This window comes from Manis javanica, chromosome Y, assembly GCF_040802235.1.
Source record: "Manis javanica isolate MJ-LG chromosome Y, MJ_LKY, whole genome shotgun sequence".
In the NCBI taxonomy this organism is placed as follows: Eukaryota; Metazoa; Chordata; class Mammalia; order Pholidota; family Manidae; genus Manis; species Manis javanica.
Window position 1 is genome coordinate 1,289,354 of NC_133175.1, and position 72,089 is coordinate 1,361,442.

General features: G+C 36.6%; 1 protein-coding gene and 2 long non-coding RNA genes across 3 annotated transcripts in view; 2 read left to right on the forward strand and 1 right to left on the reverse strand.

Moving 5' to 3' along the window:
- Window positions 1-4,120: 4,120 nt before the first annotated feature.
- LOC140847570 (uncharacterized) lies at window positions 4,121-32,502 on the reverse strand. Its single transcript, XR_012127627.1, has 3 exons — window positions 32,427-32,502; window positions 4,560-4,642; window positions 4,121-4,198 (listed from the first exon to the last, which is right to left on the reverse strand). It is a non-coding gene; the product is annotated as an uncharacterized lncRNA (long non-coding RNA).
- Window positions 32,503-35,738: 3,236 nt separating this feature from the next.
- Window positions 35,739-40,219, forward strand: LOC140847571 (histone-lysine N-methyltransferase PRDM9-like). Its single transcript, XM_073228275.1, is given in 6 exon segments — window positions 35,739-35,847; window positions 37,320-37,421; window positions 37,633-37,886; window positions 38,751-38,818; window positions 39,969-39,977; window positions 39,979-40,219. Coding segments are annotated over 6 exon segments (783 nt in total).
- A 6,285-nt stretch (window positions 40,220-46,504) lies between these two features.
- LOC140847569 (uncharacterized) overlaps window positions 46,505-72,089 on the forward strand; it is a 32,309-nt gene continuing 6,724 nt past the window's right edge. The window contains exons 1-3 of the long non-coding RNA XR_012127626.1: window positions 46,505-46,597; window positions 49,249-49,301; window positions 49,932-50,047. This is a non-coding gene — a long non-coding RNA (uncharacterized lncRNA). The remainder of the gene's footprint in view (window positions 46,598-49,248; window positions 49,302-49,931; window positions 50,048-72,089) is intronic.

Below are 72,089 nucleotides of genomic sequence, written 5' to 3' on the forward strand. Positions count from 1 at the left end.
TTAATAACAGGAGCCCTTTCTAGTTCTGTCCACATTCTTCCTTGGCTGATACTTGCAGAAGCCCACAACACAACGGATCTTCATATGGCTTCTTAGATTTTTTCCCCGCAGTTCTCACACAAAAGAATAACTGTGCCTCGAGGCTAAAGGAACAACGACAGTTCTGTCTTACTGTTCTTTAAGAAGTGCACTCTTGTTTCTGCTGCGTACATTCACTGCCTTCCTGGTTCCCTCCCAGTTTCCTACTGGGTAAAGTGTTTGCTGCACTTTGTATGTATTGAAGTCGCAGACTGCAAATACCTTTGGCATTCTGTTTATCTTGTCAGAACAGGGGGGAAACACACAGTCTTTCGACAACTTTCTGATGAAACACATTAAGTCTGCGCTGCTTTTCAAATTAAAGCCTGCGGAGGTGAAAGGCCTGTGGCAAGTGACTTTGCTGAGGGTCTCCAAGACTGCCTCACAGTGAGAGGGTCACCAGAAGGAGTCCTGGGACTCAGCGTATAGCTGTTCACGGGGCGAAGATTCTTCATGGTGGCAGAGTTGGGACATACGGGGGAAGAATACCGAGGGAGAATCTGGGCAGGCTTTCCCTTCTCTCTCTTCCTCCTGAGGGGTCACTGCGAGCATGCTCGTCAACCAGCAGCAAAAATGGGCAACGTGTGTGCGATGTTTCTGCCCAAGGAAGCCCATTAGAGACAGCACCTGGGGTTCCTTCTGGGGGCTAGCCACGTAGGTGCCCTCTTCCAATCCTACACCAAAATCCCAGACTCAAGAAGGAAAGCAGGAGTTAAAGGCAAATCACACAATTTGCACAAACAGTTTAGACACACTGAGCCACCCGTATCAGTTATGGGAATGGTGTGCACCCTCCTGAAAACCAAGGTCCCAGATGCCAGCCACGGTCCAATCTTACAAGCAGACCATTTTTCAGAGAGCAGTATCTGGCATGCTCTTTTATGTCTTTTCTGCCCAGGGGCCAACCAAACTAGCCTTGTTAAATAGGAAGTTCTTGAAAATAGCAAGGTCCTAAAAGTAAACACTCCTCATACTGCAGGTTGCTAACATCAGCAAAGTTTTTCTGACAACAATTTATTTTCTGGCTACAAATATAGATATTTTGATATGATTCTTTCAATATGATTTCCTTTATGAAGGGAATATTAACTGAAAAGCCACGATTCAATTGATCCTACATTCATTCCTCTGTCGATGCACTCATTAACCAGCTGGTCAAGGTATTCAATTCACAGGATGTTAGAATTAATCTGAGTAAAAATACATTTCCTCTTTGAACTTACTGAGAACTAAAAGCCTAATAGGGCATTTGGCTACGGAAACTCTGGGCATGCTCAGAGGTTCGTTGAATAGCTGAGCTGAGGCTATTGCACTCTCTTTGGGGCCCTTCTCTGCATTTAATAAGGAGGACTTGGGCATACCTGGTAGTTTAACTCAATTCTTTTGTATACTCACTTTTCCTTGAACATTAAGAACTCCACTACTTATCTGTAAGTACAGCTATCTTTTTTCATTCTTTTACCTATAAAGGCCTGCTCATCACTACGTACATACTTCATATGTAGATACCATTTTTGTGGACTCATTCTGCTATAGGGTAGAAGACAAATGACCCTTTGGGGCACAACTATACCTAGACTTATCTCACTAGGATGTACTTTGTCTGCCCCTATGTAACACTTCTTGATTTATTCAGGTATATTCTGTATGGCCAAGTAAGGCCAGTTGGATAATCAAAACTGTCCCATTGCTCTTTGTGGGGCTGGCGCAGAGACTTTGCGTAGGGAGATATTTAGAGGCACGGATTCTGATGCCAGGGAGAATGGCATTTGAGTGCTTTCTTTGCCACTTACCATGACCTTGCGCAAGTCCCTCATCCTCTCCTCAAACCCCAAATGTGTAAAACGGGGGAATCAGTGCTCCTCCTTCTGAGCATTGAAAGGATTACCTGAGTACGTATAACTTAATAAACGAAGATATTTTAATGAGGAGGAAGAGGAGACCATGACGATGGATAAATCAGAGTTGACTTTAAATGCAAACAATGAATTGTACAGCTGGTATTAAACACAAACTTAAAAAGAATATAGTCCACACCTTCAGCCAGGTAAACTTGATTGTCTCTCTACAAAATGTGCTTCTTAGTCATAGTGAAGTTTTCTTGGTATCATTACTCTACAATTACATGAGGAACATTATGTTTACTAGGCTCCCCCCATCACGAATTTCCCCCCACACTCCCACTGCAGTCATTGTCCATCAGTGCAGCAAGATGTTGTAGAATCACTAATTGTCATCTCTGTGTTGTACAGCCTGCCCTGTGCCCCCTCCCACATTATACATGCTAATCGTAATGCCCCCTTTCTTTTTATCTCCCTAATCCCACCGTTCCCACTCATCCTCCCCAGTCTCTTTCCCTTTGGTAACTGTTAGTCCATTCTTGGGTTCTGTGATTCTGCTGCTGTTTTGTTCTTTAAGTTTTTCTTTGTTCTTATACTCTAGAGATGAGTGAAATCTTTTGATATTTGTCTTTCTCCACCTGGCTTATTCCACTGAGTATAATACTCTCTAGTTCCATCCATGTTGTTGCAAATGGTAGGATTTGTTTTCTTCTTATGGCTGAATAATATTCCATGAGGTATATGTACCACATTTTCTTTATCCATTCATCTACTGATGGGCACTTAGGTTGCTTCCATTTCTTGGGTATTGTAAATAGTGCTGTGATAAACATAGGGGTGCATATGTCTTTTTCAAACTGGGCTGCTGCATTGTTATGGTAAATTCCTAGGAGTGGAATTCCTGGGTCAAGTGGTATTTCTATTCTGAGCTTTTTGAGGAACCTCCATACTGCTTTCCACAATGGTTGAACTAGTTTACATTCCCACTAGCAGTATAGGAGGGTTCCCCTTTCTATGCTAATCCCTACATAAAAATAATGTCTTCCATAATACAGAGGTCAGATATATGAGTAAGACTTTCTGTGTCACTTGAGATTAAGTTGGTATCAGTTAAAATTGAGTATTATGACTCTGAGATATTTCCTTTAATTGTAATGGTAAACACAGGGAAATATATAAAGTATATAGTAAAAAATGAGAAGGGAATCAATATTGGCCAATAGAAAAAGTATCAGTGAAACACAAGAGAATGGCAAAAGGAAGAGAAAGACTAAGAAAGCTCCAAGACAGAAATGAAGAAAAAAACAACACAAATTATTATATATCTGTTAATTAAATATGTATCTGGAGTACATGACCTAATTGAAAGACTCACTAAGATGTTTAAATATTCCAACTATCTGCTCTCTAAAAGAAAATTTCTTTAACCTAAAGAAAAACCTAGGCTAAACTTAAAAGAAGAAGAGATCCCATGCAAATAGGAACCCATGAGAGTAGTGCTAGCCATATCTATATCAGACAAAATAGATTGTACACCAAAACCCATAATAAGGAATGAATGGTTAAAATAATACATTACAAATTTATCATTAACATGTGTATAATGAATATAGTACATAGTAAAAATAAATTGATTGCATACATAAAAATTGTATTCAAAAAGTCTGAATATTTTTCTATTGCAGCTTTTTTATGACTGGTGCCTTACTGTAATAGTAAATGTTTTCTATTATTACTTGATAAATTTCAAAGAGAAATGCCAATATAAAGACAAACATATATCTTAATTCTTAAATGTTAATAAGGCTTAAATATTACAGGTACATAAATCATTTTGCCATTTTCCTTTAAATGTTTAGATATATTTTTTATGTTTCTGAAAGTAAATTGTTGTACACATAGACAACATTACACCTATCGTAAGAGAGGATAGATAGCAAAGAGTATGAAATAACCTAGTGACTTTTAGATGATTAAGTACATTGTAGATAGTAGCATTTAAAGAAATATACACTCATAGAGTTCTATGTTTGAAGTGATAACATTAATGGAAATTTTAATTTTGCATTTATGTTTTTAATATATTGCTTTTACTAGGACACCAGTATTTATTCAATGGACAGGACCATGAGGTACTCACTGAAAGTGCAAAGAGTATCAAATGTTCAGGTCAAGGCCAGAGTTTTATTCAATCTACTTCAACTGGTTTGGGTTTTCCTTGTATCTTTCAATGCAGCTCCTGTCAATTAAGGAATCTTTTGTTTCTTCAGGTCTGTAGGCTATAAAATAAAGTAGTAGCAGTAGTAAAAATGAAATCATGCTATTTATTTACAAACCTCCCCTCAAACACAGCAAACAGCTTAACAGTTTTCTTAGAATTTTACAGGAAACAATAAATTTCTAAAATCTGATTACTATCAATAAAATTTAGAAATAAAGAAGAAAATTGCTAGAGTAAAACCTTAAAACATAATGATCAGAGTACAAATGCATTTTTTCTGTATTTTAGGAAATATTAATACTTCAAAATTCATTTAAATTACAGAGAAAAATCAATTTAGTTATTAACCACTCAACTGTTAAAGCACAGGGAACTAATACTTAGGCATTAGGAACTTGAGATAGAAACCAGAGACTAACCTTATTTGGAAGGAATATTGAGGAAATTAATCCATAATTCACAAAAATAAAATGAGACTTCTAGTCAATCTATGGGAAAGGAACTGGATGGGGGCAAAGAATAAATCTGTTAACTTTAAGAATAAAGCAAACAGCTTTTAAAGTTACAAAAAATAAAAGAGATAATAACATTCACAAGATTAATACAGCACTTCAGCACTTGAGCAATCATTTACCATGGTTACATTAGGGCAATTCACGATGTAATTGGCGCAATAGTTTTCCATGAGGAAACTGACATTTAAAAGAAAGGAAACCCTGCCAAGTGTAATTCATTATGTAATTGCCATTATACTTTTCCATGAGGAAACTGAGACTTGAAAAGTAAAGAAACCCTGCCCAGTGTAACAAAAAGACATGAGATTAATGGGATTGGAATCACAGTTGAATCCCTACAGTTGAATGAGCCAGAAACTTTACTCTAGAAATCCGTGTGTTCTTTAACAATTATATTTTACTTATTTAGAATATACAAAAGCATAAATTACTTTTCAGTTTATTAAAGACAAAGACAAACCAGATGGAAATTCTAATTACAACAGGAAAAAAAAAACATCAAGAACCTAAACTACAGTAATCAAACAAAATAACACTCTTTATTTTTAAAGAGTTTGTACTGTTGTAAGTGAAATTAAGAAAGAACATGCAAGAGAATAGTTACATTATCTGGCAGACACTACATGTAATGACTAAATACATTAGACTGAAAAGGGGATGTGAAAATGAGACCAAAGCAAAGTGACAGGTAATTGTGTATTATTAAATTACAAGCTTTACACATAAAGGCAACTAACTATATCCACTAGATAAGTAAAAAATAAAAGTACAACAAATTATGAAGGCACACACTAATATTTAAAATTGCATACAAAAATTTGTTTTCTTTCCTTTTTAGTTTCAAAGTTAGGATATTCATTGCCTTCATTTATAAAACTGACAAACTAGCAATGTAATTATAGTAAAGACTAAGATGAAGAGATACTGATGCTGAAAATTGGAAGGACACAGTGGCTAGGAATCCAATGTGATAACCTCTCCAGATACACACAGAAGAGCTAAAATGTTTTGAATACAGAATCACCAAGACCCAGTTGAAGAAGAGAATATGACACTGAGAAGGAAGAAGGGGTAGAGCTGTGACAGATCAGATTCCAAGCCTTTCCCCGACCACAAAAGGGATGAAAAAGAATGGAGTGAGGAGCTGATAAGAGCTCAAGATACAGCAAAGTAGGCTCTGCTGATCTGTTCTGAGAAGACCAGACCCCACCACACTGAGCTTTGAAAATTAACAGGGCTGGAACCAGAGTTGAGGCACCCATGGATGCTAAGACTCCTGTCTCCTGTCACCGATGAGGCCTGCTGCAGCGGTATAACCGAGACACAACACAGAGGCAGCAGTTTGAAAAATCTACTGCTGGTGAAAAGTGTTCTGGAGGCACAGGAGCACTGATGGCATAAACGCAGGCTTTTCCAGCCCTCCTGCAGCCCAAGTAGGCCAATGCCTGCAGCAGCCAGTTCAGAAATGCTCCCTGCTGGCTCAGCCCATGCATTCCATGGAAAACATGTTCACCCAACATCCTCAGTCCAGTAGTAGTTATATTTTGCAGGAATCCAAGTAAAGGGCAGCCCCACACATAGTGGACTGCAAAAAAAATGCCAGCTATCTCACAGCGGAGGAGCAGTGGAGAATCACCACTGCTGGAATGCAGAGAAAAGGTGGGTCCTGCCCACAGCCCACCAACAGCAATTGTGGTGCAGCTACAACTAGGAAAGTGGCTCTTGTGTGCAGGGAATTTTGCACTTCTGGTTGCTGCATGACACACATGACATAAAGCCTCTACTGGGAAGGCATGGCTGCATAGTAGATCTATCTAATATAAGGGAGGAAACACAGAGAGCCAAGTAAAATGAAAAGAGTGAGGGATATGTTCCCAACAGAAGAACAAGACCAACAAGTGAAAAATGAAACAGAAATAAGGAATCCTCATGATAAAGGACCCAGAGCAATAATCAAAAAATGTGTTCACTGACTTGAAAGCAAGAACTCAGTATCTCAGCAATAACTTCAACGAGAGAGAAAACATAAAAAGGAGACATAGCATAGCAGAATACAATAACCACACAAAAATACAATATAGGGAATTAACAGAAGGCTAGAGGAGACAGGGGAACATAACAGTCAGCTAGAAGAGAGGGTACCGGGAAGCAACCAAGTTGAGGCACAGAGAGAATAAATAATTCAAAAAGTGTGATCATAGTATGAGAACAGTGCAACATCTCCAAATGAAATGATATTCACATAATAGGGATTCCAGAAGAAGACAGAGGCAAAGGGATAGAAGGTTTATTTGCAGAAAAAACTGGCAAATGATTTCCTATTTCCCAACCTGGAGAAGGAAACAGACATTCAGGTCCTGGAAGCCCAGAGAGCCCCTAACAAGAAGGACACAAGGAGATCCACACCAAGACACAAAGTAATTAAAATGGCAAAGATCAAAGACAGAATCTTCAAACCAGCAAGAGAGGGGCAGACAGTTACCTGCAAGGCAAACAGTCACCAAAGGCCATCAGTTTTTCCAGAGAAACATTACAGAGAACAAAGGAGTGACATGAAATATCCACAGTTCTGAAAGGGAAAGATTCTACCACCAAGAACTCTCTACCCAGCAAGGTTTTCATTCAGCATCGGAGGAGACACTGAAAGCTTTCCTGATGAACAGAGGTTACAGGAATTCACCACCACCAAACCAGCCTCACAATATGTTTCAGGACTTGTTCAGATGGAAATGCTTTTAGGTTTAAATGGTTTTCATTCGTGAAAGCAAACATACAGGAAAGGTAGGGCAGCAATCACTTGTAAAGCGATTATGGTGTTCAGAAGGGAATAGTAGTAAAATCGCCCATACACAAAATCAGCCAGGGATACACAAAAGATGTAGATTATGACATCATACATACAGTGTGGAGGAGAATGGAGAGAAAGTGTCTACATGTAGACACATGCAGAATAAGGAGAAATGAATCAAAGCATAACACTAAAGCCAATCACCAAATCACAAGAAAGGAACTACAAGAACCATGAGAAAACTAACAAAATGGCAAGAACGATATAGTTATTAGTAATTACTTTAAATGTAAATGGAATAAATGCACCAAAAAAAAAGATACAGGGTGGTAGAATGGATAAGAAAGCAAGATCTATTTGTTTCATAGAAAAGACTCACTTCAATCCAAGACATACACAGACTAAAGGTGAATGGATAGAAAAATATATCTCACTCAAATGGAAGAGACAAGAAGGCAGGAGTAGCAGTACTTACATCAGGCAAAACAGACTTTGCCACAAAACAGTCACCAAAGTAGGTTATTACATAATGGAGGAAGAGATCAGTGCAGAAAGAGCATATAACAATTATAAATATCTCAACATAGGAGGATCTAAGTATATAAAGCATATACTTAACGGGACTACAGGGAGAACCTGACAGCAACACAATGAAGTAGGGAACTTTTAACACTTCATAACACCACTGCATAGAACATCCAGACATAAAATCAGTAAGGGAAGAGTGGCACTGAACAACACATCAGACCTGTAGGACTTGACAGTTATATACATATCATTCCACCAAAAGTACCAGAATGCACATTCTTCTCAAGGGAACACAGAATCATTTCCAGCATAGATCACATGTAGGGATGAAAAACAAGTCTTAACAAATATATGATTAACATTCTATCGAGCATCATTTCAGACCACAATGCTATGAAACAAATAGTCCATTACATGAAAAACAAATGGTGAATAAAACTCAAACAAATGGAGGATAAATAACATGCATCTGAACATTCAGTGGATCAGTGGGGAGATCAAAGAGGAAAACACAGTATACAAGGGAACCAATTAAAACAGAAACACAACAATTCAAAATACTCAGATGCCAGAAAAAGTTGTGAGAGAAAATACAGGGCTGCCTCAAGAAATGAGAAAAATCTCAAGCATGCAATCTCGCAGAAGAATAAACAAAGACCAAAGCTGGTATAAAGAGGGACATAATAACTATCAGAGGAGAAATAGAAAATATACAGAAGGAAGCAATAGAAAAATAATCAAAGAGCTGGTTGTCTGAGAAAATAAGAGACTGAGCCTTAGCCAGATTTCTCCAGGAAAAAAAAGAGAGTACATAAATAAACAAAAACAAAAAAAAAGAAATAGTCACAATGGACACTGCAGAAACACAAAGATTAGAGAATTCTATTAAAAATACATGCCAAGAAGTTGGAGAATCTATAAGAAATGGGCAAATTCCCAGAATAACACTCCCATCCCATGTGGACCCATCAGGAAACAAAATCTCAATGGACTATTTAGCAGTAATAAAACTAAACGATAATCAAAAAATGCCCAAGAAACAAAGGGACAGGACAAGACAGCTTCACAGCTGAAAGTTACCAAACATTTAAAAGAGAGCTAAGACCATCCCTAAAGAATTCAAAAATGAATAAGAGGAGGGAACACTTCCAAATTCATTCTATGGAAACAGCATCACTCTTTAACACCAAAACCAGAGAAATACACTACAAGAAAGAAACGTGTAGACCAATATCGCTAATGAATGTAGATGCATGGTCCTCAACAAAACATTGGTGAAACAGGTTAAAAAATACAGCAAAAAGATCATCCATTCAACCAAATGGGTTTACTTCAGAACTACAAGGATGGTACAATATCTGTAAATCAACATCACCGAACACATTAACAAAAAATATAAAAACCACACAATTGTCTAAACAGATGCTAAAAAGCATTTGACAAAGTGCAGCATTGACAAAAATTCTCAACAAAACGGGTACAGAGGGTACACACCTCACCGTTATGAAGGCCATATAGGACACACCTTTAGTTACTATCATACTCAATGGAAAAAGTTGGAAGCTTTCCAAGATATGGAAAAAGACAATGATGTCCACTCTCACATCTTTCTCACTATTCTACATAATACTGGAAGTTCCAGTCATGGCACAGACATAACTAAGGATAAAAGCATCCAAGTTGGTGAGGAGGAAATTAAACTGTCAGAAAGTCAGTTGGTGCAGCCAGTGTGAAAAGCAGTATGGGGGTTACTCAAAAAAATCTAACAAGAATTCCATATGGCCCATTAAATCCACTCCTAGGAATTTATCCAAACAAAATAATATTCCTGATTCAAAAAGACATGTGCACTCCTTTATTTATCACTGCATTACTTAAAATAGCCATTTATGGAAGGAACCATAGATGAATAGATGAGCAAGATGTGGTACATATATGTGATGGAATATTATTAAGCAGTAGAGAGAGAGAGAGAGAGAGAGAGAGAGAGAGAGAGAGAGAGAGAGAGAGAGAGAGAGAGAGAGAAATATTGCCTTTTGCAACAAAAGGGCATTATGAGAAGTGAAATAAGCCAGGTTGAGAAAGACAAATACGATATGACTTCACTTATTTTGGAATATAAAAATAAACTAAAATAAAATGAAAGGGTTGTGCAGGTGTTTAAGGTGGAGGGTGAGCAGGATAAAAGGGCTGAAAAATCCCAATTGTAATTTAAATTGGTCACAGGGAATTTAAATAATTCAACAATCACAGTCACTGACTTTAATACCCTATGGACCTGTGTATATATAAATATATAAGTATGTGTGTGTGCATATATATGACATATGATATATAGAACACATGGAATACACATATGTATGATACATAGGAGGACATATGAAAGCAGGGGGAATATAGTCAGTGATTCTGTAACATCTTCCTATGTTGAGAAACCATAACTGCACCTTAGGTGGTGAGGTCTTAATAACATGAGGATCTACTGACCCACTCACTGTGTTGCATATTTGAAAAAAATATGAGACTGTATGTCAACAATTGTTCAATAACAATACACTCTGTGGACTAACACAGGAACAGACCAAAGGCCAATGAACAGACTAGAGAGCCCAGATACAAATACAAACGCATGCATATGTGGTCAATTAATATATGATAAAGTAGCCATGGTTATACAATGGGGAAATCATGGCCTCTTCACCAACTCGTGTTGACAAAACTGGACAGCTACATGGAAGAGAATGAAACTGGATTATTATCCAAGGCCATATGAAAAGGGAAACTCAAAATGGATTAAAGACCTGAAACCATAAAAAGCTTAGAAGATAGGCAAAAGTCTCTTGAATATAAACATGAGCAACATTTTCCTGAATGCATCTCTTCAGACAAGGAAACAAAATAAAAAATGAAGAAATGGGACTACATCATGCTTAAAAGCTTCTGTAGAACAAAAGACACCATCAGAAGAACAAAAATGCATCTTACAGTATCTTACAAACGAGAGAAACATATTTTTGTAAATGACATATCTTACTAGGGGTTAACATACAAAATATATAGGAACTCACTAGCCTCAACATCTAAAAAGAAAATAACGTGATTAAAACATGGGCAGATAACATGAAGAGACACTTCTCCAAAGAAGAAACTCAGATGGCCAACAGGCACATGGAAAGATGCTCCACATCACTAATTCTCATGAAACGCAAATTAAAACCACAATGAGATATCACCTCAAACCAGTTAGGTTGGCCAGAATTGAAAAGACTAGGAACAACTGGTAGTGAGATGCAGAGAAAGGGGGAGCCTCCTACACTGCTGTTCGTGACATGAACTAGTTCAACCATTGTGGAGAGTAGTATGGAGGTTCCTCAAAAAACTTAAAATAGGAATACCATTTGACCCATAAATTCCATTTTTGGGAATTTACCCTCATAAAGCAGGATACCAGTTTCAGAAAGGCATGTTCACCCCTACATTTATCACAGCACTATATACAATAACCAAGAAATGGAAGCAACCTAAGTGCCCATCAGCAGTTGAATGGATAAAGAAGATGATTATATATATATATATATATATTATACACACACACACACACACACACACACACACACACACACACACACACACACACACACACACACAAACACACCACAGTGGAGTATTATTCAGACATAAGAAGAAAACAGATCCTACCATTTGCAATAACATGCATAGAACTAGAGGTATTAGGCTCAGTGAAAAAATCCAGGTGGAGAAAGAAAAGTACCAGTAATTTCACTCATCTGTGGAGCATAAGAACAAACCAAAGCCTGCAGGAACAAAACAGCAGCATGCTCACAGAACCTCAGAATGCTCTATCAGTTACCAAAGAGAATGGGACTGGAGGGGTGCTTGGGAAGGGAGGGAGTACAGGAACAAGGGGCATTACAATTGGCACACATAACACAAGGGGGGCACAGAGAAGACAAGTGGAGATTCTATTAGCATCTTATTATAATGATGGACATTGGCTGTAATGGGGTATGTGGTGGGGACTTGACAACAGGGTGATCTAGTAACCAAACTCTTGCTCATGTGTTTGTGTATTAATCATATCAAAATAAACATATTAATATACAAAGTAAATTAAATCTGTAGTTGACTTTTTAATAAAACTACCATAAAACTGTAAAATAACTGATATTAGTTCTGAAATCAGTTCAGAAATTGGTAATTCAACAGTCACAGCCACTGACTTTAATACCGCATGGACCTGTGTATATACAAATATATGTTTGTGTGTGTGCATATATATGACATATGATATAAAGAACACATGGAACACACATATGTATGATACATAGGAGGACATATGAAGGATATAAAAGAAATAGAACACCCCGACAAAAAAATAAGTAAATAAATAAAACACTTGAGCAACTCTAATTAACAAGATCATAAAGAACATTCCACCACCAACAGTAAAATACACATACTTGTCAAGCACACAAGGAACATTTCACAGGATAGACTGTTTCAGACTTGTTAGTCAGCAAGTACTAAAGTATTGAAATCATACAAAGTGTATGATTTTTCTGATTAATTTTCTCTGATTTCAATGGTGTTAAAATGGAATAAGGGAAATTCACAAATGTATGGAAATGAAACAAAACAATTCGAAGTAACTGTGTTAAAGAAAAAGTCACAAGGGAAACTCAAAATACTTGAATGTGAAAGAAAATGAAGATACATCATAGCAAAATTTAAGGAATGCAGCTAACATGCTATTTACAGGAAAGTTGATACTTGTGAATATAGTTTAAAAAAGGTCTAAAAACAGAAACCCAACCCTGCTTCTGAAGACACAGTGAAAAGATCAACATGAACCTAAACCATGTGGTGAATGTAACATTTAGCATGGAATTCAAGGCAAAGACAAACGAGAGAAACAAATTCGAAAACATCAACTGGCCAAAATTTGTTTCTTGGAAAGGATTAAGAAAATCAACAAACCTTCAGCAAAAGTGACCAAGAATATAAGTGAAGCTTTCTCAGTGTCATCCCGAAAAGCATGTATACACATACATAAAATGCAAACAAGTACAGCTTATTACACATAAACACATCAGGCCACAACTATCAGACCTTAATATCAGGCAATGTCTACCCAGGGTATTGAATAATAGGCTCTATGAATCACAGAGTTACTAATCGTTATCTACATTCCAAATACATCCTGTTTTGTGTGAAGTTCCTTTCCTCTATTGCATAGATAGATCTTCCTTTTTTCTTTGGGTAATTTATTCTCAAAAGATTCTATGTAAATCTAAAATGCACAGAAACTCAGTTAAAATGTAGCTTTAGATTATTAGATTGACAATTCACTTTGATTTAGTAAAAGTTAAGAAATTACTCACTTCCAAATCAGAAAGCATATTTAAAAGTCTTTGAATCAAACATCGATCAACCACCTTGCCATTTCTTTCTTTCTCAATCAAAAGAAGAGTCTCATACATAGTCTTGATCTGAATGTTCTGATCACAAAGTATGTGTGATTCAAATAATTCAAGCCCCATGTCCCGATAACAAAAGAAACTGTCTATATCAGACGTAATTTATAACTGTAAATTATAGATTGTGTTTAGGTATTGGTTGTGCTTTTAAGTAAATGCATAATCCACACTCAAAACAACATATAATTTCATATAAACTGAACTCATCTGTCCACAATTGGCTAAAGTTTTCTTGGTTTCTGGGTTGTCTAAAATAAATCTAAATAATATCTCAGAGTTAAGTAAAGTTCACTGAATGCATATACAGTTCCAAAAAATAAAGCAGTATTTAGAATAGCTTTAAGGCTTTTAAACCTGCCTTATTTTAGGTTCCAAAGATTTTTTCAATTTAGCATAAAATATATGAAATGTAATTTTCTTAAAATGCTCCTAGAAGTAGTATGCTTCATCAAAAATATAGTTTATTAATATTAGGTGAGGGGATACCATGTGGTAAAATATAATTTTAAATATTTAAAAATTTTATGATATGAAGTACAGATCTTGTTTATCTTCTTTTAGTTATGACAGATAAAACAGGTGATCATAAGTTGATTGTAACAATTCTTTTAAAGAAATCACTGTCATCCTTACCAAACAGAAAGTAAGTCTGGGTTCTGAAAAACGTTAAGTTCTATCTAGGAACAGAAAAATGTTTCTAATCGTGATCTGTCAAAAATAAAACAAAGATAAAGCATTTACAAACAAAATATTTTTTGATTAAAATACTGACCACCTTATGAAACCTTATTCTTAAGAAAAGCACATTACTTTTGCAGTTTTTATATATTCTTATCAGTTGCCAAATCAAACATGGGCAATAATACATTTCTTTGTCTTGGAAAGATAACTTCACACTTTTCATTCAATTTCAACACTCTTTGTTCTAAATTCCTCCTTAAATCATAAATATTATCACAGATTTATGAAGAAAGTGCATTGACGTAAAGATTGTTTTACATATAAACTACTGATGTTCAACAGTGCTAATATAGTTTGCCTAACAAATAAATCTTGGAAAAACTGAGTACAAGATTAGAAGACCGAAAAATGTAAAGAGAAATCTGCAATCTAGAATTGTAGATAGTAAAAACAAGAAGAAATATAAATTCACTACTAATGCAACGACTGTACAAACATAAGCTCCTATAGCTTGTATTTGAAGACAAAACATTTAAAAGGACAATATTATTAAGACTTATGATGAATCCTTTTAATGAATATATTGGTTATATATAAGTTAATTGTAACTTGAACATACACTAGAATGATAGTCCTCAAATGTTTCTAGCTCAAGCCCCCTTGTACCTTTAAAAATCACTGGGGAAACCCAAGAACTTGTGCTAACTGGGTTATCTCTATGGGTATGTACTCTACTAGAAAATTTAACTGAGAATGCTGTAAATACTACATTCAAGTTACATTATTTAATAAAATATAATTTAATTAAAAATTGTGTAATATATTAAATATGAGTAAGAAACTATAAACATTTTTCAGTTAAAATCAAGTTCCAGAGATCCAATATAAAGAATGGTCATTACAGTTGATACTACTACATTAAATACCTGAAAGTTACTGAGAGGAGATCCTTAAGGTTTTTGCCATAAAACAAAAATGGAAATTATAGGAGGTGTTGAAGGTGTTAGCTTGCTAATGCCAATTTCGTAATCTTTCAGCGTACATAAGTATTTTCCAATCATCAAATCCTTCATGTGAGACAATGTTGTATCTCAAAAGGTATTTAAAGAATTCATTGTGTAAGAAAGGAAATAGAGTAATTATAATTTAAACACACCTATTAAGTGCTAGAATATGTCTAAACATCCGAGGAAAACCAAAAGAGAAACAAGAGGAAACCAGAAGTGAAAGGGGAGCTTGTAAGATGCTATAAAGCAACAGAGAATTGACAGCTCTTCAACTGTGTCTTATAGAATGAATTAAGAATTTTCCAGGCTGGCAGGTTAAATACTGCATGGAGAAACAATTATATGTGATATAGTTATTTTCCCCTGACACAGCATCTTTAAACTGTACAAAAATATCCAAAAGGGCAAACTGTGTTTTCAGAGACTTAATTTTATGACAAGTTCACATTAGCTGTAAATGTTGTAAATAAATTTAGAAGATTTTAAAATGTGTTTGTGCAATCAACATTTGGTAATCATTGTATTCATTAATATTATATTCAGAAGATGTATATATTTATTTTTTTGCTTGTAACTTAAAACACTTATGGCACCTGGGATCATTCCCTTGAGGAACTTTGCCCAGTGCATTTGGAAGTTTTAGGGAAAGTGTAGGTATTGCCATCCAGGGAATCTTGGCAGGGTGCAGAGTTGTGGGAGCTGAAAGATGTCATGCTGACAGGGTTCACGGTCCCTATGCTGAACTAAGACAATCACATTTTTACATGAGTTTGAAAACCAGAAAGCTGTGATATTGTAGCCACTGATTACCAGGAAGGACACACCTAACTGGAAATAAGTGAGCACTGGGCTTAACCATTCCAAAAACAAACACCTAAAGCAACCAAATATGAAAGGCAACTCATTAAAATAAAATAATAGTAAGATAAGTACTTTCACATTTTAATTGATTTGGTGCTCCCCTTTCTGTATTTTAAAATTATAGGCTCCCAATAACTATATCAAAGAATAAATAAATTCTAATCAAACTTCAGTGTTTATGTAGGAAACAGAATAGGAATGTTTTCAATTAATGGCAAAACTCTGAATTCACATCATTTTGTTTTTATACTTTTTAAATAAATAAAAATAGGTAAAATGCATTACAATTTTTTAGAAGCATTTTGTTTTAGTCCAATTTATTCTAAACATGTATTACAACAAAACTGAGAAGCAGACATATTTTACATCATATTATCGGTATTACAGAAACAGAAATGCCTCATAAGGAATATCTAAAACATTTCCCTAACTCACCATTGCCTTTGATGTGGTTACAACTTCTTTTCTGCACACTCCCTGGCACATTAAAACCTGATCATAAATGACTAATTTCAGAAAATAATGAGACTCAGTTTTGTAATTTGAAAGTGACATGGTTATAAATAATCTTACATTTTATTCCTCCTTGTTTGGCTCTAATAATGTTAAACTCAACTATTCCTAAAGTTATGTTTTAAAAAAACCATCCATTAACCAAATTGCAGGTGCAAAAATTAAGTACAATTTCAGTTTTAAATAATTTAGAACACATTTCTATCATAAATCACTCCCAACTATGTTTTTAAATAAAGCATGAGTTAACTGCAATTTGGATTTTTCTTAGCTGGAAAAATTTAACAAATTCGACAACATACTTGCAACTAAAAACATAATTATTATACTCTACCATTTGCCCGCAATGATTTTGCCAGCATTGATCAATATTCTTTACAAAAGAGTCACTATCAAAATAACTCATGAGGTAATGTTAAGAAAAAGTTTACACTAAAAGAAAATGTTTGGTACAATAGGTTAATGCCTTCCATCAGTTCAAACATCTCTAAGCCTTAGCATGTGAAAGTATTAAAAAAAATAAAATTCATTCCATATGTCTAATTACTCTACTCAATAGAAGCTGAGGTTGAAATTTTTTTTTGAGAGGGCATCTCTCATATTTATTGATCAAATGATTGTTAACAACAATAAAATTCTGTATAGGGGAGTCAATGCTCAATGCACAATCAATAATCCATCTCAAGCCGAATTCTTATCAGTCCCCAATCTTCTGAAGCATAACGAACAAGTTCTTACATTGTGAAAAAATTCTAACATAGTGAATAAGTTCTTACATGGTGAACAGTACAAGGGCAGTCATCACAGAAACTTTCGGTTTAGATCATGCATTATGAACTATAAACAATCAGGTGAAATATGAATATTCGTCTGATTTTTATACTTGATTTATATGTGGATCCCACGTTTCCCTATAATATTATTATTATTTTTATTTTTAATAAAATGCTGAAGTGGTAGGTAGATTCAAGATAAAGGTAGAAAACATAGTTTAGTGTTGTAAGAGAGCAATTGTAGATGATCAGGTGTGTGCCTGTAGCCTATGTGTTAATTCAAGCTAGACAAGGGCATTAAATGATCCACGGATGCAGAAGATTTCTCTCAAAACAGGGGGGCGGTGAGGTTTTAAGCCTCACCACTGTTGCTCCCCAATTTCACACCTGATGGCCCCCCTGTGACTGTGCCTGTCTTAGGTTGTTCCTCCCTTGAGGAATCTTACCCATCTCTGGCTAATCAGTCATCCTCCTGGGCCATACAGGGAGATATAAAATTCGTAAGTGAGAGAGAAGCCATATTGGTTGAAAAGGTTAGCTTTTTACTTCTTTGCATATTTGTGCCCTGTGGCTTCTATACCCAGCATTTGTCTTGAGGTATCTTTACCACTTGGAGGAATTATGATACTCGGTAAATTCGATATGAGGCACGAATTCTATTTAAGGGTTGTAATTAGGAAGGAAGAAGAAAATCTGTAGAAGTAGCAGACGGAAGAATACATGGGAGGATTAATTATTTCTTTGTCATATCTTCTTGTAGAGTAACTTAAGCATGTATAGGTTTTAACTACTAATTAAATTGCCAACACATATTAACATAATAGGAATACAGTTACATAACCAAAGCAGATCTATAATTACCAGCCATCTCCAGTGAAGCCAAGAAAACCAGTTAGGCACCCTAGGAATTTGTGAAAATTTGTCTGTGATATGATGGATATTGTCCAAGTGTACTTGAGCAGCCTGAGAGAAATCAGACAAATTAAAACAACCCATTCCTGGGAACTGTTCACATCCCATATGTTCTTTTAACAGTAGATAGTCTGTAGTCATAAGATTTTGGAGCGCTACAACTTGCACTTCTCCTAATTCTTGGGTGAGTTCCAACAGTATTGATCCAGTCAAATTTTTTGCTTTAATGAAAGCACAGGCCAGCTTAGATATCCCATCCTCCATTCCAATGGAAAGTCCAGGAACCAGTGGGATGGATGCAGCTATAACTTCAACATCACCTGGATCTTTGTTGAGGTTTTTTGATGATTATCTTCTGGTATGACTCTTCCAGAGAGTGCTGATGTTGAAAGTTCTTCTTCATATCATATCGTAGTTCATTTTCTGGGTAGCCACATTAGGCTTTGATCCTCTGTATGAACACAAACAGACCCTTTGCCCTCACTTTGATATGCCCTTTATCCCATTGTGTAGAACTCATTGGAGATCACCACACAGGAACTGCTTTTTTTGTTGTTGTTGTTATCATTCATCTACACTTACATGATGAATATTATATTTACTAGACTCTCCCCTATACCAGGTCCCCTGCTATAAACCCCTTTACGGTCACTGTCAATCAACATAGCAAAATGCTGTAGAATAACTACTTGTCTCCTCTGTGTTGTACAGCCCTCCACTTTCTCCCACCCCCCATGCATGCTAATCTTAATACCCCCCTTCTTCTTCCCTCCCCTTATCCCACCCTACCCACCATCCACCCCAGTCCCTTTCCCTTTGGTACCTGATAGTCCATTGTTGAGTTCTGTGATTCTGCTACTGTTTTGTTCCTTCAGATTTTCCTTTGTTCTTATACTCCACAGATGAATGAAATCATTTGGTATTTCTCTTTCTCCACATGGCTTATTTTGCTAAGCATAATACCCTCCAGGTCCATCCATGTTGCTTCAAATGGTAGGATTTCCCCTTTTCTTATGCCTGAGCAGTGTTCCGTTGTGTATATGTACCACATCTTCTTTATCCATTCATCTATCGATGGACATTTAGGTTGCTTCCAATTCTTGACTATTGTAAATAGTGCTGTGATAAACATAGGGGTGTATCTGTCTTTCTCAAACTTGATTGCTGTGTTCTTAGGGTAAATTCCTAGGAGTGGAATTCCTGGGTCAAATGGTAAGTCTGTTTTGAACATTTTGATGTACCTCCATACTGCTTTCCACAATGGTTGAACTAATTTACATTCCCACCAGCAGTGTAGAAGGGTTCCCCTTTCTCCACAGCCATGCCAACACTTGTTTTTGTTTGTCTTTTGGATGGCAGCCATCCTTACTGGTGTGAGGTGATACCTCATTGTAGTTTTAATTTGCATTTGTCTGATAATTAGCGATGTAGAGAATCTTTTCATGTGTCTGTTGGCCATCTGTATTTATTTTTTAGAGAACTGTCTGTTCAGTTCCTCTCCCATTTTTAATTGGGTTATTTGTTTTTTTTTGTTGAGGTGTGTGAGCTCTTTATAGATTTTGGACGTCAAGCCTTTATTGGATCTGTCATTTTCAAATATGTTCTCCCATACTAAAGGGTTCCTTTTTGTTCCATTGATGGTGTCTATTGCTGTACAGAAGCTTTTCAGCTTAATATAGTCCCAGTTGTTCAATTTTGCTGTTGTTTTCCTTGCCCGAGGAGATATGTTCAAGAAGAGGTCACTCATGTTTATGTCTAAAAGGTTTTTGGCTATGTTTTTTCTTAGAGTTTTATGGTTTCATGACTTACATTCAGTTCTTTGATCCAATTTGCATTTACTTTTGTGTATGGAGTTAGACAGTGGTCCAGTTTCATTCTCCTACATGTAGCTGTCCAGTTTTGCCAGCACCATCTGTTGAAGAGACTGTCATTTTGCCATTGTATTTCCATGGCTCCTTTAGCAAATATTAATTAACCATATATGTTTGGATTCATGTCTGGAGTCTCTAATCTGTCCACTGCTCCGTGGTTCTGTTCTTCTGCCAGTACCAAATTGTCTTGATTACTATGGCTTTGTAGTAGAGCTTGAAGTTGGGGAGTGAGATCCCCCCCTACTTTCTTCTTTTTCAGGATTGCTTTGGCTATTCTGGGTCTTTGGTGTTTTCATATGAATTTTTGAATAATTTGTTCCAGTTCATTGAAGAATATTGCTGGTAATTTGATAGGGATTGCATCAAATCTGTATATTGCTTTGGGCAGGATGGCCATTTTGATGATATTAATTCCTCCTAGCCATGAGCATGGGATGAGTTTCCATTTGTTAGTGTCCCCTTTAATTTCTCTTAAGAGTTACTTGTAGTTTTCAGGGTATAGGTCTTTCACTTCTTTGGTTAGGTTTATTTCTAGGTATTTTATTCTTTTTTATGCAATTGTGAATGGAATTGTTTTCCTGATTTCTCTTTCTATTGGTTCATTGTTAGTGTATAGGAAAGCTACAGATTTCTGTGTGTTAATCTTGTATCCTGCAACTTTGCTGTATTCCGGTGTCAGTTCTAGTAGTTTTGATGTGGAGTCTTTAGGGTTTTTTATGTACAATATCATATTATCTGCAAATAGTGACGGTTTAACTTCTTTACCGATCTGGAATCCTTGTATTTCTTTGTTTTGTCTGATTGCCATGGCTAGGACCTCTAGTACTACGGTAAATAACAGTGGGGAGAGTGGGCATCCCTGTCTGGTTCCCGATCTCAGAGGAAATGCTTTCAGCTTCTTGCTGTTCTGTATAATGTGGGCTGTGGTTTTATCATATATGGCCTTTATTATGTTGAGGTACTTGCCCTCTATTCGCATTTTGCTGAGAGTTTTTATCATGAATGGATGTTGAATTTTGTCAAATGCTTTTTCAGAATATATGGAGATGATCATGTGGTCTTTGTCTTTCTTTTTGTTGATGTGGTGGATGATGTTGATGGATTTTCGAATGTTGTACCATCCTTGCATCTTGGGATGAATCCCACTTGGTCATGGTGTATGATCCTTTTGATATGCTGTTGAATTCTGTTTGCTAATATTTTATTGAGTATTTTTGCATCTACGTTTATCAGGGATATTAGTTTGTAATTTTCTTTTTTGGTGGGGTCTTTGACTGGTTTTGGTATTAGAGTGATGTTGGCTTCATAGAATGAGTATGGGAGTATTCCCTCCTCTTCTATTTTTTGGAAAACTTTAAGGAGAATGGGCATTATGTCTTCTCTGTGTGTCTGATAAAATTCCAAGGTAAATCCGTGTGGCCCCGGAGTTTTGTTCTTGGGTAGTTTTTTGATTACCATTTCAATTTTTTGCTCGTAATTGGTTTGTTTAACTTTTGTGTTTCTTCCTTGGTCACCCTTGGGAGGTTGTATTTTTCTAGGAAGTTGTCCATTTCTTCTAGGTTTTCCAGCTTGTTGGCATGTAGGTTTTCATAGTAGTCGTTAATAATTCTTTGTAGTTCTGTGGAGTGTGTCATGATTTTTTCTGTACACATTTCTGATTCTCTTGATTTGTGTTGATTCTCTTTTTCGCTTAATAACTGGCTAGAGGCTTATCTATTTCGCTTACTTTCTCAAAGAACTAGCTCTTGGTTTCATTGATTTTTGCTATTGTTTTATTTTTCTCAATTTTGTTTATTTCTTCTCTGATCTTTATTATGTCCCTCCTTCTGCTGACTTTAGGCCTCATTTGTTCTTCTTTTTCTAGTTTCGATAATTGTGATGTTAGACTATTCATTTGGGATTATTCTTCCTTCTTCAAGTGTGCATGGATCGCTATATACTTTCCTCTTAGGACTGCTTTCTCTGCGTCCCACAGAATTTGGGGCTTTGTGTTGTTGTTGTCATTTATTTTCATATATTCCCTGATCTCTATTTTGATTTGTTCATTGATCCATTGATTATTTAGTAGCATGTTGTTAAGCCTCCATGTGTTTGTGAGCCTTTTTGTTTTCTTCATAGAATTCATTTTTACTTTTATACCTTTGTGGTCTGAAAAGTTGGTTGGTATAATTTCAATATTTTGGAATTTACTGAGGCTCTTTTTGTGAGCTAGTATGTGGTCTATTCTGGAGAATGTTCCATGTGCACTTGAGAAGAATGTATATCCTGTTGCTTTTGGGTGTAGAGTTCTATAGATGTCTATTAGGTCCGTCTGTTCTAGTGGTTGTTCAGTGCCTGTGTGTCCTTACTTATTTTCTGCCCAGTGGATCTATCCTTTTGGGTGAGTGGTTTGTTGATGTCTCCTAAAATGAATGCATTGCAGTCTATTTCCCTCTTTAGTTCTGTTAGTATTTGTTTCACATATGCTGGTGCTCCTGTGTTGGATGCATATATATTTAGAATGGTTATATCCTTTTTTTGGACTGAGCCCTTTATCATTATGTAGTGTCCTTCTTTATCTCTTGTTACTTTCTTTGTTTTGAAGTCTATTTTGTCTGATATTAGTACTGCAACCCCTGCTTTCTTCTCACTGTTGTTTGCCTGAAATATGTTTTTCCATCCCTTGTCTTTTAGTATGTGCATGTCCTTGGGTTTGAGGTGAGTTTCTTGTAAGCAGCATGTAGATGGGTGTTGCTTTTTTATCCATTCCATTACTCTGTATTTTTGATTGGTGCATTCATTCAATTTACATTTAGGGTGACTATTGAAAGATATGCTCTTATTGCCATTGCAGGCTTTAAATTCGTGGTTACCAAAGGTTCAGGCTTAGCCTCTTTAGTATCTTACTGCCTACATTATCTCACTTATTGAGCTGGTATATACACTGTGTGGAGATTCTTTTCTTCTCTCCCTTCTTATTCCTCCTCCTCCATTCTTCATATGTTGTGTGTTTTGTTCTGAGATCCTTTTAGGAGTCCTCCCATCTACAGCAGTCCCTGTACAGTGCCCTGTACAGGTGGTTTGTGGTTATCAAATTCCCTCAGTTTTTGCTTGTCTGGGAATTGTTTAATCCCGCCATCATATTTAAATGATAGTTGTGCTGGATACAGAATCCTTGGTTCAAGGCCCTTCTGTTTCATTGCATTATATATATATCATGCCATTCTCTTCTGGCCTGTAGGGTTTCTGTTGAGAATTCTGATGTTAGCCTGATGGGTTTTCCTTTATAGGTGACCTTTTTCTCTCAAGATGCCTTTAAAACTCTTTCCTTATCCTTGATCCTTGCCATTTTCATTATTATGTGTCTTGGCATTGCCCTCCTTGGATCCTTTCTGTTGGGGGTTCTGTGTATTTCTATGGTCTATTAGATTATTTCTTCCCCCAGTTTGGAGAAGTTTTCTGCAATTATTTCTTCAAAGACACTTTCTATCCCTTTTCCTCTTTCTTCTTCTTCTGGTACCCCTATAATACGGATATTGTTCCTTTGGATTGGTCACATAGTTCTCTTAGTATTGTTTCGTTCCTGGAGTTCCTTTTAACTGCCTCTATGTCAGCTTCTATATGTTCCTGTTCTCTGGTTTCTATTCCTTCAATGGCCTCTTGCATCTTATCCATTCTGCTCATAAATCCTTCCAGCGTTTGTTTCTCTTCTGTAATCTCCTTCCTGGCATCTGTGATCTCCCTTTGGACTTCATCCCTTAGCTGTTGCATATTTCTCTGCATCTCTGTCAGCATGTTTATGATTTTTATTTTGAATTCTTTTTCAGGAAGACTGGTTAGATCTGTCTCCTTCGGTGTTGACTCTGTGATCTTTGTCTACCTGTTGTTTTGCCTTTTCATGGTGATAGAGATAGTTTGCAGATCTGATATGAGTGAAGAAGAAAGAGCTTTTCTTCTTGTTGGTTTGTGGCCTTCCTCTCCTGGGATAATAGCGATGTCTAGTGGCTTGTGCTGGGCAGCTATGCGCAGACAGGGCTTCTGCATCCTGCCCAGGTGCTATGGAGTTTATCTCCACTGTTGCTGTGTGCATGGCCTGGCTCGGGCTGCTGCTCCAAAATGGTGGAGCTCTATTGGAGGGGGAGGGGCTGGGAGGCTATTTATCTCCAAAGGGTGCCTCTGTGCTCCCTGCTGCCAAGGGGGTCAGAGTGCCCAGAGAACCCGAGATTCTCTGGCTCTCGACTAAGTGTCCTGCCCTGCCCCTTTAAGACTTCCAAAACAACAAAAGCAACCAAAGAAAATTGAATAATTTTAAAAAAGAGAAAAAACACAATTTCTTTGCCCTCAGGTGCTGTTCTCAGGCACCTGCTCACCGATCTTTCTTCCCTGCTTCACTAGTATTGGGGTCCCTGTCCCTTTAAGACTTCCAAAAACCACTTGCCAAAAAAAAAAAAAAAAAACAATGGCTGCTCCCGTTTCTTTGTTCTTTGGTGATGGCCTTAGCCACCCGCTCAGCAGTCCTGCCGCCCTGTTTCCCTAGAATCCAGGACCCCACGCATGCACTGTGTCTGCGCTCTGGTCTGGAATCCTGGGGCTGGGTGTTAAGCAGTCCTGGGCTCCTTCTCCTTCCCTGCTGACTCTTCTCCTCCTGCTGGGAGCTGGGGGAGGTGTGATTGGGTCCCGCCGGCCTGGGGCTTGTGTCTTACCCCCTTCGTGAGGTGCTGGGTTCTCTCAGGTGGGGATGTGGTCTGGATGTTGTTGAGGATGAAATTTTGACCAAAAAGAATACACAACTTAAAGGAAAAGTAAGTTCCTGAATGCATCTCCTCAGGCAAAGAAAACAAAATACAAAATGAACGAAAGGAACTACATCATACCAAAATGCTCCTGTCCAGCAAAGGACACCATCAACAGAACAAAAAGGCCTCCTACAGTATGGGACATTATACTTGCAAATGGCATATGCAACAAGGGGTTAACATACAAAATACATAAGGAACTCACATGCCTCAACAACCATAAAGGAAATAATCCTATTACAAAATGTGTGGAAGATACAAACAGGCACATCTACAAAGAACAAATTCAGATGGTCAACAGGCACATAAGAAGGTAATGAAAATTAAAACCACAGTGAGATACCACCTCACACCAGTTAGGGTGGAAAACATAGCAAAGACTAGGAACAACAAATGCTGGCCAGAATGCAGAAAAAGGGAAACCCTCTTACACTGCTGGTGGGAATGTAAACTAGTTCAATCATTGTGGAAAGCAGCATGGAGGTCATTAAAAAAAACTCAAAATAGAAATTCCATTTGACCCAGAATTCCACTCCTGGCATTTACCCTAAGAATGCAGGCTCCCACTTCCAAAAAGACATAAGCACCCCTATGTTTATCGCAACACTATTTACAATAGCCAAGATAGGGAAGCAAACTAAGTGCTATCAGTAGATGAGTGGATCGAGAAGATATGGCCCAGATGGTTGGAGCTAGAAGGTATATCATCAGTGCAGTAAGTCAGGAGGGGAAATCCAAGTACAAAATGATTTCACTCATGTGCAGCATGATAACAAAGCAAACACTGAAGGAGCAGAACAGCAGCAGATTCACAGAGCCCACAATGCACTAACAGTTGCCAAAGGGATAGGGACTGGGACATGTGGGCCGGAAGGGAGGAAGGAGGGGAATAAGAGGCATTACGATTGGAACACATAACTTGGAGGCGGGCACGTGGAGGGCAGGATAGTACAGGGGAGTCCACTCGTGACTCTATTCCTCTTACTATGCTGATGGACAGTGACTGTAATGGGGTACGTGGTGGGGGTGACTTATAACGGGGGAATCTAGTAACCACACTGTTGCTCATGTCGTTGTATATTAATGATAGTAAAATAAAAATAGAAAATGTTTATCAAATCAATCTCATAGAGCATCATAAGCAATTCCAAATGAAAATACAGCAAACTTTGCCATATGGTGAAACTACAAAATATATATATTGTAGACAATGGGCTAAAACTGATCATGGAGAGCACATAAGAATGCATATGGATGATGAATCAGTAGATTGTTCATCCAGAGTCAATATAATGTTCTGCAAAATTGAATATTTCAAAATAATAATTATAAAATCTAAGACAAAAATCAGTAAATGAAAAGATGGTCTAAGGAAAGGAAAAGAACTCGCAGCATCTGGTTTCAAAAAAGGATACTTCCTGAACTGATGAATTTGTGCCTTGATATGGAGTTCACAAAGCCACATCAGTTGTTTATACAAGTTCGCAGAAAACTTGAAGGAGCAAAAGTCTTCAACATCTGAAAAATTAGAAAAAAATTTGCTTACTCAAAAATAAAGTTGAAAAAATTAAATACTTTTCTATATTTATTAGAAGCATTGAATACTGAAAACAGAGTTCTTCATACAGACCAATGACCTAAAACAAATGTCAATATAATATTAATATAACCACAAAATTGTAAAATCCTCTTTCCAAAATTGCAGTATATGAAAGAACCTAAGAAAATACACTTAATATTTTACATAGAAATTAATGTTCACAAACCTATCTTAGAAAAAGGAATGCCAAGAACTTAAAATTTTTAATAAAAATATAATCCGAATCACTGATATAAAATACACACATTGTCTTTCTAGTTCATGATTTTTAGTTTAAAATTTCAAAAATGAAAGAGAATAAAACACAATAACTATACACAATTTCATTAAATGCTAATTCATAATGCAACAACCATTTAGATTTTATTAAAATATACCTCATTATTGGAGTGATGCCCCCAAAATAGTGACAGAAAACCTTAAAACCCCATCCCTCCATAAAATGACAATCAGGCAGGCCAAAAGAAGGGGGTTTCAGAATCAGCTGTTTCAGAGCTCTGGAATGTAAGTAAAATTTAAAGCAGAGGAACATTTCCTGAAGAAAAATGCTGCTGCATTTCAGCAATAGATCCTTGTGGTGTTAAAGCACCCACTTACCTTAGTGACAGCAAGTTCACAGCTTACTGAAGACGGGAATACAGACCTTCTTCTCAAGGAATTGTAGATGCATATTTCCACTCCGGGGCTTGTCTTTGTGCCTCCTGCTTTCGAGTTTACTCAAGAGAGGGAGCTACGCAGGGAACTGTCTAAAAAATTAGAAGAAATATATTACTAGGCTTAGCCATCTGAGTCAAGAGATAACTAATGGGACAAGTAGCATGTAGAACAACCTAGAAAGGACCAGAGGTTGGGAAAGTTAAGCATGAAGAAGTAAGTGTTTTGAACCACTTCTTGTGTATCCCTAGAACATCAAGGAGGACACACACATGCCCAAGGCTGGACATATTCTCAGAAAATACCTGAAGAACCCCTAATTTCACATCAAGCTTACCTTCAGGATATGCCCAAGAGGAACGACTGAAGACTAAATCAGAACAGTAAAGAGAATGGCTAAAAATGAGTGAATGTCCCAACACAAATCCCATCTTAAAAGTCAGGGAAATTTTTGTTTTGTTTGGCTATAGGATTGAAGCAAATTTCACTAAAATGACTGGTTAGCTCAAAGTTAATGAATCAGGGATGTTCAAATCCCACACAAAACAAAGAAATTCTGTCTTTATAAAACGCTTTATAAAAGTGATTACAAGGCAGATACTTAGCACACAAACGAGGAAGCAGCTTTTTTCTGCCTTGGGGTAAAGGCAGAATGTGATCTTCAGTGTGGCCACACTATAATACTCCAAATTTTCAGTTGCAACAAAAATTATAAGAATGGTCTATTCCGGAATTTTAAAAAATGAACAAAACTATAAATAGAGAAGCAAAAACACTGGACTCATCACCATGAATTAAATCAACTGCTGCAAATACTCTCAAATGGCTAAAATTAGCTTGGGAACAGAAGAAAATGGGGTGAATGCCAAGCCAAAGGAAGTCTTAAAGAAAGAAATGTACACCTTTAAAAAGAACATAATCTGAAAAAATATGCAAAGCAGAAATAAAAATTCAAGGAAGGGATTCAACAGATAGGACAGAAGTCAGGGTCAGCAAACACGCAGATTGTTCAATGGAGATTAGTGTGAAGCGGAGAGTAAAAAGGATGTATGGATAATAATAAAGACTACAGTACAGCACTCAATACAGCATGGTTTGGGAATAAGAATAGAAATATAAACTAATAAAATCAAATTGAGAGCCTAGAAATACAATTTACATCTATGGCTCCACGGATATTTAACAAGTCGGACAATACTGTTTAAGGGGGAAGAACAAACTCTTAAACAAATTGATACCCACACGCAGAGTTGAATCTTTCTTTATAAAGCATGTGCAGAAATGAAAACACAGCAAAGGGGTAAGCTGTAACACCTGAAATTGTAAAACTCTCAGAAGAAAATATAGGGCGAAATCTCCATGCCATTTGTTTCCACATTTGTTTAAGTATAATACCAAAAACAGAGGCAAAAAAGGAAAAACAGAGAAACTGTACTCCAGGAAAACTGAAAACTTTTGTGCCAATCAACAGACACTATCAAAAAGTGAAATGTCAACCCACAGAGTGGAAAACAGGTGAAACTCACATTGTTAAGATTATTATATCCAACATTTATATGGAATTTGTGTACTTCAAACCGAAAGACAATCCATTTAAAAATCAGCAAAGGATTTAGACAGATATTTTCCAAGAGATACAAATGACCAATAAGCACCTGAGAAAAAAGACTATTAATGAAATCAGCCACTAGAGAAATGTAAACCTCAGTGAACATCACTTCACATCTAGTAGGGTGGAAATATTTTTTTGAAATGGAGAGTACCAATTGTTGACCAAAAAGAAATAACAGAACCTTCATATACTACACGTAAGGAAATATAAAATAGTGCAGCCTTTGTGGGACATAGTCTGGCAGCTCCTCTAAAGTTAAGCACCACCACCCAACCCGCCATTCTACACCTAGCATAATACATAAAATAACTGAAAACAGACTGAGATACGTGTACAATAATACTCACGACAGTATTAGTTACAGTAGGCTGGAAGTGGGTAAACTGTGTTCATTAACTAACAAGTGAATAAATAAAATACAGCACATAATAGAGTAGAATATAATTCCACAACGAAGTTTTAATGCATGCTGTCACCAGGATGAATCTTGAAAACATTATGCTAAGTCAAAGAAAACTACCACAAGAGACAGTATATTGTATAATTCTGTTTCATTGAATATTCAGAACGAGACGATATATCTATGATTCTGTTTTATGAAATGTTTACAACAGGTAAAGCCATAAGGAGAAAAGGCAGGTGAATGTTGGCTAAATGCTGCGGTATGGTGGAAGAGGGAGTGGTTGCTTGATAGAGACAGGATTTCAGTTTGGAAGAGAAAAATGTTTGGAACTTAACAGAAATGATGGCTGCACAACATCATAAACTGCACCTTTAAGAATTGTTGTTGCATCAGTTGTGTTACATGAATAACATCACATTAAATAATGAAATAGGAAAAAGACTTGAGACGGTTCTTATGAGAAATTACAGATATTTCAACAGGGATATGCAAACATGCTCATTAACATCAGCCCTTTGGGAAATTAAAATCAAAATCTTGGGGAGGTATCACTTCACATTCATTATGATAGTTACAGCCATAACACCAAAATTATCAAGTGTTAGCAAGCGTGTACAGAAAAGACAACCTTTACATCTTTACTACAGCAATGTAAAATGGTGCCACACTGAGGAAAACAATGTGAAGTTTCTCTGTAAATTAAAGAATTAACTTAATAAGCTAATGCCAATCAAGGGATGCACAGAAATCAAGCTGTGATATAGCCATTTAGTAAAAAACCCTTCAGCCATAAAAAAGCACAAGTTCAAAGACATATTCTAACATAGACAGATCTTAAAAACATAATGCTAACTGAAAGAAAATGAGCACAAGAATAACATACTATTTAATATTATTCATGTGAAATATCCAGAACTAGTTACTCTTTAAAAGAAGAAAAGCAAGTTAGTGCTGGTCAGGGATTTAAGGAGTAGTAAATGGGAAGTAACTGTTCAGTGTGGGAAAGGATTTCCCCTTAAGTGGTAAAAACAACTTGATAGAGGCAGTGTACACTTTACAAAGCACAGCACTGTAAATGTACTAATTCTTACTAAACTGATTATTTTCAGATAACTTTTTGTCATGTTAATTTTTAATATAAACTTTTGTATGTGGGAGAATATATTTTCAAATCACATATGTAAAAGTTCACTGTCCATAGTATAAAAAATAACTTATCCAATTTAACACAAGAAAAACAAATCAATTAAAACGGACAAAGGATAGGCATAAACCCTTTTCACAGAGATACACAAAAGGCCAAGAAGCTCGTGGAAAGACACTTTACAACAATTGTCATTCAGACAATGTAAATCTAAACAGAACCACTACAAAGTCTCAAATTAAAAAATGGAAAATAACATGTTGTGGACGGGGAAAAACTGAATCCTCATAAATTGCCTTGTACAGGAAAATAATATGACACAGCCACTACAGAAAACTATTAGGCAGTTCTCCAAAAATTTTAATATAGTATTATCACATAACTCAGTACCTCCACTTTTGGCATAAGCCCAAATAAACAAAAGCAGGTGTCCAACAGAAAGGTACACAAATACTCACTCCACCATTATTCATAATGAACAACCCAAATATCAATTAACTAATGAAAGTGTAAATAAAATGTGGTAATCATCAATATTATTTATTCATGAAAAGGAATGAAGTACTGAAAAGTGTTAATAACATGAATGAATCTTGAAAATATTATGCCATTCACAAAAAGTGATGCACAAAAAGTGATTCCAATTACATGGAAAATTCAGATTGGGTAAATCAATAGATACGGAAAGGTGATTAACAAACATCAAGGGCTAGATTCAAAAATGAATGGAGAGAAATCCTTAGTGGGGGTGAGGTTTCCTAGTGACGTCATGAAAAGAACCCTAAAACTAGATAGTACTAGTGGTTGTATATTATGAATGCACTGGATGTCACTGAATGTAAACCTACAATAACACTATTTGATGTGCATTTCCCCACAACAGAAAAGGATCAGGCAAGATACATGCTTCAAAAACTGTATATTCAAGGGAGTATGTAAAAATGCTTCAGTATACAAGGTAAACATGCAACCTTCTGCTTAGAAATAAATAGACACGTGGATCTAATGGAATAATATTCTGATTTTATCTTTAAACTTAAGGCATGTAACTGAAACTATTCCACATATATGAAGAAGGAAGTACTAGAAGAGAAAGAATGATTGCTTCAGTTTAGTACTTACTATCAGACACTATTCCAAATCCTTATGTAAATCACATATCATTTTATCCTTCTAAAATTACACCATAGCATAAAAATATACTTTTATTATTAGCACTTTAGAAATGAAAAATCTTAGACTCAGTAAGTTGAAATTACTTGCCAAATGGTTTCAACAAGCCTATCAAGTGATTTAATAGGGTGGCTGATACATGGGAGACTCGTAAAAGGAACACATATCAATATATCAATACATCAGTGTCAGTGAAGGAATGTAGTATGGAATGAAAGTATTTATCCAAAAGAATTGATTGTCAGTGTTACAAATTTTATAATAAATAATAATAACAAAGAAAAAGTGATCGAGGTTGCAAGTATGTGTAAAGCATTAGATTGAACAAAGAGAGAGGAAATGAAAAGAAAAGCAGAAAACTATCTTAATGGCTTATGATTTGTAGAGTTCATGTACTATACAGAATGGATAAATGATAATAACAAAAGGAAGCAAATGCAACACTAACTGCATTATTATAAAAGGGTAATCCAATGTATAACTTTGCTCCTGAATAGTAGCTCTCATATTTAACTGTATTAAGGAACACTTACTTGAGGGTATTTCATAGTTAGAATGGAGGAAAAAGATGGACTATAAAGAAATTACAAAACAATTAGGCAATTCAATGATTAAATTATACTTGAAGCTCATTTGTGATTCAGTATATTCCTCTCTGATTTTAATAAATAGGCTAGAACACACTCTTTAATACCAGAAAAAAATGCACAAGAACATAATAAACTGAGTGAAATTAGTAGGAGAAAATACACTTAAGAGTACAATTGTGTACAAAGCTTAAATGTAACTAAATAAAGCATACAAAAACTTGGAGAAAAACATGTAATGGATTGCATGACTATAATCAATGATGGATTCTGTGAATAGTATGCATGATTATAAAACAGATCAACGAGATTCAAAACAAATTTTCAATTAATTCCATAAATCTTGGCTCCATTATAATTAATAAATAGTTGTATACAAAGTAACACACACCTGGCAGAGTTCTTCCAAGTATTATTTAATGGAAGCGTTGTGCTGGATATCTTTTATAGCCTCCTTTAATTTTTGCCATGTTTTTCAGTGTACTTTTCCAGCATCAGGAGTTTATCTAGCAAAAATTTCATGAAACAAATGATTTGGAAGACAATGTCAATGTTTATAAAATGTAACATTGTCATGCAGCTATGATGAACTTATAAGAATGAAGATGAACCACTACGTCATAGCACTCTTATTAATCAATCTTTTATCTTAATTCACTGTGCTAGTTGCATGATTTTACCCGTTTTCTATAAACTTGTAAAAATCTAAAATTTTCTCTTTATATTAACAGGGGCAGACCATTTGTCAGTAATAATGCAGATATTTCACTAAGAAGACAGAATCTGTAATGGTGTGTCAATCTAGAATGGCATTGTCAAAACTGAAGACATTTGTGTTATTTTTTACAAAGAAACAAAGATCTGAAGAATTAAGTTATTTTCCAAAGGTCACAGTTTACCCTATGTTTGTATCCTGACTAGGATTCAGATGATCAGAGTCTAAAGTCAATGTTTCTAAATCTTCTAAAAATCATGGCACCTCAAAAACTACTAATTACATTTACACTTTAAAATTTAAAAGCAGCAATAGGGAGACAAACTAAAATCATTAAATATTATTACATTACCTTTAAAGTTTTATTTTTTAACAACATCTTGACAGAGTCAGAGCCAGACTTGGTCCTGGACAAGCCGGACAGAGTCCTAGTGGTTGCAGTCAAGGCATCTGTATCCACTGAGAAAATAATCAAATTTCTTTATTTTAATTGCTCTTCTTCCACAGAGGTAGGAGCACATGACGATGATGTTGACTCTTCTTCAGCCATTTTCATATAAGGCCATATGAAATCCAAGAAAATCCCATTCCTAATTTGTCAAGAAGAAGACTTAAATTTACATTAAAAGGAGGAAGATGAAATGCAAATTAAAACCACAATGAGATATCACCTCACAGCAGTTAAGATGGCCAACATACCAAAGACGAACAACAAATATTGGCAAGGATGTGGAAATGGGAACCCTCCTACACTGCTGGTGGGAATGTAAACTAGTTCAACCATTGTGGAAAGCAGTATGGAGGTTCCTCAAAAACTCAAAATAGGAATATCATTTGACCCAGGAATTCCACTCCTAGGAATTTACCCTAAGAATGAAGAAGACCGGTTTGAAAAAGACATAGGCACCCCTATGTTTATCACAGCACTATTTACAATAGCCAAGAAATGGAAGCAACCTAAGTGTCCATCAGTAGATGAATGGATAAAGAAGATGTGGTACATATACACTATGGAGAATTATTCAGCCATAAGATGAACACAAATCCCACCATTGGCAACAACATGGATGGAGCTAGAGGGTATTATGGTCAGTGAGATGAGCCAAGAAGAGAAAGACAAGCATCCAATGATTTCAGACATCTGTGGAGTACAAGAACAAAGAAAAAACTGAAGGAGCAAAACAGTAGAAGACTCAGAGAACCCAAGAATGGACTGAGAATTACCAGTGGGAAAGGGACTGGGGAAGATGTGTGGGAAGGGCGGAATAAAGGGGGGAAAGAGTCAAAACGATTCGCACACACAATGTAGTAGGTGGGGGGACACAGGAAAGGCAGTATATACAGACAAGACAAGTAATGATTCTACAGCATCCTACTACACTCATGGACAGTGATTGAAGTGGGGGAAGTGGAGGGCAATTTATAGTACGGGGAGTCTATTAACCATAATGTCCTTTAAGTAATTGTCCATTAAACATACCAAATAACATAAAACAAAATTCTATAATATAAGAAAGGAGGAGGATAAGGAGCGCAAAGATGAGCAGAAAAGGCATCCAATGCTTCTCCCAACCCTTACTGCTATGTACCATCTCTTATTCTTTTAATAGTCGGAGGCGATGGGGGGAAAAAACATCAGCAAGTAGATCTAACGTTCAGAGTAACGAACAAGGCAGCCCTGGGGGCTAGATCAGGAGAGGGAAATATTCTGAAAACAGGAAAACATGTGTGAAGTTTTAAAATTAAAAACAAAAGGAGGAAGATAATCAAGAGCAAGGGAAAAAGAATAAGAAAACAAACAATAAGTGAGTCTTTATAGCATGGTGAAAAATAGTAAAATTAGTTAAAAAGTGTTTTTAATCATAACATGAAGAGGGAGGAGATGGTAAGCAAACACTAAACAGCAGTGGAAACAAGAGGAAGTAAAGCAAAATATTCCTCATGCAGAGAGACAGCAGAATTAAACCACCATAAAAGAATAAAATGTTTAAAACTCAGGTTCAAGGACAGAGGAGGCAACATTAGAGAGAATCAAACCTACAGGGTAAAGTGGAAAACCAAAAAGACACTTAAAGGCATCCATCAACAAACAGAAAATACCAGAGACAAAGATAATGAGAAGAGAAAAGGCTCAGAAGGAGAAAAAAAAAAAGGAAATAATTGCAGCACAGGAAAGAGAGAGAAACAGGCACAAAATGAAGCTCCACTGTACAAAGGAAGTCACAGGGATTCCAAAGGAGGAAACCAAGGGACAGACTGCGTAAGACAGAGAGATGGGGGAGAAAAAGAGGGCAGGACCAGTACACAAAGTCTGACAGTCACAGAAACACAGCGCCAAAGTACTTCTATCCTTTGAGAACTCGAATGACAAGGGGGCAAGTGTGAACAAAACTCTGCAACTGGGGAGGACAAGTTCATACAGATATATTCCAAGAGTATCCGATTTTAAGAGAAAGAACAGAGGGATAGTGGGATATAAAAACAGCAAGAAGATAGGAGAGAAGATGGAAAAATAAGCACAGAGAAAGTGAAAAAATAGATTCAAAAAATTCAGAGATTCAAAGCCCATGAGCAGGGACGAAGACATTGAAAACGAAAAGGTGATAAACAAGAGAGGAACTGTGATGCAGAGATCGGAAGGAAAAATATTGAGAGAAGAAACATCTGTGAATGAAAAGTCCATTTGAGCAGGAAAATCCAAGTACCGGGGGGGGGTGGGGGGGCGGGTTACACGAGTCGCAGAGAGAGTCATCTCCGATAAAATGAAGCAAGAAACAGACGGAAAGCCACAGTAAGGAGAGAGCCTGACGAACCCATAAGCTCGTACAGGACGGAGGGAAACGTCACTGGTGAGCCCAAACCAAGGACGGCCGAAACAGGGACAAGCAGGGAGGAACCTGACCCTTCACGCACTAGCAGCAGCCACAAAACCAACACGAGAATCCCGTGCCCTAGGGGAGCTCACGGTGAGAACACTTCACCCTTGAGATGACGGCTGAGGGGCTAGCAGTAAGCTGGAGTCTTAGCTCTTGGGCCACGACGGACTTACCTCCGCACCCTCGGAGGCCACGTTCACTACACCGCAGGACCGCGATCGGTAGTCTCGCGAAGTTGATCTCACGATCATTGGTTTCACTAACGCTGTTCTCACGAGCCCGGGCTCACAAAGTGTGGTCTCATATATGGTTTCGGGAATAGTGATCTCGCGAAGTGATCTCGCGAACGGTGATCTCGCGAATATTGGTCTCGCGAGAGGTGGACTCGGGATTCGAGACCTCCTCTGTCTCCTCTGGAGATGACTGCATCAACAACTACCATTATGACCTTCACTTGGGAACCGTGTTTGTACGCATAGTTCTTCAACTGGAGGGCAGAAAGATGGAACTAGAGCCACGTCGAAAGACTTATTCTTTAGATAAACGAGAAGAAATGGGCTTGATCATTGATATACTGAGTGTATGTAGTTGGTGATTTAAATGGCCTGGGAGTGGAGTTTAGGTGTACCAATTCTCCACCTGGAAACCAAGAGGCAAAGGGAAGGCCAAGCCTCTATACTTGAAATGAACATAAGATCAATGAGACTTTGAATTTAAAAATTACACGGTTTCTACTCTTGTTTTCACTGCCCATTTAGGCCCTTTCTTTTCCCTCTAGTATTCAGATTCCTGCTGTATTTGCCAGAGTTATTAAAGTATTAACTAAAGTCATGCATGTGAAAACAAATCATAAGCCTTAAAGAAGTAAATGAATGCATATTGTCTTAATACGTGACTCTCCCATTGAAGGGCACATTCAAGGTGTCACTACGTAATGAATATAGTTTGAAGGAATTGTCAGAAACAGCAAACTTTCTGAACATAAGTGGCTCAGAGGAGGCTCAGAAGCCAGTGTCCCCTCCTGGAAAAGCAAGTACCTCTGGATATCACTCATGACAAAAAATTGGTAAGAAGAAAAATTTTAGTCCCTCTCAGTCCTATAGAAAGTGATGAATATGGTGAAGGCATGTGGTTTGAACTTGGATAGGCCTGGGTTTAAGCTGAGCTAACCTGAGGCCTGAAATTAGCACCATGGACTTGGGAAAATCTTATACGTTCTCTGGGTTCCTGAATTTCAGTTTGTACAGTGAAGATAAGGCTACGTAGCTCATGTATTTTTTGGAAACACTAATTTAAAAATAAAATATTTGGCCTGTGCAAGTTATCCAATCCATCTGTCTGTGATAACAGACCATACTTTCTTGGTATTGTATGCCCAGACCTTTGTTTAATGCCTTACCATGTTACATGCCCTCAACAAATATTCTCTGAATGAATAAATGTTTAAACAAACCATTTTCTAAGTACGAACTTTGGGAAGTTTAACCTGATAATCAGAATAACTTAAATTCAAATAAACATCCATAGTCAGTGTTGAATCCTAGTCTCGCTGAACCAGTAGTTAATGGCGTGAAAACCAGAGTACGTAGAATAACAAGGAATCATTTTATGGCAAGATAATTCATTTTCTGAACAAAAGGAATTAACATTCCAGACCTCACCAACCTCACTTACCTACTCTTCTCCAACTGAGAACTTGGGAGAGAGGCAACTGAAGGAAAGATATGTAGCCTGTGAGAAAGAAAGGTCTGTGCATCCCAAGAGGTCAGCGAGCCCCAGGATGACAACAACCTCTGTAAGTGACCCTTTTGGCCCATTCAGAGAAGGCTGTTGTGTCTTGGTACAGTAATTTCATCTCATTCTTTAGTCCCCACATTATTCCCTTCTTCTAATGACTTGGAATATAGGACTGAAGCTAAATGGTGTGAGTGCCGGCACTCTTTCTGAACTCTATGTCCAAGAACGTGCACTATGCTTTTCTTAACAAATGTTGCTCTCACCTCCAGATTGTGAGAGGTGTCAGAACATCATTGACAGTTGTGCTCCTCATGGGCCTGCTATATTTGCAAAGGACACTGCAATTGACAAGGGAAACCCCAGCTGCTCAGCAATCACTCTTCCCACTTGGCTGAAAATCAGACCATTGAGCATTCCTGAGGCTGGGCTTGGAGTGTGGAAGGAAACATCTGATCTGCCATTGGGTCTGCACTTTGGCCCCTGTGAGGGCAATATCACAGGAGAAGAAGAGGAATTTTATGTTGTGGTTTCTTCCCTTTTGCCTGCTGTAATTTTAGACATGTAAACTGGGCCAGGGATGATGATGAGCAGAACATTTTCTTTTTTTTTTATTTTCTAATAAGACTAAATTTATTCAATACTCTAGTAAAAGTTTTGATTATAAGTATCCAACAGTATAAAAGTACAAAACAGATTTGTAGATTTCTAATATATTAATACAAACTACATGACTGCATACAGTACATCCTAGAGAAAGAGAGAGGTAGAAGGGGAAAAAGAAGACTGGTTGAGGTCTAGTAATAAATAAATAAATACAGAAGTAGAGATGATCCATATTATAATATATTCTACCACCAATAGTGCAGCCAAAATGTACAAAAAAAATTTTAAATGTTTTCAAATGAACTCAGGAGCAAGATGGTAGTAACTGGGACTTGGAATACACCTCAAAGGCTGTCGGGCAGCCAACAGCAGGTAGTCCTGAATGGTAAGAAGCCTCTATCTCTTCCCCTGTTCTCTTGATTCCTACACCCCTCTTGTGGATTGGTGGATCCTGACCTTCTACATGCCAGAACATGGATGGAGATAACACAGTCAGCTCTGTGTACTGAGTGGACTTTGCATCAACATGGAGCTCCCAGGTAAATATCAGAGGGTAGCTGGGAGCATGGAAGTACCGACATAGACTAGTGGCTCCTCCCATGCAGGGCCCTTGCTCTGAGGGGGAAATTGATTCAGATATGTAGACGATGGCTGAGGAACATGTCACATTCACTGGGTGGCTGATTCCATGCAGATGAAAGCACATTGATAACGGTACAGTATAACACTTCTTCTGTTATGTTCCCCAGCAAAAAATCCTTTAACTTGTCTTTATGTAATTCAGATCACCACAGGGAGTAACTCCTATGAGGACATGGATGGAAAGGATGAATCTTGGGCCAACTGGATGAGGTAAGGCAAAGTTCTATCAGTTTCGGAGAGGACATCTGACTCTCACAATGTCCTAATCCTTTCCTTCTCATCATGCCTCCCTCAGTTGTCTCCCTCAAGCCTCTGTTTCACCTTTCTCCCATACAGTGTTTTTTTTTTATTTCAAGAGATATTTAGAAAAAAACAAGAAATTAAAAGATAGTGTGTCTCCTCAAATATAAATCTCTCTGGCTAGACAGAATTTCATCTCTGGAAGAAACGTTGAGGAGCCTAGATTCACATGCTTTAACTTATCTAACCAACATTTATTAGGCATTTACTATGTTCCAGTCCTGACAAGGGAATTCTTTAACTAAACACATTATAATCCATGTTCTTATAGAGGATTTATTGCAGACAAGCACATTAAAACCGTGATTTCATGATGATTTAACTAATATTTTCCTATTTTTTTCAAGAAGTACACAATTCCCAGATAAATTAAAACAAGGGAGGGCAACAAATCTTCTTAGCTTCACTTCTAATTAGAACTGGGTTCTGCAGCCTGCGTACAAATAAGCTGCAGTATGTCCGTGAACCTCTGGGTTTGATGACCCAGCCCCTTCCCTTAACAGGGGGATACAGAATGTGAATGAACCATTATTGTCCTGTGCTATTATGCTAAGGAAAAAGGTCTTCCATTTTCTGTAGAAACCCGGGGGAAGCAAGTAAATGGTACCTTAAATAAAGGGCAGAGAGATTGGACAAAGGCATATCAAAACAGGATATGAGTTAGGATGATATGTGCTAATCTAGAAGCAGAGCCCGTAATCAAGCCCAAAGTTCTGTGTTACAAAACAGACTTAACTAAGAGAAGCTAAACATCAGTGGATTTTATGGCAAACTGAGATAGAGGTTATGTGTGAAATCATGCTTTAGAAAATAATTAGGAAAAGTAGGAAAGCATTCTAGGCAGGATGAGCACAGTAAGAAAGACATGGCAATAATAATTCACATGATATTGTGAAGGAGACTTAGGCATGTAGAGAAGATTCCCCAGGAACAGTAAGGGGAGGTGGCAGCAGCATCAAAGCCAGCCATAAACATCAGGCATGGAGCTGAATGTGGGTGTGATAAGTAGCTGGAATTTTATGCCTGTGGTTTTCTTCCCTTTGCCCTGCTGTAATTTTAGGTATGTAAACTCCCAGTAACAAAGAAGAGCAGAACCTTGTGGCCTTTCAGTATCACAGTCAAATCTTCTACAGAATCTGCCAAGTCATCAGGCCAGGCTATGAACTGCTGGTCTGGTATGGAGATGAGTATGGCCAGTAACTGGGCATCAAGTGGGGAAGCAAGTGGAAGGGAGAGCTCACAGCAGGGAAAGGTGAGCACCACTGTTCCTTAAACTGGAAAGAAATGAAAGGATTCTTGGGAATTTCATAGTCCAACTCTTACAAAGAGTAAAATCCAGGATAAAGTCAGTAAAATTGCAATTCAACACTAGAACAGATGGACTAATAGACATCTACAGAACTACAAGCAGTAGGATACACATTCTTCTCAAGTGCACAATGGAACATTTATATCCTGTTTCCAGAATACACCACATACTAGGTCACAAAGAGAGTCTCACTAAATTCAAAAAGATTTAAATTCTACAAACCAAATTCTCAGGCCACAAAGGTATAAAACTAGAAACAAATTGTACAAGAAAACAAAAAGGCTCACAAATGCATGGAGGCTTAACAACATGCTCCTAAATAATCAATGGATAAATGACCAAATTAAAAAAGAGATCAAGCAATATGTGGCAACAAATGACAACAACAGCACAAAACCCCAACTTTTGTGGGACACAGCGAAGGCAGTTCTAAGAGGAATGTATCTAGCCATCCAGGCTGATTAAAAGAAGGAAGAGCAATCCCAAATAGTCTAAAGTCACAATCGTTGAAATTGGAAAAAGAAGAACAAATGGGGTCCAAAGTCTGCAGAAAGAGTGATGTAATAAAGATCAGAGAAGAAATAAATAAAATTGAGAAGAATAAAACAACAGAAAAAAGTCAGTGAAACCAAGAGCTGGTTCTTTGAGAAAATAAACAAAATTGATAAACCCCTAGCCAGACTGATTAAGAGAAAAAGAGAATCTACACACATCAACAGAATCAGAAACTAGAAAGGAAAAAATCACGATGGACCCTACAGTAATACAAAGAATCATTAGAGAATACTGCGAGAATCTATATGCTAAGAAGCTGGAAAACCTAGAAGAAATGGACAACTTCCTAGAAAAATACAACCTTCCAAATCTGAACAAGGAAGGAACAGAAAATCTAGACAGACCAATTATTTGTTATTTATAGGGATTAGAAAGTGTTTTTAAAAAATGTAAGTAATAATGAGGGAAATTCCTTCTGACCTTTTCATGAAAGTCAAGATAATTTAGAAAAAAGGCTTGCATTAATTCCACATCCCTCAGTTTGGAGTTCCAAAAATTGTGGTGTAAATTTTCTTTCTTTCAGAGATCAAACCATACTAATCTTCAGAATTGGTCATAGATACTTTCTGAGTACTGTAGGTATTGCTGAAATACAAATACATGAGCTGGTTTAAACAGGGAAATCTACTCATTGCAACTACATTCCTGAGGTTAAATATATTCTGGGGAAATGCCAAGATTTTGACTGGGTTTGGGAATGAATCAGAAATGAAATTACTATAGAGGGACTTTTCTTCATTGCCTTGTCTGAGGTAGAGTTACCTATTTTGAGGCAGAAAATCTGGATTTGAACCTGGTTCTACCACTTGCTGTTGGTTAGATCTGAGAAAAGACACTTCAAGCTCCCTGAGCCTGAAATTCCTCATTAATAGAGTGGAGACAAGTTCTTCTTTGCAGAGACTTGAGAAAGGTTAAATGACCTAAACTACATTAATATCCTCTCAATATGAGAAAATGATACATAAATGAAAGTTATTGGTAATCTTCACGAACTCTCTCTGGTCTATTTGCCATGGCATGGAGAGAGAGTGTTCTAAAAATAAACAGTACAGAACTCTTGACAAAAGAGCTAAAAAATACATTACAGAATGATAGAATTAACTTTTAACACTCATATACTACAAAATATTTTTATACCTGGGTAATGTCAAATTCTATTTACAATGCCAATCTTGACTTTTTTATTTGACTTTGACTGCTCTGATATTTAGCATAGAAATAATGACTATCTTCAATAAAGTGGTAAGAAATGTTTTATCTACCAGTTTCCATTGCTGAAGAGTCTTGGAAATAATACCGGAGATAAAGTTATGGTTAAAACTGACAACGTGTTCAGTATTACCTTCTGGATCTCACTAGCTTGATATTCTTGCTGTAATCTTACCTTAAGTTTTTCTAGTAAATATCAAAAATATATAAAGAACTCATAAGCCTCAACACACAAAAAATAAATAACCCTATTAAAATGCATAGACATTTCTCCCAAGAATAAATACAGACAGCTAATAGGCACATGAAAAGATGCTCCACATTGCGAATCATCAGGGAAATGCAAATTAAAACCACAATTAGCTATAGCCTGACACCAGTCAGAATGGCCACTATCCACAGACAAGGAACAAGAAAATATACAGGCAAGCATTCGGAGAAATGGGACCCACCTACACTATTGGTAGGAATGTAAATTGGTGCAACTGCTTTGGAAAGCCATACAGAGGTCCCTCAAAAACTAAAAACAAAAATACCATTTGATCCAGTAATTGCAATTCTAGAAATTTTCTGAAGAAAAAAAAAAAACCCCTGCTTTGAAAAGACATAAGCATCCCTATGTTTATCACCAAACTACTTGTAGTAGCCAAGGTATCAAGGAAACCTGAGTGTCCATCAGTAGATGAATGGATGAAGAATATGTGGAACATATTTGCAATGGAATATTATTATTCAGCTATAAAAAGAAAATAAATCCTGACATTTGCAACAACATGGAAGGAACTAGAGGGTATTCTGCTCAGTGAAATAAGCCACGTGGAGAAAGAAAAATACTACATGATTTCACTCATAAAAGCAAAGGAAAGCAGAAGAGCCAAGTAAGCAGTAGACTCACAGACACTGAGAAGTGACTAGAGGTTACCAAGGAAGAGGAGCGGGAGAGGGCAGGGCAGAAGGGTGAGGGGGAATAAAGCGGCACAAATATTTTCAATCACAATATAAGTTGTTCAGGGGATGGAAGTACAGCATGGAGACTACAGAGTCAATGATTTTGTAGCATGTTTCTATGTTGATTGATAGTACCCACACGAGGTGTTGAGGATTTAATAATATGAGTAATTGTTGAAGTACTGTGTTGTACATTTAAAATAGAGGAAAATTGAGGAAAGAATTCTCAGTCACTTACCATCTCATACCAGCTTTTGGTGGTTTTAGTTCAACCCGGTTTTGACCTTGAGCATATTCTTGATGCTATTCGTCTGTATACCACTAGTGGTAATGTTTTGTGTGGAATTTCTTCTTTGATATTTAAACATGAAACATATTTGTTTTTTAGATCAAAAAGAGCTTTTGTGGGATGTTAGGCTGTGCATTTTATATATTCTGTTAATCTGCAGGTTGATTGGAGAGTTTTTCATGTTAAAAATGACTTTGTTATTTAAATTCTCTGTCCCTGAAACAGTAATAGATTTTCTTCTACTTACACTTTATTTGCTTTATCAATGTACTTTGTATTTTTAATGGCCTCATAAAGCTATGTGGTGTTATTCTCTGTCTTGAAGTGCATCCCTTAGTATTTCTTTTCTTTTTTCCATTAGCATATCTTGCATGACAAATTGCATTGATGTCTCCTTTAGCTTTTTTTATTTTATGTTGCTTAGAATGCATTAAATACTCCTTTGTATTTGAAGGACCTTTGGCTGGTTACTATTTTCTTGGTTGGCATTTTTCCTCCTCATCTTTAATATACTATCTTATTCTGGCCTGTACTGATTTTTGCAATCCACTGACTGGCTTATGCATTGCCCCGATTTATGAGACGACTAACTGTTCTCCCACCGCTTTCTGGTTCCTTTTGCATTTAACTTCGGATGGGTGAATGGTGTTTGCCTTTGTCTGGCGCTCTGTGTGCATTGTGTTTGGAGTTCCTTGATAGTCTGCAGTCCGTACATCCACATACCGTGTCAGATTGGCAAAGCTTTCAGCCATTCTTTCTTGACACGAAGTTTACGGACATTTACCTCTTCTTTGGAATTTCGGTCACGCAGTAGTTTGGTTGTACAGTGCACCACCCCGTAAGCCCCTCTCACTATTTGACCTTTACTCTTTTTCCTTATTTTCTGCCACCCAATGATGTGAAATAAGCTGTTTTCAAGTTGGCTGATTCCCTCTCTGCCCAATCAACTTTTATGGTAAGCGCTCCAAATGAAAGCTCACCAACACTTTTGAGCTCCACAATTTATTTGGTCAGTTTCCCTCTCGCTCCACCACTCTCCCTCACTTTACGTCTTCCCCTCCCCTCCCCTCCTTCCGTCCCCCTCCTCGTCGCCCCTCCCCTTCCCCTACCTCTTCTGCTCCTCTTCTGCCCCCTCCCCTCCTGCTTCCGCTCCTCTTCCTCCCCTTCCCTCCCCTCTTCTCCCGAATCCTTCTCCTCCCCCTCCCTGTCATCCTCCTTCCCATCGCCCTTCCCCTTCCCTTCCCCCTCCCCTGACCTCTTCCACCCCCCATCGCCCTCCCTCTCCCCTACCGCTTCCCCTGCCCCTGCTCCTCCTCCTCCCCCGCCCCCTCCTCTTCCTCCTTCCTTGTCCCTCTTCTTTCTTCTTCCTTTCTTTTTGCTGATATCCTAGTTTCTGTCATGCATTTTTCCCTAATGTCATTTAGTTTCAGAATTCCTTTTCAGTGCTCTCATTATGTCCATGACTTCTACTTAAAGTGCTATTTTAGGACATTAAAACTTTTGTATTTCTAGGGTCAGTTTCTGGAAATTGATTGGGGTATGTGTTATTGTTTCTTGCTGTTTCTTTTTCTTTTTTTTACTGTGTACAGACATTCAAAAACCTTCTTTTCTCTGGCTTCATGATCCCAAGAAACATTCAGTCCTTATAGAAACAAAGAGAACTCTCATGGAGTGAACTTAACATTATTATATGACAATACCAAGTATATTCTGATATTTTTTAATGGTAAATATGTATGACAGTAAATGGTTCGTAGTAGGATATTTTATGCTGAAAAGCCAGTCTGTATGTAGAGAAAGGATGTTTTGCTTCCTCAGAAGAAAATTTTTCTGGTTTACCAAAGATAAAGTTTAAGTGCCTCAACTTTCTCTAAGTCACCTTCTTAAATGGTAATACAATATGAACAAATTAACATGCCAATATTTGGGTTTCATGTTGCTGTTTAACTGTAAAAGTGGCACATTTGAAAGGATGACCACCTATCAAAAATATGCATGAGAAAATCTGATATTGCTGTGTGGTACCTATCAGAAATGTGATAATCACATGATATCATTGGAAATGAATGAGCCTTCCACTCAACAGCAATTCAGATCATGAGGTGTGAATATGAATAGCTTTTGTCACACAGCCAGCCCAGCTGAAATGTTCCAGTTCACTATGACACAAAATTTCTGTGAATAAGTGCATTGAGGAGGGGCATAAAAACATTTCCCATGTCACCCATTTCCCACATAGTCTGGTAAGGTATGGAGATAGTCATCGTCAGTGCATGATTTCTCCCATTGGGAAAGGTTAGAATGAAGTGAAGCTTTTATTTTCCACTATTGTACGAGGCTGCACAACACACCCTGTTCTGTCTTGATCCCCATAAAATATCAAGGGGATTTGCATGACTCAATTGTGTGGGGATAACCCGATGGAGTACAGGCTTGTGACAGGAACCACATGTAAATCAACGTGTTGGGGCAGATCCGAGCTTATTGACTCCGGCTTAAAGCCACACAAAAGCCCCTTTGAAAGTGAGTACTTGGTGGCCCTTTCTACCTCTAGAGGACACATGCCTCACAATTTCACTGTGTTCCCTTGTTGGTACCCTTAACTCCTTCGCCACTGGTGCACTCATAGCCCAGAGGACAAACATGATTCCACAATGATGGCAATCATCAGCAGCTGACTATAATGCATAGATACAAGGCACACGGTTTTGAATACCTTAGATATTTGCCTGAAAGAAGGAAAAAAGGAAGTTCTCAGCAACTAACAGGCCTGGATTTCAGGTCTAAGAGCTGCACAGAATCCTAAAACTTCTCCCAGTATCCCCAAGCTGGTAATGTGAGACCATAGCCTCCATCGTTCCAAGGAATTAACAATTAGAAAAAAATTTCTGAGAGCAATCACAAGTTTCCACAGCAAAACATTAGCAGTGTGTCGTAACAGAAAGTGATTGCCTAATCACTGTTATTAAACTTACTGTACTATTGCCGCTTGCAGCTACTAAGGTGGTAACTATTATGTATTGTGGAAAAATACTGTGGAGAGAGGCCTGGCCTTCCCTTCGCCTCTTGTTTTCCAGGTGGAGACTCGATACACCTGAAGCTCCACTCCCAGGCCATTTAAATCGCTAACTACTTACACTCGGGATGTCAACGATCAAAACCATTTCTTCTCGTTTGTCTGCAGCATAAGCGTCTCTCAACGTGGCTCTAGTTCGGTCCCTCCGCCCTCCGGCTGCAGAGCTACGCTTGCAATCGCGGTTGCCCCGTGACGGTCATAATGGTAATTGCGGACGCCGACTTCTCGGGGAGGCAGAGGCGGTGTCGCGCTGCGAGACCGCGAGACCGCAGGGTAGTCACCGTGGCCTCCGAGGGTGCGGAGGTAAGTCCGTCGTGGCCCAAGAGCTAAGACTCCAGCTTACTGCTAGCCCCTCAGCCGTCATCTCAAGGGTGAAGTGTTCTCACCGTGAGCTCCCCTAGGGCACGGGATTCTCGTGTTGGTTTTGTGGCTGCTGCTAGTGCGTGAAGGGTCAGGTTCCTCCCTGCTTGTCCCTGTTTCGGCCGTCCTTGGTTTGGGCTCACCAGTGACGTTTCCCTCCGTCCTGTACGAGCTTATGGGTTCGTCAGGCTCTCTCCTTACTGTGGCTTTCCGTCTGTTTCTTGCTTCATTTTATCGGAGATGACTCTCTCTGCGACTCGTGTAACCCCCCCGGTACTTGGATTTTCCTGCTCAAACGGACTTTTCTTTCACAGATATTTCTTCTCTCAATATTTTTCCTTCCGATCTCTGCATCACAGTTTCTCTCTTGTTTATCACCTTTTCGTTTTCAATGTCTTCGTCCCTGCTCATCTGCTTTGAATCTCTGAATTTTTGGATCTGTTTTTTGCACTTCCTGTGTGCTTATTTTTCTGTCTCCTCTCCTCTCCTCTTGGCGTTTCTATGTCCCACTATCTGTCTGTTTCTCTCTCTTAAATGTGCTTAAAAAAATCTCTATGAACTGTTCCTCCCCAATTGCAGACTTTTCTTCACACTTGCTCCCTTGTCATTCGAGTTCTCAAAGGATAGAAGTACTTTGGCGCTGTGTTTCTGTGACTGTCAGACTTTGTGCACTGGTCCTGCCCTCTTTTCTCCCCATCTCTCCTTGCTATGGAGTCTGTCCCTTTTTATCCTCCTTTGGAATCCCTGTGACTTGCTTTGGGCTGTGGAGCTTCATTTTGTGCCATTTTTCTCTTTTTCCTGTGTTGCCATTATTTCCATGTTTATTCCTTCTGAGCCTTTTCTCTTCTCATTATCTTCGTCTCTGGTATTTTCTGTTTCTTCATGGAGGCCTTTAAGTCGCTTGGTTTCCATGTGATCCTGTACATTTGATTCTCTCTAGTGTTGCTTCCTCTGCCCTTCAACCAGACATTTTTTATCCTTATATTATTTTATGATGGTTAAATAATGCTATTTCACTCCATGAGTATTATTTTGCTTTACTTCCTCTTGTTTTCTGTTGTTTAGTGTTTTCTTACCATCTCCTCTCTCTTCACATTATGATTAAAAACACTTTCAAAATCAATTCGAACATATTTCGAAATCATTTTTGTGTTTTTCACCCTGCTGTTACTGAGATTCACTTCTTGTTTCAGTTTTCATAGGCTTTTTCCCCATCTCTTGATACCTTCCTTCTTATGTTTTTAATTTGAAAATGTCACATGTCTTTCAGTTTTCAGAATATTTTATCCTCCTTATCTAGCCACTAGGGCTGTGTTCTCCATTAATCTGAATATTAGAGATAGTATTTTATTTTTATTTATATTTTATTTTATTATTTTTCTCACATCCCCTTCCAGGATTAAAGGAATAAGACATAAAACATACGATCAAGGGAAGGGAGCAGCATTGGATGCTTTTCTTGCTCATCTTTTGGCTTCTTGCCTTCCTCTTATTTTAATTAATTAATGTGTTTATTTATCTTTATTTTGGTATTGTTAATGTACAGTTACTTAAACAGTATGTTTAGTAGACTCCCCATATTATCACGTCCCCACCACAAACCCCATTATAGTCACTGTCGATCAGCATAGTAAGATGCTATAGAATCATTATTTGTCTTCTTTGTTTATACTGCCTTTCCCATGACTCTCCACTACATTGTGTGTGCTAATTTTAATGCCCCTTGTCCCCCTTATCCTTCCTTTCCCACCCATCCACCGTAGTTCCTTTCCCTTTGCTAACTGTCAGTCTATTCTTGGGTCCTGTGAGTCTGCTGCTGTTTTGTTCCTTCAGTATTTTCTGTGTTCTTGTACTCCACAGATGAGTGAAATCATCATATCCTTGTCTTTCTCCCCTGGCTTATTTCACTGAGCATAATACTCTGTAGCTACATCTATGTTGTTGCAAATGGTAGGACTTTTTTCTTCTTCTGGCTGAATGATATTCCATTGTGTATATGTACCGCATCTTCCTCATCCAGTCATCTACTGAGGGACACTTACCTTGCTATTGTAAATGTTGCTGCAATAAACATAGGGGTGCCTATGGATTTTTCAAACTGGGCTCCTGAATTCTTAGGGTAAATTCCTAAGAGTGGAATTCTGGGTCAAATGGTATTTCTATTTTGAGTTTTTTGAGGAACTGCCATACTGTTTTCCACAATGATTGAACTAGTTTACATTCCCACCAGCAGTGTAGGAGGGTTCCCCTTTCTCCACATCCTCACCAACATTTGGTGGTGTTTGTCTTTTCGATGTTGACCATCCTAACTGGTATGAGGTGATATCTCATTGTGGCTTTAATTTGCATTTCATCTTCCTCCTCTTTATCCGAACTTAAGTCTTGTAGTTGACAAAGTTAGGAATGGGATTTTCTTGGATTTCATAGGGTTTAATAAAAATGACAGATGAAGACTCACCATTTCTTCATGTGCTCCTACCTCTGTGGAAGAAGAGCAATTTAAAAACAGAAATTTGATCATTTTCTCTGTGGCTGCAGACCCCCACAAAGATGCCTTGACTGAAACCCCCTAAGACTCTGTCCACTTTTTCCAGGACCAAGTCTGGCACTGGCTCTGTCAAGAAGTTGGTAATAAAAAACTTTAAAGGTAATGTAATCATATTTAATGATTTCAGTTTGGCTCCCTACTGCTTTTTTTGTATTTTAAAGTGTAAGTGTAATTATTTTTTAGGTACCATCAGTTTTAGAAGATTTGGAAACATTGACTTTGGGCTCTATCTGAATCCTTGTCGGAATATAAACATAGTGTAAACTGTGACCTTTGTGAAATGACTTTATTCTTCAGATCTATCTTTCCTTGTAAAAAATAAAACAAATGTCCTTGGTTTTGACAGAACCATTCTAGATTGGCACACCTTTACAGATTCTGTCTTCTTAGTGAATGGATCTGCATTATTAACTGAGAAATGGTCTTCCCATGGTAATAAAAAGACAAAATTTTAATTTTTTAGAAGTCTGTAGAAAACAGCACAAAACATGCATGTAGCCAGTGAATTAAGATAAAGATGCATTAATAAGAATACTATGAGGTAGTTGTTCATCTTCACCCTTTGTATGTGGATATTTGTCCTAGCATCATTTGTTGAAGTGATTATTTTTCCCTCAGAATGGTCTGGAGACCTAGTTTTCAATAAGTTCATCATAGCTGTATAATAATTACACATTTTTAGACCTTGACATTGCCTTCAAGTCATTTTTTTCATAAATTTTTTGCTAGATAAACATCTGGTGCTGGAAAAGTACACTGAAGGAACATGGCAAAAATTAAAGGAGGACATACAAGCTATCCAGAACAACGTCTCCATTAAATACCACCTGAAAGAAATCTACCAGGTGTGTGTTACTTTCCATACAACTATTGATTAATTATAATGGAGGCAGGAATTTTGTATCTAATAGAAAATTTGTTTTGGATCTCTCTGATCTCTTATAATCATGCATAAAATTCATGAAATCTGTCTTTGACTATAGTCATGCAATCCATTAAAGCTTATTTCACTGTGCTTTTTTAATTTTGGCATCATTAATCTACAATTACTTGAGGAACATTACGTTTACTAGACTCCCCCCTTCACCAAGTCCCCCGCACATACCCATTAGTCACTGTCCATCAGTGTAGTAAGATGCTGTAAAATCACTACTTATCTTCTCTGTGTTGCACTGTCTTCCACATGCACTCCCTACATTACACATGCTAATCATAAGGCCCCCTTTCTTCTTCCCCCCCATTTCTCCCTCTCTTCCCACCCACCATCCCATGTTCTTTTCCTCTGCTCTATTAGTCCTTACTTAGGTTCTGTGATTTTGCTATTTTGTTCCTTCAGTCTTTCCTTTGTTCTTATATTCCACATATGAGTGAAATCACTTGGTACTTGTCTTTCTCCGCCTGGCTTATTTCACTGAGCGTAACACCCTCCAGCTCAATCCATGTTGTTGGCAAGTGATAGGATTTGTTTTCTTCTTATGACTGAATAATATACCATTGTGTATATGTACCACGTCATCTTTATCTATTCATTTACTGATGGACACTTAGGTTGCTTCCATTTCTTGGCTACTGTAAATAGTGCTATGATAAACATAGGGGTGCATATGCCTTTTTCATATGGGGCTGCTGCATTCTTAGGGTAAATTCCTAGAAGTGGGATTCCTGGGTCAAATGGTATTCCTATTTTGAGCTTTTTGAGGAACCTCCATACTGCATTCCACAATGGTTGAACTAATTTACATTCCCACCAGCAGTGTAGGAGGGTTCCCATTTCTCCACAACCTTGCCAACAACATTTGCTGTATTTTGTCTTCTGGATGGTGGCAATCCTTTCTGGTATGAGGTGATATCTCATTGTGGTTTTAATTTGCATTTCTCTGATGACTGACAATGTGGAGCATCTTTCAATGTGTCTGTTGGCCATCTGAATTTCTTCTCTGGAGAAGAGTCTGTTCAGCTCCTGTGCCCAATTTTTAATTGGACTGTTTGCTTTTTTTGTTGTTTTGGTGCGTGAGCTCTTTATATATTTTAGATGTCTACCATTTTTCAGATCTGTCATTTATGAATATATTCTTCCATACTGTAGGATACCTTTTCTTTCTATTGATGGTGCCCTTTGCTGTACAGAAGCTTTTAGCTTTGTATAGTGGGCTTGGTCATTTTTGCTTTTGTTTCCCTTACCTGGGGAGATATGTTCATGAAGAGGTCACTCATGTTTATGTCCAAGACAGTTTTTCCTGTGTTTTCTCTAAGAGTTTTATGGTTTCATGATTTACATTCAGGGCTTTGATCCATTCTGAATTTATTTTTGTGTATGGGGTTAGACAATGACCCAGTTTCATTGTCTTTCATGTAGCTGTCCAGTTTTGCCAACAGCAGCTGTTGAAAATGCTGTCATTTTCCCATTGTAAATCCATGGCCCTTCTATCATATATTAATTGACCACATATGCTTGGGTTTATATCTGAGCTCTCTATTCTGTTTCAGTGGTCTCTGGGTCTGTTCTTGTGCCAGTACCAAATTGTCTTGATTATTGTGACTTTGTAGTAGACCTTGAATCCATTTAGCATAATTCCCCCTGCTTTGTTCTTCCTTCTCAGGGTTTCCTTGGCTATTTGGCATTTTATGTAGTTCCAATGAATTTTCATACTATTTTATCTAGTTCATTGAAGAATACTGTAGGTATTTTGATTGGGATTGCATTGAATCTGTAGATGGCTTTAGGCAGGATTGCCATTTTGACAATATTAATTCTTCCTAGCCAAGAGCATGGGATGAGTTTCCATTTGGTTGTGTCCTCTTTAATTTCTCCTAAGAATATCTTACAGTTTTTGGGTTATAGATCTTCCACTTCCTTGGGTAGGTTAAAAGTTATGTAATTTTTTTTTTTTTGATGTGATTGTGAATGAAATTGTTTTCCTAGTTTCTCTTTCTACAGTTCATTGTTAGCATGTAGGAAAGCTTCAGATTTCTGTGTATTAATTTTGTATCCTGCAACTTTGCTGTATTCTGATACCAGTTCTAGAAGTTTTGAAGTAGAGTCCTTAGGGTTTATTATGTAAATATCATGTCATCTGCAAATAGTGACAGTTTTACTTCTTCTTTACCGATCTGTATGCCTTGTATTTCTTTGTTTTGTCTAATTGCCGTGACTAGGACCTCCAGTTCTATCTTGAATAACAGTGGGGAGAGTGGGCATCCATGTCTTGTTCCCAATCTTAGAGGAAATGCTTTCAGCTTCTTGCTCTTCAGTATGATGTTGGCTGTGGGTTTATCCTATATGGCCTTTGTTATGTTCGGGTACTTGCCCTCTATACCCACTTTGCTGAGAGTTTTTATCATGAATGGATGTTGAATTTTTCCGAATGCTTTTTCAGTGTCTATGGAGATGATCATGTGATTTTTGTCCTTCTTTTTGTTGAGGAAGAGTATGATGTTAATGGATTTCTTAATGTTGTACCATCCTTGCAACCCTGAGATGAATTCCACTTACTTGATCATGGTCTATGATCCTCTCAATGTACTTTTGAATTCCATTTGCTAATATTTTGTTGAGTATTTTTGCATATGTGTTAATCAACGATATTGGTATGTAATTTTCTTTTTTGATTGGGTCTTTGCCTGGTTTTTGTATTAGGGTGATACTGGGTTTATAGAATGAGTCTGGAAGTATTCCCTCCTCTTCTGTTTTTTGGTACACTTTAAAGAGAATGGGCATTATATCTTCTCCATATGTCTGATAAAATTGATCAGTGAATCCGTTTGACCTGGGGGTTTTGTTATTGGGGAGTTTTTAAATTACCATGTCAATTTCTTTGCTGGTAATTGATCTGTTTAGATTTGCTGTTTCTTCCTTGGTCAGTATTGGAAGGTTGTATTTTTATAGGAAGTTGTCCATTTCTTCTAGGTTTTCCAGCTTGTTAGCATATAGATTTTGTAGTATTCTGTAATAATTCTTTGTATTTATGTGGGGTCTGTTGTAATTTTCCTTCCTCATTTCTGGTTCTGTTGATGTGTGTAGATTCTCCTTTTCTTTTAATAAGTCTGGCTAGGGGCTTACCTATTTTCTTTATCTTCTCAAATAACCAGCTTTTGGTTTCACTGATTTTTTCTATTGTTTTATTCTTCTCAATTTTATTTATTTCTTCTCTGATCTTTATTATGTTCCTCCTTCTGCTGACTTTAGGCCTCATTTGTTCTTTTTCTAATTTTGATAATTGTGCTTTAGTCTATTCATTAGGGATTGTTCTTCCTTCTTTAAATATGCCTGGCTAGATATATACATTCCTCTTAAAACTGCTTTCTCTGCATCCCATGGAAGTTGGGGCTTTGTGTTGTTTTTGTCATTTGTTTCCATATATTTCTTGATCTCTATTTTGATTTGGTCATTGATGTATTGATCATTTAGGAGCATGTTGTTAAGTCTCCACGTGTTTTGCTTTCTTTGTATAATTTATTTCTAGTTCTGTAGCTTTGTTGTCTGAGAAGTTGGTTGGTAGAATTTCAATCTTTTTGAATTTACTGATGCTCTTTTTGTGGCCTATTTTGTGGTCTATTCTGGAGAATGTTCCATGTGCACTTGAGAAGAATGTGTATCCTGTTGCTTTTGTATGTAGAGTTCTACAGATGTCTATTTGGTCTATCTGTTCTAGTGTGTTTTTCAGTGCCTCTGTGTCCTTGCTTATTTTCTGTGTGGTGGATCTGTCCTTTGGAGTGAGTGTTGTGTTGAAGTCTCCTAATAGAAATGCATTGCATTCTGTTTCCTCCTTTAATTATATTAGTATTTGCTTCACATATGTTGGTCCTCCTGTATTGGGTGCATGTATATTTATAATGTTTATATCCTCTTGTTGGGTTGACTTCTCTGTGTTTTTATATAGATTTAATTCCATCTATGCTTTGTATGCAGTTGTACCCTGCAGTGTATATTCTTCAAGTATTTTCACACAGTTTAGCAAGTTCTTGTGCATATATTTCTGGCTCTGCAGAGAGTGTTCTAGCCTATTTTTTAAAACCAGAGAGGAATATACTGAATCACAAATGGACTTCAAGGCCATTCAGGGCCTTGTATTTAATTTAATAAGTAGGTAACTAATGGAGGATAAGATCACAAGATAATTAAATCATCAAATTGCCTGATTGTTTTGTAATTTCTTTATACTGTATTCATCTTTTTCCTCCAGTGTGACTATGTAATGACCTCAAGTAAATGCTCCTTAATACAGTAAAATCTGAGAGATACTATTCAGGAGTAATTTTATTCATTGGATTTACTCATTTATAATAATGCAGTTACTATTGCATTTGCTTCTTTTTGTTATTATCCTTCACTCTTACTGTGTAATACATGAACTCTACAAATCAGAGGCCATAGACATTGTTTTCTGATTTTCTTTTCATTTCCTTTTATTTAGGTTCAATGTAATGCTTTCACATACTTGCTACCTCCATCACTTTTTTTTGTTCTCATTCTTGTAATATTTGTAACACTGACCGTCAATTCTTTTGGATAAATACTTTCATTCTGTAGAACATTCCTTGCTTGATACTGATATATTGATATATTGATATGTATTGCTTCCACAAGTCTCCCGTTTATCAGCCAGCTTATTAAATCACTTGATAGGCTCATTGAAATCATTAGGCAAGTAATACCAACTTACTGATTCTGAGATTTTTTATCTCTAAAGTGCTAATAATAAAAGTATTTTATTATGCTATGGTGTAATTTTAGAAGGATAAAATGGTATGTGATTTACATAAGGATTTGGAATAGTGTCTGATAGTAAGCACTAAACTGAAGCAATCATTCTTTCTCTTCTAGTTCTTCCTTCTTCGTAAGTGGAATAGTTTCAGTTATATGCCTCAAGTTTACAGATAAAATCTGAATATTATTCCCTCAGATACATGTGTCTATTCATTTCTAAGCAGAAGGTGGCATATTTACCTTGTATACTAAAGCATTTTTATGTACTCCTTTGAATATACAGTTTTTGAAGCATTTATCTTGCCTAATCCTTTTCTGTTATAGGGAAATACACATAAAATAGTTATCATTTCAGTTTTACATTCATTGACATCCAGTGCTTTCATAATATGTTACCACTAGCATTATATAGCCTGAATCTTTTCCCGACCTCAGTAGGAAACCTCACAGCCAAAGATTTCTGTCCATTCATTTTTGAATCTAGCCCCCAATTTTTGTTAATCAGCTTTCTGTATCTACTCACTTACCTAATCTGAATTTTCCATATAAATGGAATCATATAGTTTCACATTTTGTGTCTAGAATAATATTTTCAAGATTCATTCATGTCATAAAGTATTTCAGTACTTCATTCTATTTCATGAATAAATAATAATCCATTGATGATTACCACATTTTATTTACACATTCATTAGTTAAGCAGCATTTGGGTTGTTCTTATGCATAATGGTGATATGAATATTTGTATATGTTTCTGTTAGAACACATTCTTCCTTTTATTTTGGTTTTATGCCAGAAGTGGAGGTACTGTGTTATATTGTAATTGTATATTTAAGTTTTAGGAGAACTGCCTAGTAGTTTTTGTGTAGTGGCTGCGTCATATTATTTTCCTGTACAAGGCAATTTATGGGGATCCAGGTTTTCTCCATCCACAACACCTTTTATTCTCCATGTTTTTAATAAGAGAATTTGTAGTGGTTCTGTTCAGGCTTACATTTTCTGAATGACTGTTGATGTGAAGCATCTGTTCATGATATTTTTGGCCTTTTGTGTATCTCCATGAAAAATGTTTATTCCTATCCTTTGTCCATTTTAATTGAGTTGTTTATCTTGTGTTAAATTGAATAAGCTCTTTCTATACTATGGACACTGGACTTTTACGTATGTGATTTCCAAATATTTTCTCCCACATACAAAAGTTTATATTAAGAATTAATTTGATAAAAATTTATTTGACCATAACCAATTTAGTAGCAATTAGTACATTTACAGTGCTGTGCTCTGTAAAGTGTGCACTCTCTCTATCATGTTCTGCTTTTATCACTTAAAGGGAAATCCTTTCCCTCACTGAACAGTTACTCCCCATTTACTACTCCTTAAGTCCCTGACCAACACTAATTCGCTTCTCATCTTTTAAGGATTAACTTGTTTCTGTATATTTCACATGAATAATATTAAATAATGTTATTTCTAGTGTCAATTTTTTTTTGGTTAGTGTAATATATTTAAGATTTGTCTATCTTGGAATATGTTTTTGAACTTGTGCTTTTTCATAGCTGAATGATTTTTTTATTATATGGCTGTACCACAGTTTAATTTCCTTACATCCCTTGGTAGGCATTAGCTTAATGATTGTTTCATTGTTTGTGTTGTTTTTGTCACTTGTTTCTGTATATTGCTTGATCTCTATTTTGATTTGGTCATTGATGTACTGATTATTTAGGAGCATGTTGTTAAGTCTCCATGTGTTTTGCTTTCTTTGTATAATTTCTAGTTTTATAGCTTTGTTGTCTGAGAAGTTGGTTGGTAGAATTTCAATCTTTTTGAATTTACTGCTTCTCTTTTTGTTTTATTCCACATTGTTTTCCTCAGTGTGGCATCATTTTGCATTGCTGTAGTAAAGGTATTAGGGTTCTCTTTTCTGTACACCTTTGCTAACACTTGCTATTTTTATTTTTTTGTTTATAACTATCATTATGAAAGTGAAGTGATACCTCTACAAGTTTTTGATTTTAGTTTTTCAAAGGGCTGACTATGATGAGCATGTTTAAGTGTGCCTGTTGGAATATCTAATTTTTTTAAGAAACTTCTCAAGTCCTATTTCCATGTAATTATTTAAAGTGATGTTATTCATGGAACACAACTAATGCAACAAAAATTCTAAAAAGTACAATTTATGATGTTGTGCAACCATCATTTCTATTAAGTTCCAAAGATTTTCCTCACCCAAATTGAAACCTGTCCCTATTAAGCAGCCACTCCCTCTTCCACCATACCCCAGCATTTGGCAAACATTCATCTGCCTTTTCTCCTTATGGATTTACTAGTTGTGAATATTTCATAAAACAGAATGGTAAATATATTGTCTCTTGTTTTGAATTTTCAATGAAACAAACTTACAGAATATACTGTCTCTTGTGTTAGTTTTCATTGACTTAGTATGATATTTTCATTATTCATCCAAGGGATAATGTGCATTAAAACTTCATTTTGGAATTATATTCTACTCTATTATATGCAGTATATTATTTATTCACTTGTTAGTTAATGGACACATTTTTCCCACTTACTGACTACTGTAACTTGTACTATTGGGAACATTATTGTACAAGTATCCCTGTCTGTTTTCAGTTAATTTGAATATTAAACGTGGAGTAGAATTTCAGGTTGTGTGGTGGTGCTTAACTTTGAGGAGCTGCCAAACTATGTCCCATATAAAATTTATAAATATTTAATATTTCCTTAGGTGTAGTGTATGAAGGCTCTAGTTTTTCATTTTTGATCAACACTTGGTATTCTCCATTTGAAAAAATTATTTCCACCCTACTAGAAGTGAAGTGATGTTCACTGAGGTTTACATTTCTCTAGTGGCTTATCTCATGAATGCTATTTTTAAGTGCTTATTGGTCAGTAGTATATCTTGGAAAATGTTTAAATCCTTTGTTGATTTTGAAATGGATTGTCTTTCTGTTTTGAAATGCATATATTTCGTATATATGTTGGTTATTAGAACCATACCAATGTGATTTTCACCTAGTTATTTTCCATTCTGTGGGTTGCCATTTCACTTTTTGATTGTGTCAGTTAATGGGCACAAAAGTTTGCAGTTTTACTCTAGTACGGTTTCTCTCTTTTTCCTTTTTTGCTTCTGCTTTCAGTGTTATACGTAAGAAACTACTGCCAAACCCAAGGCCATGGAGATTTTGTCCTGTCTTTCCTTCTAAGAGTTTTACTATTTTGGATCTTACAGCTTGCCCCTTTGGTGTGTTTTAATTCTTGTACATGCTATAAGGAAAGGTTCAACTTTGTATGTGGGTATCAATTTATTTAAGAGATTGCTCTTCCCCCTTAAAAGTTATTGGCAGACTTGTTAAATATCCATGGAGCCATTGATATAAATTGTATTTCTAGGCTCTAAATTTGATTTCTTTAATTTATATTTCTATTCTTATTCCCAAACCACGCTGTCTTGAGTGCTGTATCCTAGGCTCTTTTACTGTTTCCATACATCCTTTTTCCTCTCCACTTTTTAGACTAAGTAATCTCTAATAAACTGTCTGCATGTTTGTTGATCCTGCCTTCTGTGAGTTCATTTCTGTTGATTTCCTTTGTTAGATTTTTATTTCAGCCTTGCATATTTTTCAGAATTTTGGTTTCTTTTTAAAGGTGTACATTTCTTTCTGTAAGTTTTCCTTTGGCATAGCATTCACCCCTGTTTTCTTTGGTTTCCAAGCTTATTTTAGCCACTTGCGTGTATTTGAAACAGTTGATTTAATTTATTGTAACAAGCCAGTATCTTTGCTTCTTTATTGATCGTTTTTATTCATTTCTTTATTCCTGGAATAGACCATCCTCATAATTTTTTGCTACTAGAAGGTCTGAGTATTGTAATGTGGCCTCTCTGAGGGCCATATGTTGTCTTTACCCCAAGGTAGAAAAAAGATGCTGCTTTGTTTGTGTGCTAAGTATTTGCCTTCTAATCACCTTTCTAAAGCGTTCTTTAAAGACAGAATTTCTTTATTTTGTGTGGGCTTTTGACATTCCTTTTAATTAATTTATACTCAACCAGTCATTTTACTGAAATTTGCTTCAATCCTACAGCCAGACAAAACAAAAATTGTGTTGGGGCATTCACACATTTTTATCCATGCTCTTTACTGTTCTGCTCTAATCTTCTGTCGTTCCAGTTGGGCATATCCTGAAGGTAAGCTTGATGTGAAATTAGGGGTTCTTCAGGTCTTTTCCGAAAATATGTCCAGCCTTGGACATGTGTGTGGCTTCCTACATGTTCTAAGAATACACACGAAGCAGTTCAAAACACTTACTTCTTCACACTTAACTTTCCAACCTCTGATCCTTTCTAGGATATTCCACATGTTTCTTGTCCCATTAGTTATCTCTTGCCACAGATGGCTAAGACTAGTAGTATATTTGCCTGTAATTTTAGAGAAAGTCCCCTTCATAGCTCCCTCTCTTGAGGAGATTCCAAAGAAGGAGACACCAAGACAAGCCCAGGAGTGGAAACATGCATCTACAATTCCTTGAGAACAAGGTCTGTATTTCCTCGACTGTCTCCAGCAAGCAGTGGATTTGCTATCACTAAGTTAAGTAGGTGCTTTAACACAACAAGGATCTATCTATTACTGAAATGTAGCAGCATCTTTCTTCAGTAAATGTTCCTCTGATTTAACTTTTGGTTAGATTTCAGAGCTATGCGACAGCCGATTCAGAGCCCCTTTTTTGGCCAGCCTACTTGTCATTTAGTGTAGGGACGGGGTTTTGAAATTTTCTGTCACCTGTTTTGGTGACATCACATCATTAGTCAGTTGAGGTATATTTTAATATAAACTAAATGGTTATTGCATTATTCATCAGCATTTAATAAAATTGTTTATGGTTATGATTATTGTACAACTTGTCTTTAATTCTCTTTCCTTTTTGAAGTTTTATACCACAGATTATGAACTAACAAGACAAGACATGGGTTTAATATCTGTAATTTCAGATTACATTTTTATTAAAAATTTTAATATCTTGATATTACTTTTTTTAAGATAGTTTTGTGACCATTAATTTGGATGGAAAATCTTAAGTATATTTTCTTAGGTTTTGTCATATATTGCAAATTTGGAAATAGAAATTTACAATTTTGTCGTTATATTAATGTATTGACATTTGTATTAATTCCTTAATCTGTATGAAGAACTCCGTTTTCAGTATTCAATACCTCTAGTGAATATAGAAAAGTATTTAATTTTTTCAACTTTTGTTTAAGCAAATATGTTTACAATTTTTCAGATTGTTGAAAATATTTGCTTCTTCAGTTTATCTGCAAACTTGTATAAACAACTGATGTGGCTTTGTGAACTCCATATCAAGGCACAAGTTCATCAGTTCAGGGAGTATCCTTTTTCGAAACCAGATGCTGAAAGTTCTTTTCCTTTCCTTAGACCATCTTTTCGCTTACTGATTTTATCTTAGCTTTTATAATAATATTTTTGAAATGTACATTTGTGCACAATATTTTATTGGTTGTGGATGAACAATCTACTGATTCATCATCCGTATAAATTATGTAATGCTCACCATAATAGGTTTTAGTCCATTTTTGACAATATATATTTTGTAGTTTCAACATATGGCAGACAAAGTTTGCTTCATTTCCATTTTGAATAACTAATGGTGTTTTATGAGATCAATGTAATGAACGTGTTCTGTATTTATTTTACTATCGTTAATATACATGAGCAATATTGTGGTTACTAGATAACTCCCATTATCAAGTCCCATTATATCTCGTTACAGTCAATGTCCATTAGCCTAGTAAGAGTCCATTGAGTCACTACTTGTCTTCTCTGTACCATACTATCTTCCATGTGCTCACCCCACAGGTTATGTGTGCCAATTGTAATGCCTTTGTTCCCCTTATCCGCCTCCCCTCCCCCACTTCCCACCCACATACCCAGTCCCTATCTCTTTGGCAAGTGTTAGTACATTGTTGGGTTCTGTGATTCTACTGCTGTTCTGTTCCTTCAGTTTTTGCTTTGTTATTATGCTGCACAAATGAGTGAAGTCATTTGGTACTTGCCTTTCTCCTGACTTTTATTTCACTGATCATACTACCCTGTAGCTCCATCCATGTTGTTACAAATGGCAGGATTTGAGTAATTGTTAGACATATAGAATGAATTCTATTTTTTAATAGTTTTACATGCTAAGACTTAGAGATGTTTGGACTTCTGGTAAGCATTAACCTATTCTACCAAATACTTTCTTTTAGAAGCCATGTCTTCCATTTTCACAGTGTTAATTTTAGAATGTAAACTTTTTCTTAACATTACCTCATGAATTCTTTGGATAGTGACTCTTTCATAAAGAACATTGATCAATGCTGGCAAAAATCATTGCAGGCAAATGGTATAGTATAGTAATTATGTTTTTAGTTGCAGGTATGTTGTCAAATTTGTGAGAATGTTCCAGCTAAGAAAAATAAAACATGCAGTTAACTCATGATTTATTTAAAAACATATTTGGAAGTGCTTTTATGATAGATGTTTTTTCTGAATTATATAAATTGAAATTGTAGTTTATTTGTCCACCTGTAATTTGGAAAATGGGTTTTCTTAAAACATAATTTTAGACATAGTTGAGTGTACATTATTACAGCCAAACAAATAGGCATAAAATGTAAGGTTATTGATAACCACATCACTTTGAAATTACAAAACTGAATCTCATTAAATAGTTTCTGAAATTAGTGATTTATAATCAGGTTTTATGGGGCCAGGGAGTGTGCAGAAAAGGAGTTGGAACCACATCAAAGGCAATATGCTGAGTTAGGGAAATATTTTAGATATTCCATAGGAGGCATTTCTCTTTCTTTGCTACTGATAATATGATGTGAAATATGTGTGCTTCACAGTTTTGGTGTATAGCATTAGAATAATATGGACTAATAAAATTAATATACTTCTACAATTTGTAATACATTTTATGTATTTTTTTATTTATTTAAAAATATGTAAATACAAAATGATGTGACTTCAGTGTTTGGCATTAATTGAAAACAGTTCTTTTTCTCAGTTTCCTACATAAAGCCTGAAGTTTGATTAAGGTTTAAACTATTTATTGTTTGAAATAGTTAGTGGGAGCTTGTAATTTGAAAATCCAAAATGGAGAGTACCAAATCAATTAAAATGTGAAAGTGGTTCTTTTACTATTATTTGTTTTAATGAGGTGCCTTTCATGTTTGGTTGCATTAGGTGTTTGTTTCTGGAATTTTTAAGCCCAGTGCTCACTTATTTCCAGTTAGGTGTGTCCTTCCTGGCAATTGATGGCTGCCATATCACAGCTTTCTGGTTTTCATACTCATGTAAAAATGTGATAGTCTTAGCTCAACATAAAGACTGTGAACCCTGTCACCATCACATCTTTGATCTCCCACAACTCTGCTCCCTGCCAGAGTTCCCTGGACTGCATACCTACCCTTTCCCATAACACTTCCAAATGCACCGGGCAAAGTTCCTCAGGGGAGTTATTCCAGGTGCCATGAATGTTTTCAGTTACAAGCAAAAAAATAAAAATACATAGATTTTTTTCTAAAAACAATATTAATGAATACAATGATCACCTAATGTTGATTGCACAAACACATTTTATAATCTTTTACATTTATTTACAACATTTCCAGCTAATGTGAACTTGCCATAAAATTAAGTCTGTGACAACATAGTTTACCTTTGTGGGTGTTTTTGTGCAGTCTAAAGATGCTATGTTAAGGGGAAATAAGCATACCACCTATAATCATTTCTCCATGCAGTATTTAACTGGCCAGCCTGAAAAGTTCTTAATTCATTCTCTCAGACACAATTGAAGAGTTACCCATTCTCTGTTGCTTTCTAGGATCTTACAAGCCCCCCATACAATTCTGGTTTCCTCTTGTATCTCTTTTGGTTTCCCCCAGATGTTTAGGCATATTGTAGAACTTAATAGGGGTGTTTAAAGTATTAGTACTCTGTTTCTCTTTTCACAGTATGAATTCTCTAAATACTTTTTGAGATTCAACGTATCACATGTAGAATGTGATGATTTGATAACAGTTATATATGGCTAAAATATTACAATGGTGGCATTAGCTAGCTAACACATTCATCACCTCATATAATTACCTTTTAATTTTAATGGTGAAAACAAGAAGGATCTCCTCTCAGCTACTTTCAAGTATTTAATGTAGTAGTATGAAATGTAATCACCATGCTTTATATTGGATCTCTAGAGTTGATTCTAACTTAAAATTTGTATCTTTTGTTACTATTTTATATTTAATATATTAAACAATTCTTTTTATTAAATTATAGTTTATTAAATAAGATTACTTCAATGTAGTATTTACAGAATACTCAGGTTAATTTTCTAGTAAAGTAAATACCCATAGAGATAACCCAATTAGTGCAAGTTCCTGGGTTTTGCCACTGGTTTTTAAAAGTAAAAGGGGACTTGAGATAGGAACATTTGAGGACTACCATTCTAGTGTTTGTTTAAATTACAGTTAACTTACATATATCAATATCTTCATAATAAATCCTAATAAGTGTCTTTTTAAATGTTTTGTATTCAAATACAAGCCATAGGAGCTTACGTTTGTAGAGTCTTGGCATTAGTAGTGAATTTATGTTTCTTCTTGATATTCTATCTGCAATTCTATACTGTATATTTTTCCTTACATTTTTCGGTCTTCTAATCTTGTACTCATAGATTTTCAAAGATTTATTTGTTAGGCAATCTATATTAGCACTGTTGAATATCAGTATTTTTGTGTAAAACAATCTTTATATGAATAAACTTTCATAAATCTCTGTGAATATTTATTTTGAAAGGTGGAATTTATAACAAATAGTGTGGAAAGTGAGTGAAAAATGTAAAGTTACTTTTCCAAGACGAAGAGATGTATTATTGCCCATATTTGATTTTGCAACTGGTAATAATATATACAAATGCCAGAAGTAAGGTGCTTTTCTTAAGAATAAGGTTTTGACAGGTGGTCAATAATTGAATTAAAAATATTTTCTTCATAAATGATTTATCTTTGTTTTATTTTTGACAGATCATGATTAGGAACATTTTTCTGTTCCTAGATAGAACTTATGTTTTTCGGAATCCAGAGTTATGTTCTATTTGGTAAGGATGACAGTGATTGCTTTAAAAGAATTGTTACAGGCAACTTATGATCACCCGTTTGATCTGTGCTAACTGAAAGAAGATATACAAGAGAAATACAACTTTCAAAATCTGTACTTATTCATGTCATAAAAATTTAAATATCTTTAAAATTATATTTGACCACATGGTATCCTAGATTGAAAAGTTAATTTATCCCTTCATCTTAGTGTTAATAAAATATATTTTTGATGAAGCATTCTACTTCTAGGACCCATTCTAAGAAAATCACTTTTCATGTGTTTTATACTAAATTGACAGTACTTTGGAACCTAAAATTGGAAGATTTAAAAGCTTTAAAGCTATTCTAAATAGTGCTTTATTTCTTGGAATTATATATGTCCTTCAGTGAACTTTACTTAACTCTTAGATATTATTTAGATCGATTTTAGACAATCAAGAAACAAAGAAAAATTTAGCCAACTGGGGACAGATGAGTTTAATATCAAATTGTATGTTGTTTTGACTGTGGATTATGCATTTACTTAAAAGCACAACCTATAGCAGAACACAAGCTGAAATTTACGGGGTTATAAATTATCACTTATTTAGACAGTTCCCTTTTTTATAGGGACATGGGGATCCAATTATTTAAATAACATATAATGTGTGATCAGAACATTCAGAGCAAGACTATACACAGGACTCTTCTGTTGATTGAAAAAGAATGAAATGGTGAGGTGGTTGATCGATGTTTGATTCAAAGACTTTTAAATATGCCTTCTGACTTGGAAGTGAGTAATTTCTTAACTTTTATAAAATGGAAGTGAATTGTCAACCTAATAATCTACAGCTAGGTTGTACGTGAGTTTCTTTGATTGTATCTTAGATTTACATAGAATCTTTTGAGAATAAATTACCCAAAGAAACAAGGAAGTTCTGTGCAATGGAGGGAAGCAAACTCGTGCAAAAACAAGAGGTATTTGGAATGAAGATTACAATTGTTAGTTCCATGATTCATAAAGCAGATTACTCAATGCCTTATGTAGACATTCCCTGATAGTAAGGTCTAACAGTTTTGGCCTGATACGGTTATGTGCAATAACCTATACTTTTCTGCATTTTATGTATGTGAAGACATGGACTTTGTGGTGACACTTATATTAGAGAGATTCACTTTTATTATTGGTCACTTTTGCTAAAGCTTTGTTGATTTTGTTACTCTTTCCAAAGATCCATGTTTTGGCCCGTTGAGTTTTTTTCATTTGTTTTTCTTATTTCTCTTTGCCTTAAATTCCATGCTAAATGTTGCTTTCATCACTTGGTTAAGGTTCATATTGATCTTTTCACTGTGTCTTCAGGAGCAGAGTTCGGATTTGTTTTTAGACCTTTCTTTTAACTATATTCACAACTATCAACTCTCCTGTAAATAGCATGCTACCTGCATTACTCAAATTTTAGTATGTTGTATCTTCATTTTCATTCACATTAAAGTGCTTTTGAGTTTCCCTTGTGACTTTTGCTTTAACACAGTTACCTAGAATTGTGTTGTTTAATTTCAACACATTTGTGAATTTACCTTATCGCCCCTTTTCCATTTTAACACCATTGAACTGAGATAAAATGTATCATAAAAATCATACACTTCGTTTGATTTCAGTACTTTAAAATTTGCTGACTAACAAGACTGATAGAGTCTATCCTGTGAAATGTTCTTTGTGTGCTTGAGAAGTATGCATACTCTGCTGTTGGCCATGGAATGTTCTTTTAGACATTGTTAATTTTAGCGTTGCTCAGATGTTTTATTTATTTGCAGATTGTTTGTCTGAGTGTTCTATTTCTTTTATATCTTGCATATGTCGTCCATATATATATATACAGACACAAATCCGTCCATAGGGTATTAACGTCTATAGCTGTAATTGTTGAACTAGTAATTTTTCTCTTCATTTTTCAGAATTTTGATCAGTTATTTTATGGATTTGTGGTAGTTACATTAAAAACTGAACCACAGATTTTATTTACTTCGTATTTTTTTATTTTTTATTTTGGTGTCATTGATACACTGTCAAATGAGCAACAGTTTAGTTACTAGATTCCCCCCATTATCAAGTCCCCAGTGCATTCCCCATTATAGTCCCTGTCCTTCAGCATAGTAAGACGCTATAGAGTCACTACTTGTCTTCTCTGTGCTATGCTGCCTTACTGTGCCCCACCTTACATTACATGTGCTAACCGTAATGCGCCTTATTCCCATAACCCCTCCTTTCCCACACTCCCTTCCAGTCCCTCTCCCTTTGGAAACTGTTAGTCCTGTCTGGTTCTGTGAGCCTGCTGCTGTTTTGTTCCTTCAGTTTTTGGTTTGTTCTTATGCTCCACAGATGAGTGAAATCATTTGGTACTTGTCTTTCTCCTCATGCCTTATTTCACTGAGCATAATACCCTCTTGTTGCAAAGGGCAGGATTTCTCTCTCTCTCTCGTGGCTGAATAATATTCCATCATGTCTATGTACCATATCTTGTTCCTCCACTCATCTATGGTTCCTTCCGTAGATGGCTATTTTAAGTAATGCAATGATAAATAAAAGGGTGCCCATGTCTTTTTGAATCAGAGATATTCTTTTGTGTGGGTAAATTCCTAGGAGTGGAATGGACGGGCCCTATAGAATTCCTATTATTAGATTTTTGAGGAACCTCCGTACTGCTTTCCACAGTGGTTGCACCAACTGACGTTCCCACCAACCGTGTGTGGGGGGGTTTCTGATTCTCCACATCCTCCTCAACACTTGTCGTTTCGTCTCTTAGATATTGGCCATTCAGGCTGGAAAGTAATATCTCATTGTGCTTTTAATTTCCATTTCCCTGATGATAGAGATGTGGAGCATTTTTCATGTACCAGTTTGTCATCTATATGACTACTTGGGAAATGCATCTGTTCCTGTCCTCTTTTTTAAGGTGGGTTCATAGTTTTTCTGGTGTTGAATCATAGGAGTTCTTTATGTATTTTGGATATTAACCCAATTCTAGATAAGTCATTCATGAATGTATTCCCCCATGCTGTAGGTTTCCTGTTTCTACTGAAGGTGTCATATGCTATACGAAACTTTTGTGTTTGTTGTCGCCCCACTGTTCATTTTTATTCTGTTTTCTGTGGCCAGGAGGTGTGTCCAGGTAAACACTACTCAAGCGTGTGTTCAAGAGAATTTTTCCTGTGTTTTCTTCTAATGGTTTTATTTTTTCATGTCTTACATTTAGGTCTTTGCTCCATTTTGAGCTTACTTTTAGCTATGTGGTCAGTAATCCACTCTCATTCTCTTGCATGTAGCTTCTGAGATTTCCCAACATCAGTTCCAGAAGAGGCTGTCTTTTCCCATTGTACATTTGTGGCTCCTTGTCATATATTAATTGACACACAGATGCATGAGATTGTATGTGAGTTCTCTGTTCTAGTCCATTGATCTATGGTTGTCTTTCTTGTGCCAGTAGTATATTGTTTTGATTATTGTTGGTTTGTAGTAGATCTTGAAGTTAGGGAGCATAATTCCCACAGCTAGCTTCTTTTTTTCTCAGGATTGACTTGGCTATTTGGAATTTTTTGTGGTTCCTTATGAATTTTAGGATTATTTGCTCTAGTTGATTGAGGAATGCCATTGGTATTTTCATAGGGATTGCTCTGAATCTGTCAATAGCTTTGGGCAGGATGGTTATTTTGACAATATTAAGTTTTCCTATCCTCCAGGAGCATAGAATATATTTCATTTATTTGTGTCTTTTTAATTGCTCTCATGCGTGTCTTAACAGTTTTGGCCCCCAGGTCTTTCACCTCCTTCATTAGGTTTACACCTAGGGACTTTTTTTTTGGAAGCCATTCTAAGTACAGATCTTTTCCTGATTTCATTTTCTCTTGATTACTTGTCAGAATAAAGGAATGCAGGAGATTTCCGTATATTAATTTTGAACCCTGCCACCTTGCTGAATCCAGTTACTAGTATGTGTGTGTGTATATATATACCATGTAATGTGATCATACTGAAGGCTTAACTTCCTCCTAACCAACTTGGATGCCTTTTATCTCTTAGTTGTGTCTGACTGCCATAACTGGGGCCTCCAGTACTACATGAAGTGGCGAGAAAGTGGCGAGTGTGGACATCTTTGTCTCGGTCCGTATCTTGGAAATTTTCAGTTTTTTGTCGTTGAATATGATGATAGTAAGCATGGGTATGTTATATATGGCCTTTATTATGGTGAGGTGTGTACCCTCTGTACCCAATTTGTTGAGAATTTTTAACCAAGAATGGATGTTGCATTTTGTCAAATGCTTTTGGGCATCTGTTGAGATGATCATGTGGTTTTTATTCTTTTTGTTAATCTGTTGGGTAATGGTGATTGACGGATATTGTACCATCCTTGTAATTTTGCAGTAATCCCACTTGGTCGGGTGGACGGTCCTTTGGCTGTGTTTTTTAATCTGTTTCACCAATGTTTTGTTGCATCTATGTTCCTCAAGTGATATCAGTCTACAAGTTTCTTTCCTGTAGTGTGTTTATCTGGCTTTGGTGTTACAGAGTGATGCTGGTCTCATAGAATGAATTTGGAAGTGTTCCCTCCTCTTCTACTTTTTGCAGTTCTTTAAGAAGGATGGTATTATCTCTGTTTTAAATGTTTGGTGACTTTCAGCTGTGAATCCATCTTGCCTGGACCTTTGTTTCTAGGGAGGTTTTGATTACCATTCAGTTTCATTACTGCTAAATGGTCCGTTGAGATTTTCCGTTTCGTCATGGGTCCGTCTTGCAAGGATGTGTTCTTCTTGGAATTTGCCCACTTCTTCTATATTCTCCAATATATTAGCACATATTCTCAAGTAGAATTCTCTAATATTTACATTTCTGTGGTGTCCATTATGACTGTTTATTTTACTGTTTTTGTGTATTTATGTACTGTCTTTTTTTTCTGGAGAAATCTGGCTAAGGATTGGTCTCTTTTATTTTCTCAACCAGCTCTTTGATTCTGTTTCTGTTGCTTCATTCTGTATATTTTCAGTTTTGCCCTGATCTTTATTATGACCCTCTTACTACCAACTTTGGCTGTCTTTTGCTGTTCTTTTCCTAGTTGCTTTAATGTTCTGTTTAGATTCTTTATGGGGGATTGTTCTTCTTTCTTGAGGTATGCCTGTATTGCTATGTGCTTTCCTCTTAGAACTGCCTCACCACCTCCTACAGGTCTGGAGCTGCTGAGTTCTTTTCTTTTGTCTCCATGTATTGATTGATCTCTGTTTTAATTCAGTCATTGATCCTTGATCACATAGAAGTATGTTGTTTAGCCTGTGTGTGATTTTAGGCATTTTTGCTCACTGTGTGTAATTTATTTCCTGTTTCATGTCATTGTGGCCTGGAAATTGCTTGATAAAATTTTTAACTTTTCTACTTTATTGAGGCTTTTTGTGGCCTAGTATGTGATCTCTACTGGAGAACATTGTGTATTTCCTTCAGAAAAATTGTGAACTCTGCAGCTATTTTGTGGAATGTTCTGTAGATATGTGTTTAGTTCATCTTACCAAATGTCTTTTTCGGATCCTTTTCCTTATTTATTTTCCATCTGGTGGATCTGTCTATTAATGTCAGTGGTGTGTTAAAGTGAGTGAGTTGCAGTGCATTTCCCCCTTTAATTCTGTTGGTATTTATTTGTCATATATTTAGGTGCTCCTGTGTTGTGTGCATAGATTTTATAACCGTTACACCTTCTTGTTGGACTCACCCATGGTCATTATGTAATATCCTCTTTGTTGTTAACTTTCCTTGTTTTGAAATCAATTATGTCTGATGTAAGTATGGTATGGCTATTTCTGCCTTTTTCCCTATTATTTACATGGAATTCGTTTTTACATCCCATCACTTTCATTCTGTATATATCTTGGGGCTGAATTGAGTCTCCTGTAGGCTTCATATAGACATGTCTCAGTACTTTGTACTTATCCTTCTGCCATGCTATGTCTTTTGATTGGAGCATTCAGTCCATTTACACCTAAGGGAAATTTTAATAGGTATGTACATATTGCCATTTTACTGATTGTTTTCTGGTTGTTTTTGTAGCTGCTGTCTGTTCCTTTCTTTGTGTCTTACACTCTTCGCTTGTTATTTGATGGGTTTCTTTACTGTTGTGATTGGAAGTCACAATTTAAGATTTTCCTGTAACTCTCATAAACTTTAGGTTTGTGTTTATTGTAAGAGTCATAGTTTCCTAATTATACAGGAATCCATATTAAGGTGGTAATTGCACTTCTTTAAACACAGTGTAACAGTACTTTCTTATTCTTCTTCCTCTTCCACACATAATGTTTTAAATGCTATAATCTGCATTTTTGTGTATCCCTTGATTGATGTGTATAATTGGTTTTACTAGTTTTGTTTCAATTTCATCATTTATGGGTACGTAATTGGTCTACCGCCTTCATGGCGCACGTATAAATGAATATAATCACTGGTGAAAGCTGGGCCTATGAACATTTTCATCTGCACAAGTACCTTTAATATTTCCTGTAATGCCAGCTTCATTCTCCTGAATTCCTTCAACCATTGTCTCTCTGGGAAATATTTAAAACTCTCCTTCAAATGTGAATGGTGTTCTTGCTGGATAGAAGGTTCTTGACTGAACATACTTCTGTTTTCATACATCAGATATTTCATGCCGCTCCCTCTGGCCTTGGAGGTTTCTGCTAATTCTGCTGACACCCTGATTGAGTTTTCCTTATAAGTAATATTTTTTCTTTCTCCAGTGGCTTTCAATATTCATTCCTTATCCTTAATCTTTTGTCATTTTAATTACTATATGTCTTAGTTTTGTCTTCTTGGTTCTTTTTGTATGGGGCTCTCTGCACTTCCATGACCTGAGTGTCCACTTCTACCCACAGATTGGGGAAGTTTTCAATAATTATTTTCCTCTAAGCTACTTTCTGTCCTGTGTATCTCCCTCTACCGGTACCCTTATTATACGAACATTGTTTTGTTTGGGTTGGTCACACAGCGCTCTAATTATTCTTTCTACAGTTTCTTTTTCTCTCTGTTCCTCAGCTTTTTATTTTCCCAGTAAATTTCTATGTGACTGAATATCTCCTCTACTTGGCAGCAGGATATAACTCACTCCCTCTGTTATGTGTTTCATTTTAGTTACTGTTTTCTTCAGCTCGGGGTGGCAGTTTTTCATCTCTTCTATCTCTGTTAACTCCTCCCTGAGATCTTCTGTGCCTTTTTTGTAGATGAGTGATCTAATTTGTCACTGCCAGTTTTAAAACTTTATCTAGAGAATGGTTGATCACGTCATTTAGCCCCCTTTCTGGTGTCTTATCATGCACTGTTGCCTCCTTATTTTTTCATGGGTTCTCTGTTTCTTTCTGTTAGATGGATCTGCTATGCCACCTGGTCTAGGGAGCAATGCCTTTATGCAAGTGTCCTGTAGTGCCTGGAATCTCAAGATTCTTTACATCCCAGTACTTGGTTCTCTTTTGCAGTGAAGACCTCCATTGTTATTGGCAGGCTATTGGTGTGTCTGGCTTTCTTTCTTTCTGCCCATAGTGGTGTACCTCACTTTGCATAGATGCCAGTGCACCTCAGCAAGTCCTTTGTGAGCCACTAAGTGGTGCTTCTGCTAGATCACTATGGGCGGGGATGCCCTGTGTCTGCTCTGCAGTGATAGGGTACTGCTGGGCCAACACAGCGTGTGGTTTGGACTCACGGCTACAAGAGCTCACATATTTGACCTTCAAGGAGAAGAGAGTATGTGGAATTTGCTCTCAGAGTTATCTCCCCACTTTTGTAAGATAGGCCTAGAAAGCTGGGAAAATCACTGTTTCGTGTCAGGCTGGAAAGTCTCCTTCCCCCTGCTGGGCAGCAAGTCTGGCTCTGCTGAGCCAGGAGGGTGGGCTGGTGTACAGAAAAGTACCTCTGGGCCAAGCCATCGCTGAGGGGGAAGTAGTGTTTGGGCTCAGTTAGCACATGAACAGTCGGGCTGAGGGAGGGCTGGGGAAGTGT